The 72,089-nt window shown below is 42.3% G+C and overlaps 1 long non-coding RNA gene across 1 annotated transcript; it reads right to left on the bottom strand.

Moving 5' to 3' along the window:
- Positions 1-25,421: 25,421 nt before the first annotated feature.
- Positions 25,422-69,992, bottom strand: LOC134578912 (uncharacterized). Its single transcript, XR_010086145.1, has 4 exons — positions 69,944-69,992; positions 55,020-55,064; positions 26,058-26,133; positions 25,422-25,468 (listed from the first exon to the last, which is right to left on the bottom strand). It is a non-coding gene; the product is annotated as an uncharacterized LOC134578912 (long non-coding RNA).
- Positions 69,993-72,089: the final 2,097 nt, after the last annotated feature.

The raw sequence follows: 72,089 nt of genomic DNA, 5'->3' as shown, positions 1-72,089 counted from the left end.
TGATTTGTACTCTCCCTAAATCCTAAGGTCATGGGAAAAAATCAATCAGTTCGCTGTTCGCATACCCAAACATCAGTCGAGATTCGATGAAGGGTACAACTGTAATGTTTTATTATGGCCAGGTGGCCCACTTATATGCACAGACCTACAGCATGGGGTATCAAGCAAATACATGGTAAAACATGCCCAAAACACTCCCGCAACACACTCTGGAGTCTCTGTGTCTGGGAGATAATTTAGTATACTTTGCTTAAACTAATTATCTCCCAAGCACTAGAGTTACAAAGTATAAAACATAAAATATTAAAATTACACATAACCTATATCTGAACGCCCACAAGCATTATATCCATGTATAGCCTGGATCTGAGTGCCCAAGTTGTCCAAACAGCGCTCAGATCCCACGAACACAGCCGAATCACCAACGGGGTGAAGCTTTGACTGACTGAACACATGGCGTCTGCCCAATTTAGTTCCAGAGAAATAGTGGTAGCGGTTGGTGACTTTCGGGAGTTCAGAAACAAATAAAATGTCGAATGGTTCCCCTGGATCATAGGTAGCGATTGTTCGCCTAGTTCGCAAAAGAAGCAGGCGGTGTTCGCGAGGTCGAATGTCCGACTTATAGTTCCAGACACTCAATGACCAAGTCCCGCTGCCTGCGTTTGTGCGACAAGATGGACGCTGTTTTCTCAAGCTTGTATTGTTTGGTTAATCAAACGGGGGCCACGCAAGGAGAGCACTTAAGTGTGTGGTTTCTTCGAAGTTCAATGAGCCAGGGGCTGGTCGGTGTTTGGTAGATTTGTCTACCGAACACAGGGGAATTAACTTGGATAATAAAATACAGCATTTTGTCACAGGCCACACCAGCACAAGGACCAAGAGTTTTAAATCTGATCCACTTTAAACGGCTCCCTCAGTGTCACATGGCCTACTTGGTGCACTGTAAAATACTACATGGGCATATAAGAGGTATATTGCAACAGGTATTCAGGATAGATTTTACATTTTCTATTCAATCTATGTTGTACGAATACTTACTATAAAAACAGTCTATGATTTTTGTGCAGGTTATGGTACAAGAAGGCTCGTTGTCACTGTGTCCCCTGCACACAAGTGGTTATACCTGCAGGAATTTGAGAAAGACTCACACAGCTATGTTATTGTCAGGATTACTAATTGATCCATCACGCAGAAATAGTGTCACACCTAGGACTAAGGATAACGTCTCACCAAACCTTAGAATGGCCGGAATTAACGTCTCCAAGAATAGTCAAAATACTTGCCGAGGTCAGGGATACAGAAGGAGACACAGCGATGAGGGAAAGCCAAAAGCCAAGGATACCAGAAATCAGGGAATTCAAAAGGAAGCCAAAGTAAAAAAAAAAACAGAAATCGTACAATCAGGAACACTCTCTCTGATAACCAGCAAAGGGAAACCACAACAGGGCATTGAGTGGAAGGAAAACTTTGTTTAAATAACCCTCCTGCAAATTCGATTGGCCGTACCTGACTTTTGACCCCAAAACATGTGTGTGCGTGATGTCACACGCACGTCGACATTGTCATAACCGTGGGCGGACGTGGGGCTATAATATATCGTGGTTCCACAGTGGTTGGCGTCCACCGACATGTTACAAAAGTCAGGCATCATGGCGCAGGACTGCAGAGCGGCACTTCCACCACTCTCAGGAAGGTAAAATTCACTATAATCTCCACATGGAGAGGATGGATACGTGACACTTATGTTTAATATATAATATTTTATTTCCTCCTTTGTTAATAGTCTGCTTGAGCCTGCAACATTTTCCTGTGTGATTAAAGTTCAATCTAAAGGGCAGGAGATAAGAACTTCTAAAACAAACACACGGTACTGTTTGAAAAGGAAACTTTTTTCTTCTTCATGCAGACTGGGTGAGTCACAGCCAGGTGTGGCTAGTGCTGAATAAATAGAAATAAAAGCAATTTAAATTCTAAGAGGCAGAGATTTGAGCAGTGAGTGGGCATGATCTGTACACCAAAACAGTTTCATTATACTAAAGCTGTTTTGGTGCTTGGAGTGTCTTTTTAAATCAATGTGATGCAGAGCAATATATAGCAGCAAATAGAAGCATTACATTTTCCCCTAAACAGTCTTAAAGTGTGCAGGGAAGTCAGCAATAAACTTTGTAATATTGAAACAGGGCTGTCTAGCTAAATAATGTTTTAATCTTATATAGTCTTCTTGCCAAGGCGGCCGATGACCAAGGGAAACATTATCTACAGGAAGCCCGCAATCACAAAATGTCTTTGGTCCCTAACTGATTATCCCCACCAATAATTTGTAGCGGCATATAGACACCCATGTGGCGAAGCAGCAGACAGAGTGCGCAATACTTTTGCAAAATGTTCCAAGCCATGAAACAAATAGCAACCAGTAATACGTCCCTTGAGGATGGTCAATATATCAGATGAAAAAGAGGAGAAAAAAACAATGCTTCGTACACATCTTAAATAAGAAACTAGTATTCAATCTGAAACCGCTTTCCCCAGAATCATTACAATAGCGATTACTTGACGCCCTTTTTCTCTCTTTCTGCCCATGAAATGTACATTTTGGAGTAGCTCATTTCATCTTAACAAAAAAAAAAGAAAAAAAAAAGTTAAAATCCAACTTCAACACAAAAGAACTGAGCTGCGAAAAATGTAAAAATCCAATTTCACATGTATAGGATGTAATGCATGCACCTACTGGTCTGTGAGATTAGAGTGCACTGATTGGCTGGCTCAGATTTATCCTCCTTGCTGCCCCAAGGTCAGTATCCACCTTGCTGCCCCAAGGTCAGTTTCCCTGTAGTCCCTTCCATTATAAGGAAGGGACTACACCTTGGGTGATTTTATATTCTGCTTATAATTATCAATATAATTATAATATACATATAAATAGAAATATAATACACATATACTAATATACATATGTACGTATGCATGATAGCCTCCCACAATTTAAAAGTATTGATTTTTGTAATGAAAACTTTGGCCTTTGTGAAGAACCATGAAGACACAGTGACAATGACTCATGCAGACACACTGAGACCAACCCAATGCAGACACACTCACACTGACCCACAACGACATACAGGCTGACCCATACAGACACACTCACTGTCCCATGTATTCGCACTCCTAGAATCCCACGATGACACACCCACTGACCCATGCAGAAACACCCACTGACCCATGCATTCACACTCATAGAGTCCCATGATTACACACCCACTAACCCATGCAGTCACGCACACTGATCCATGCAGTCACGCACACTGATCCATGCAGTCACGTACACTGATCCATGCAGTCACGCACACTGATTCATGCAGACACGCACACTGACCTATGCAGACACACTCACTGACCCATGCAGACACACACACTGACCCATGCAGACACTCCCAGTGACCCATGATGACACGCACTCTGACCCATGCAGACACGCACTCTGACCCATGCAGACACGCACTCTGACCCATGCAGACACGCACACTGACCCATGCAAACATACACACAGACCTTGGTGGGCACAGGTGGCAGGCCCATGGGTTGGGAAAGGCAGGCTGCTGCTGGCCTGGAAAGTCCCTTGCTGGGCAGGCTGGTGGCTGCCACTGGCCCCTGACTGGAATGGATGATGAGAAGGACAGTTTAGAGTAGAGAAGTATTGCGTTGTCTGCTCCCTTCTGTGCAGGCTGTGCTCTTATGTCTACCTCTCTCCCTCCTTTACAAACATGAAGGAGGAGGTTGCAATGTTATAGTGATGAGAGTTGAGAGTGATGTTATAGCCCAGCCTGCTCTCCTTCAATTGGTGCAGCAGCTCAGCAGCCTGCCAGGATGGAGGACAAGAAGGTCTGTAGTCCCCTTCATGTGTGGGCTGGCCGCTGCTCCCTTGCCATGAGAAAGGGCTGGCTGCTGAGTGAGATCTTTGATGCCGCACCTCTCATGCCTGCCGCCTTATGGAAATTCCGGCCCTACAGGTGGATGGAAATTCCTGCACTGACAGTGAAAGCTAAATTGGAATAAACAGCAGGAGCTGCTGTGCAAACACCGCTCGGCATACTTTAAAGACTAGTTTTAATAAATACATAATAACTAGCGCCACATAGAGCAAAACATTGAATAAAACACTTCCTGCTGAGCTGCAGCACACCCACACACATCAACATCTTATGAAGATATGGGTGTATGCTATAGGTAAACACTTTATCTAGAGATTCTCAAGGACCTCTGGAGATACAATGTCATTTACAGTGAAAGAGCAACAAACATAGTTTGGGCCATCGTCATAGAATGGTAACACAAACTTTCATGTGCTTCCACGCAACACTATGGGAGTGTACATCTCATGGGAAACAAGACAGCTTTTGGAAAGTTAAACATTTAATCTGTGCATTTGCTGACATATAGATTACTTTCTAATTAACCTCTGATCTTGGCGTGTGGATGGTCATTTAAAAAAAATCCTGGGGTCAGAACAATCACGCACGAGTAATTCAGGCCGCTGGTTTGGAGTAATTGTTCAATCCTTTGGCAGCAATACAGTTAAAACTCTTGTGATAAAGTTTTATTAAGAAAAAGGGACTTGAGGATCTGCAGACGTCATGTGTATAAAAGTTATATGATAGAATTTACTCTAAAAAATTTGAAAAGAACCATGGGAGGTATCAATATAGATATCTAGTGCTCACCTAAAGCCTAACATTGATACAATTAGTCCTGGCTGTTCAAACAGCCAACTCAACAATAACTGCGCCACAGAAGGGAAAAAATAAACAGTCTGTTTAAACGGCACTGGCTAACTGTGAAAAGACTAAAAATTGGGTCATTTACTTAGGTTTTTTCTTCAGATACATCAAAAACTAAACAAAAAAAAATCCTAATAATCACCTTTCAGGGTTTTTCACTAAATTGTCAGAAATTCACAAAGGAATGTTTGGCCAAAGTAACTTAACTGAAAACTGTTTCCAAGCTGCCTATCTTTCCAGTTGAACTATCTTGGCTTTAAACTTGTAATTACCCCACTAAATCTCTTTACAACTTGCAGTTTAGTGAATAACTTGTCTGGTGATCCTCTTTACCATAACAGTCAGATTATATCCATCGATCTATCTATATAAACACATATAAGGGAGCAATTTAAAGCCTCGTTAATAGTTGTGTCAGTTTCCTGGAAGATAAAGCTAATGATATCATCCAGACTAATGAGACAAATGCCCAGAGTAAAATAAAACACATTGTTAAAAAGCTTTAGCTCGTTTCTTGCCATATTGTACAGGTACCTGGCAGAGCAATCGCCCTTTTTTACAGGTTTATTTCCTCCAGTCTTCAAAGCACTCTAGACTGATTGCCTATTCCATCCAGTAATCAGAGGAGTCCACACTTGTTATCGAGTTAGAATTTCTTGGACTCCTACTGAGAAGCCATTAGTCTGTCGTTTGATGTCAAAGCCACCGGCAAGCTCTCCCATTGCCGTTAACCATCATGCCGTTCGATTCTCATTTCAGAATTGTTCTCCTTTTTATTCTCTTGTAGGATTGATTCCATCAATAGGTTTTTTTCCAAAGTTAAAAAACATTTTTTTGAAATCTACTACAAAAAATGGTCCTGTCAAAATAAGTGATTTACAGAGTGTAGCTATAGCTAGATGTAATTTAACTGGATGCAGAGTCAAGAGTAGTTTAGAACATTTTAGGATTATTTCTTTGCTATTCTGTGTATAGAATGAATGTAGATTGTGATGGGAAACACACTGACATTAGAACCAGACTTTAAGCCCCAATCTTAAATCCATCTTAATGGTAATGGGCCAAGCTAAGACTTCTAAGAACCCAAGGTAAACAAACTAACTCACCTACTTCTTTAAAAAAGAAAAACTGCCCGTAGGCAGGATTTGAACATAATGTATTTCCTCCAGCTTGTTACTCACGGCAGCCACTGAGTTTGCCTCTCCTACAGACGGAGCATTCTGCCATTTACTGAGAGAATCTGCCTTTATACCACAAGACACTGCTTATTTACTAACGTGATTATTTACTAAAGTGAGAATTGTTGAGAATTCAAAGTTTATTTCAAATGTAAAGCTAAAATAGCTTTAACTGTAACTGAAAGCATAGCAAAACTGTATGATCAAATTTAAACAGAAATGTGTCAAATGGCCACTCACAATTTGTGAAAGATAAAAGAGCCTTCAGTATATATAGATGGTGATGTAGATCTGTTCACAATCTTGGGCTTGGAATATCTCAGAATAAAGAGAGATAAGGTTCAAACAAATTACAAAGTGCATATTTATATTTATTTATGTATTTTGCACTTTTGATTACTAGAAGCACTTTATTTAATTTTGAAAGTCACCTTTGAGCAAAACATTGTCTCTTTGTCACTGTTCATTTCTCATGAACGCCTAAGGAAGTCCCACTGGGACATGAGCTGAATGCACACCTAAAGCACAAGGCATAAGAAGGCAGGAAAAGTTTAATGATCAGTCATGATCCATTAAAAGCAACTGTGAAACAAAAGTAAAGTTATATAGAATACAGGAACACTGGAACAAAGGGACTCAGCAGCTTGGGAACTCTGCCACCAGAACACAAGACAGCAATATCTAGTATGGATAACAGATCATAAGAGTCAAAAGGTATCTAGTAAGCTGCAATTTGACAAGGACCTCCAATGGAAATTGTGATGGAATAAATGCAGTTCTAGTTAGATTCACAACATGGACTTTGCGTGGCTTTCTGCTTCATTGTACTTTAATATGTATTTGTACACATTCTTTTAATTATGCATGCATATTTTATTAAAGAAATGCTGCACCATGTCTTTCATATTTTTCATTACTTTGGCAGTTTGATAACTGAATTCTACATTTACCCATTCTAGACAACCATACACAGCCATTTTCCTAGGGCGGCACTTTCAGGGGGCGGCAAAAAGCCGCCCTACGTGCCCAGGCAAAAGGCATGTTTGCCTCATCCTGGGTGGGCACAAGAGGTGGCCGACTGACCACCTTAAGGCCCCCCCGCCCCATGCGTTCAGATACTCATAGTGTAGGCGGGCGGGAAGGGAGCGCAGTCCTCTGAGCTTTTCCTGCTCCCTTGCGCGCCCTTCTATGATGCCGGTAGCCGGATTAGGAGGTGACTCCGGCCCTGGCGGTGCGCGAGGGAACATAACAGGAAGAGCCCAGTTCCCTCGCCGCCTCCATTGAATGTCTCCCTGTCCGCCCAGCCAGCAGCCCCAGCAAGGAGCCTGCTAGACAGCCAAGCAGTCAGGAACAGGAGCCACTCAAGCTGAATTTAAATAATAATAATTAAAAAAAAATACAAATTGTTGAGTGTCTGAGAAAATGAGTGTGTGTGTGTGTGTGTATGTGTCTGTTAGTGTGTGTCTGTGTCTGTCAATGAGTGTGTGTGGGTCTTTCAGTAAGTGTGTCTGTCAGTGAGTGTGTGTGTGTGTATGTCTATCAGTGTGTGTGTAACTGTCAGTGTGTGTCTATGAGTGAGTGAGTGAGTGAACGTGTGTGTCTGTCAGAGTGTGTCAAATCAGTGAGGGTGTATGTCAGTGTATGTGTATCTGAGAGTGGGTGCCTGTCTTTGAGTGTATGTGTCAATGTGTGTCTGTCAGTGAAAGTGTGGGTTGTTTAAACAGTGTGTGTGCCAATGACTGTGTATCTGCCAGTGAGTGTATGTCAGTGCGTGTGTCAATGAGGGCATGCGTCTGTCAGTCAAAAAAGTGGCTTTGATATGAAGTGGTGGGGCAAATTTAGATTAGGAGGGTGCCCGAATTTAGTCATGCCTAAGGCAGCACAAATCCAGAATACACCACTGTACACAGCCTATGGCTCCAGATCAAGTAAGAAGCTTTTTGTTTTTAATCTTGTTTTATAAATGATTGCTATATATATCACATCAGTATCAGTAATGGTGATATGGAGAGAGACATTGAGGCTAGTGGTGTTGTGGAGAGAGGCATTGAGGCTAGTGGTGTTGTGGAGAGAGGCATTGAGGCTAGTGGTGTTGTGGAGAGAGGCATTGAGGCTAGTGGTGTTGTGGAGAGAGGCACTGAGGCTAGTGGTGTTGTGGAGAGAGGCACTGAGGCTAGTGGTGTTGTGGAGAGAGGCACTGAGGCTAGTGGTGTTGTGGAGAGAGGCATTGAGGCTAGTGGTGTTGTGGAGAGAGGCACTGAGGCTAGTGGTGTTGTGGAGAGAGGCATTGAGGCTAGTGGTGTTGTGGAGAGAGGCACTGAGGCTAGTGGTGTTGTGGAGAGAGGCACTGAGGCTAGTGGTGTTGTGGAGAGAGGCATTGAGGCTAGTGGTGTTGTGGAGAGAGGCATTGAGGCTAGTGGTGTTGTGGAGAGAGGCATTGAGGCTAGTGGTGTTTTGCAAAGAGGCTTGGAGACTATGGTGAGGCCTAATAGAAAGCAGTTGTTGATAGGGGATTCCATCATAAGAGGTGTGGAGATGGACAATGGTGGTCTTGTGAGGTGTCTTCCCGGAGCTACTGCTCACAGAGACAGGAGACGTATCTGTAATATTGTTAAGTGAGCAAAGCATGAAGGTGAATTGGATGTACTTGTCCATCTACAGACAAATGACTTGGCTTGCAATGAGGTTTCAGAGGTTAAGGATGTTTTTAGTGTTTTTGCCAATGATATACGGCAGGTTGCTTCCACACTGTCATTCTCTGAAGTTCTGCCTGTGCATAACACTCAGAACGACAGGCGGATGCGTATTAGGGACTTTAACTTGTGACTTGGTGAATGGTGTCGGGAGCAAGGATTTGGCTTTATTTCTCATGGTAGCTCTGTTTGGAATGGAAATAAACTGTACAAAAAAGATGGTTTGCATCTTTCTCAAAAGGGAACAAATGTTCTCAGTGAGCAGTTCAGAGGTTTTGCTAGGATGTATTTAAACTAGGGGGGGGGGGGGGGGGCAAAAGAGTGATAAAACATCAATCCAATTGTCCCCCAAACCAAGGACAGAAGGTGCCTGTAGCAAGTGTGTTAAAAATGATAAGCTTAGAGTCATGTCTACAAATGCTTGCAGTTTAGGGAATAAGATCCATGAACTTGTGGCAATAATGGCAACTGATAGTGTAGATTTAGTCACTGTTACTGAGACATGGTATAATGAGAAAAATGACTGGGACATAGCTGTAGCGGACTGGACCCTGCACCAGAGTCTGCCCCAGTTTCCTGGAGGGGACTGCTTGCTCGCCTCCTGCCCTGTGATTATGGTCCCTGGGAGATATTGCCCTTCAAGTACAATATTTGGGCATAATGGATTATGTATGACCTTACTGGCCCTTTAAGAACCATCTGGGGACATACTGTGGAGTTACTGGGTGACCACCATTTCATGTATCAGAAGCACATGATGAGAACAATGGATGGCGGCCATTTTAACTCACAGACATTGTTGTGACTTTTCTACACGGTGCCATCTCGACAGTATTTGGCCCACAAAGACATTGTGCAGTAGTTTTAAACTATACAACAGGGGACACATTATACAGTAATTATTTTTTATATAATCTGTATATGTTCTGCGGAATCTGCATTAAACTGTATCTTCCAAACTACTGAATGGATCTGGGTGAATTTCGGATATGTGGTTCACCCAGATCCCCTGGTTCTGAGGATATACTTTATATTGGGTTATTGCATGTTTTGGGGTCCCTGTGATATTTTTTATAAAACTGTATTCCTCTGCCTGTGATAATGAGATTACTCATTGTGTTCAGTAATCCTATTACAGGCAGAGGGGAGGATTTTGTGTGGGAGTGTCTGTGTGTATTGTACCGATTGATTGGTTGTTTTGTCCCTCCCTGTGGGCGGACCTGTATTCTCAACAACTGTAATAAAAACCAGGCTGGGAGTGCCAGCCTCAGTTCCGGCTTAACCCTCAAAGTAAAGTGTCGTCTCATTATTGGGGGAGGATTTATTGTATGCTGTTCCAGTTTGACTGCTAGGAGTGTAAACCTATTCGTATGGTTTCCTATTCAACTGTCTACAGCATTCATATGCTTGAGATGATTTATACGTTTCTCTGATTCGGTGGTTGTGGTGTCTGCTGCAGTGCTTGGAGTCCTCAGGAAACGCTAGGAGCATCCATTAATGGAGGTACCCAGTCGGGGTGCCAGACGATCCGTTACATTAGCAATACCAGGGTACTCTTTATTTAGAAAAGACAGGGAAGGCAGGAAAGGGGAGGGGTGTCCCTGTATGTGAAGGATAGCATAAAATGTAGCCTAATAAAAGTTAGTGAGGCGAACATAGAGTCCGTTTGGGTTACGTTAGAATTTGATAATCACACAGTAACTCGTGTAGGTGTGATTTATAGGCCCCCAGGACAAATTGAAGAGTTAGATAATCTACTAGTTGAGGAAATAGCTAAAATGACAATGAAGGGGGAAGTTATCATCATGGGTGACTTTAATCTTCCTGATGTGAATTGGAAAACAAAAATAGCTGCTTGTGCCAGGAGCACACATATTCTAAACTCCCTACTGGGATTGTCTCTAAAACAAGTGTTGAGGAGCCAACTCGTAAAGAGGCCATACTAGATTTAGTGTTAACAAATGGAGATTTGGTATCCGATATTACTGTAGGTGAAAGTTTAGGATCCAGTGATCATCAGTCAGTGTGGTTTAATATAAGAACAGTGACTGAGTCACACCACACAAAAACAAACGTTTTAGACTTTAGAAAAACAGACTTTTCTAAAATTAGAATATGTGTAAAGGAGTCATTATCAGACTGGAGCAATTTAAATGGAGTCCAGGGAAATGGGATTATTTAAAAGTTGCACTACTAAAGGCAACAGAAAATTGCATTAGGCTTGTCAGTAAAAGCAAAATATTCAAGAAACCACTGTGGTACTCCGCAGATTTGGCCAAAATAGTAAAAAACAAAAAGTTAGCATTTAGTAATTATAAAAAAAACAGAGTGAGGAAGACAGAATGATCTATAAGATTAGGCAGAAAGAGGCTAAGCAAGTTATAAGAGCTTCCAAATCACACACAGAAGAGAAAATAGCACAGTCAGTAAAAAAGGGGGACAAAACTTTTTTTAGATGCATAAATGAGAAAAGAAAAGTAAAACAAGGATTAGTTAGTGTTACGGACCGTTTCAGCATAAAAGGGGTTAAATCGGTTTAGGCGATAATCCCCTTTTTCCCAAACAAGGCACAGCTACTGTAAAAGCACCAAAACTCACGAACTGGATATAGATGAATAAGGTAGCACTCCAGCTGGAACCTCACGAATAGCTGCTAGCAGATGAATAGGAAAAGCAGACATCAGCTTACACTCCTTAGCAATCAATCTCCAACAGCATACAGTGAATCCCCCCAAGAACGAGACAAGGCTCCGTGTTGAGGGTCAAGCAGTGGTCTGTTTATTCAGGGCTACCTGCCCCTGTATTTATGCAGGTCTCCCACCTGGTGGACACTCCCCTAGGGGACCAGATGGAAGACTGAAACAGCAGACAGACATGTATCATTTTCGTACACACAGCCACAATACTTTCCCACAATGCATCCTGGTTTCCTCCTCCCTGCCCTGGAGATAATTAATTAAGTAATTCAATTATCTCCTAAGACAAAGGCCAGACTCCATTATGCACATGGTGACACAGAAACAGACTATCACTTTAAAATACATACAGACACATTTTATACACAAAACACAGACATGTAACATATCCCCAGATAGCTCAGGTCTGGGTGCACATTATTAGGTGAATGGCACCCAGACCACACAAATACATTTTAATTGCCATGGAGCCAAAGTCTTTAATTATACGAACAGGCTCCATGGCATTGCTATCTGGGTTACTACAGTTCACATAAAACATAAAATACCGAATTCCCTGCATTCACCAAATCCATACGAATTAGAACCAGGGGCTGGAGGTTCAGCGGTGCCTGCACGTAAAAGTGTCCGATTTTGGTGCATGAATGCCGGGCAGAAAAGTGTTGGCTGCCCGGGGAGCTCCAGAACAGCGCCACCTAGCGCCCGCTAAGTGTAACAGCGGCCACACAGTTAACAGGCAATTAACCGCAGCTTCAGGGAGGTAAATTGGCAGCACACTCCAGCTTCTGGGTGGCCAATTAACAACGCCGGCCGGCTTCCCACGGCTCTGGGGAGGTTGGTGAACGGCTGTTTGTTCGGTAGATGAAATCTACCGAACTGCTGTGCAGAAAGGGAGAAATAAATCCTTCTGCACAGTAAAATTAACCCTTTAGCTGCCGGTCCATAATCCAAAGGCAGCAGGCGGGCAACCAGGCTCCTCCAATACAATGTGGCGAGATTGGTTTCGTCACAGTTAGATTAAAAACAAAAGAAGGAAGGTATGCAGAAGAGGATAAAGGTCTAGCTGACTGCCTCAATTACTATTTTTGTTCGGTATTTACAGATGAAAATCAAGGAAAGGGACCTCAGTTAAGAAAAAGGATACATGAGTCATTTATTACACGTGAGTTTACAGAGGAAGAGGTTCTATTTCAACTCTCAAAAGTAAAGACAAATAAGTCAATGGGACCTGATGGAATACACCCAAAGCTATTAAAAGAGCTTAGTGGTGTACTAGCAAAACCATTAACATATTTATTTAACCAATCATTGATAACAGGAGTAGTCCCAGAAGATTGGAAGTTGGCGAATGTTGTGCCCATTCACAAGAAAGGTAATAGGGAGGAGTCGGGCAACTATAGGCCAGTAAGCCTTACTTCAGTAGTGGGGAAAGTGATGGAAACCATGTTAAAGGATAGGATTGTTGAACATCTAAAAACACATGGATTTCAAGATCAGAGACAACATGGGTTTACTTCAGGGAGATCATGCCAAACTAATCTTATTGATTTTTTTGATTGGGTAACTACAATTATAGATCAGGGTGGTGCAGTAGACATTGCTTACCTAGATTTCAGTAAGGCTTTTGACACTATTGCACATATAAGGCTTATCAATAAACTGCAATATTTAAGTTTGGATTCCAATATTGTTGAATGGGTAAGGCAGTGGCTGAGTGACAGGCAACAGAGGGTTGTAGTCAATGGAGTATATTCAAAGCTTGGGCTTGTCACCAGTGGGGTACCTCAGGGATCTGTACTTGGACCCATTCTCTTTAATATTTTTATTAGTGATATTGCAGAAGGTCTTGATGGTAAAAGGGTATGTAACGGGGTTGATGTTCCAGGAGGGATAAGTCAAATGGCTAATGATTTAGGTAAACTAGAAAAATGGTCAGAGTTGTGGCAACTGACATTTAATGTGGATAAGTGCAAGATAATGCATCTTGGACGTAAAAACCCAAGGGCAGAGTACAGAATATTTGATAGAGTCCTAACCTCAACATCTGAGGAAAGGGATTTAGGGGTGATTATTTCGGATGACTTAAAGGTAGGCAGACAATGTAATAGAGCAGCAGGAAATGCTAGCAGAATGCTTGGTTGTATAGGGAGAGGCATTAGCAGTAGAAAGAGGGAAGTGCTCATGCCATTGTACAGAACACTGGTGAGACCTCACTTGGAGTATTGTAGGCAGTACTGGAGACCGTATCTTAAGAAGGATATTGATACCTTAGAGAGAGTTCAGAGAAGGGCTACTAAACTGGTTAAAGGATCTTAACATGTATAGCTTGGAGGAAAGACGAGACAGGGGGGATATAATAGAAACATTTAAATACATAAAGGGAATCAACACAGTAAAGGAGGAGACTATATGTAAAAGAAGAAAAACTACCACAACAAGATGACATAGTCTTAAATTAGAGGGACAAAGGTTTAAAAATAATATCAGGAAGTATTACTTTACTGAGAGGGTAGTGGATGCATGGAATAGCCTTCCAGTTAAAGTGGTAGAGGTTAACACAGTGAGGGAGTTTAAGCATGCGTGGGATAGGCATAAGGCTATCCTAACTATAAGATAAGGCCAGGGACTAATGAAAGTATTTAGAAAATTGGGCAGACTAGATGGGCCGTATGGTTCTTATCTGCCGTCACATTCTATGTTTCTATCACAATTCGGGTTCTTAGATGTATTTATTTTAATTTGCTCCTTGCACCTTTTTTATTCTTTATGATGTGTTCTATACATGCCTGAATGGGTGATTCTATGAAGGAGCCTGGCTCTTAATGAGATCCCTGCAGTCTATGACATACAGTCAGTTAAATCACTCTGAGAGTCAATGCATTAGGCTGCATACAGCACACAGACCCCATTGGATATTCCCAGACACTTATAATATCACAAAAGCTTTTGCTGCACCATCTCGACAAGATGTCAAATCCCAGCAACACTAATACTTTAACAAACCCAACCAGTTCAACTCCAACACATTTAATTCCATTCAGACCCCAAGCTAATCCACAGCTATACCTTCTCAGACATAATACAGCTCTAAAGAAACATTTGTCCAGAGAACACTTTGAATATTATACGGCAAAACCGGAATACAATTACCATTATACAGAACAAAGTTTAGATTGTACCCTAGGCACAGCCCTATGTCAAAATATTTTGTGTGTATAAAATCATGCACGCACTGTGCATCTCTTAAATATACATAACAGACGGCAGTTTCATGCCCTGCGTTTGTGTGCTGTAAGCAATCTGACGTTTCGCTAGAAAAACTGTTTATTCCATGTTTATTACACCCTTAGAAGAAGTGCAATCTTCATCTAATTCCAGGCAAATACCGTTTAAGAGTAACAGGGGTTAAACTTCCCTTTGACATCTTGTAATATGCAGCACGTGGGGGGCGGGGGGGGAGACGATATACCAACTAGAATAATTGCTCCCACAGAGACCAATCCACAGGTCACAGATTTTTGCTCTTGACTACAGAAAAATCTTGAATCCGATTTTCTGTAAACCTGGACGTAATCTTGCATCCCAGAATCATTGTTTGCCTTTGCTGTAAAAGCTGGGCAAAATCATCTTCCCTACACTGCAATTATTCAACAGATGTTGCCGGGTCCTGGAGGGATATTTTATTATTCAAAGATGATTTTTGGCAGAAGTAAATATTTTTTCATCGGTTTCGACGCTGGAATACATTTTCGTCTTCCTGCCTTAAATATTAAACCATTAGAAAAAGCAGTTTAGCCTTAAAGAAAGAAAGAAAAAATGTAATATTCAGTTTTTAAGAACTTCATTCATTCATTCTGCTGAGCAAACAGACAAAAACACACAAGCACTCACGCACGCCGCAGTCTGCCGCCGAGGATTTTCCAAAAGAACAGAATAGTGACAAAACAGAACATTATGTAGAATGTCAGAGGATAAACAAGTTCTTTCTCCCAACAAAGGGAAGTTAAATTGGTTTAGAAAGGTAGTACTGAATTTAGGAATTATTCATGGCCAATCACAACCTGTCTGTAGATGTGCACATACTATACATACACAAACCACGTATAGCAGGCACAGTGGTGGCTTTAAGAGGCAAGAGATTTTGTTCTGGGGCATCTTATGTTTGTTTGCTTTGTTTGTTTTATTTCAGCATTGGTACCTGAATACATATAGGTGTTGTGCCGGGTGTTTTATTGATTAGAACATGAGAACTGACGTTCTGCTCTATAATTACAATTACTCATATAGAGACGCCCATCTCATTTCAGTTAAAAACAAAACTTCTAAAAAAAAACAACCTGTAACAAGCAGTCCCAAGTGATAAAGTCAGTGTGTTATTATCCCTCAGAGGTTTGACTTTAATAAATGCAGGCTTTGAGTAAATGGGTATATGATTCTAAATGACAGCCCCCATGGAGAGCAATTGTGTTTACTAAGATATACAAGATCATAAGATTCTGAGTAGGACCCTATCCACAAGTGGTTTTATTTTTAATTATTTTCTTCCATCATTTCATCATTCGTGTTTTCTTTACCTACTGCGCTGCAGAATGTTTGGGATTCCTTATAAAATAATAAAAGCATAGAACCATCCCCTTTACACCAATGTGTGCTCCAAACCTTTCTACAGATGTGAAAACTGAGCAGGGGATTTGTCACTTCATCTCTTTTTTTTTGGTAAAATTCAAAGGTTACCATTTCACAAACAACTATTTTATAGGTAAGTTCAAAAATGATCTCAATAGGTACAAGAACAAACACAACATTCTGCCTTAAACGTAACCGGAGTATAATTTACAGAAATAAGCTTCCAGTATCGCACCTTAATAATCAAACCTTGTGTTCCAGTCAAGTGATATCAGTTGCCATGGACACAGGAGTGGAAAGCTGAACAGAATAAAATAAAATTATAAATGAAGGAAAAAAAGATATATATATATATATATAAAACTTCCAAAAAACGATGACCTAGTTTAGAGTTTAATACAAAGTGGAGCAAAGTAAGTAGAGTAGAGTAAACAGGGCAAAACAAATTCTATTCACACAAAGGACTCACTCTAATAGTTTTGGATAAACTTGTAAAATGATTTAATATTATGAAAAATATATAAATATGTAATATTTTGATGGATAAACATTTCTTTAATATATACTTTCTGATATTTTAATATATTGAAATAATAATACTTTTAATATCAAGTATCATATGCATAGTTTAAAGCAGAGGTGCCGAAAAGGTAGATCCCCAAATGTGTAAAAACTACAGCTTCCATGATGCTTTGTCATTCTAAAGGCATGCAAAGCATCATGGGAGTTGAAGTTCTGGGGATCTACCTAAAGTATGAGCCATGGTTCTAAATGTGAGCAATCAATGTGTGTGTTCATGCGTTAGTAGTTTTGTAGAAAGTTTACAATAACTAACTCTTAAATTGAATCTGTCCCTTTGGGGGTCTTTGCAAATGTTGCAAAGACCCCAGAAAGAGACAAATGCAATATGCAGGGGAAGACAAGTTGTACTTATCTCAAGTTGGTTCTTGTGGCTTCTCCAGCTTCTGCATTTCAGTTTCCACAAACCAAAAGAGTAAAAAACACTGAGGTTTATGGAATATCCAAAGAAACGTCAGGAACCTCTGAACCTCCATAGATCGATGCCTCAAACACACAGCTGCCACTTGTGAAAGCTGCTGGGAATGACCAAACGTTATATCTTCATAAAATACTGAAAAGTGACAGATACGTTTTCAGAAATGTGCAGCTTAATTTAATTTATGCAAACCATACATAACAGAATATACTGTACATATAAAATATCTATCACATAATAACCCTTTCAAATAAGGCAGGAATATCACAAGGGAGTGTATGACAGGTATATCCATCAATAGTTCTTTTGATGCTTCTACAATTCCCATAATTCTCTAGAATCCAGACTCCTCCCCCCCCAAATGTGTTACATTTGACAAGTTTAAAGTACATTTGATAATTCTAAAGTGCAGATTAGCAATAGAAAGAGTATTCAGTAGGGTAGACAATCTAAGTGATAACCAAGCAAACTTTAATTTGGATTGTATTTCTTTTATCCTATTCCACAATTAGTTTAAATTCCAGGATACATTTTATTTGGGAATTTGTGGGACTGCCATGGGCATCAGGTTTGCACCAAATTATGTAAACCTTTTTGTCGCTGTTTGGTAAGACAAATTTATTTGGGTGGCGCATAAGTGGAAGGCAAACATGGTGCTCTGGAAAAGATAATGTCATCATCATAATTGATGAAGGATTTATTTTTATTAAAACTTAATGTAGGGGGCGTGGCCGACCAAGAGACTGAGCGGACGCCTAAGTGAGAGGCTCCGTATCAAACCACAGCAAAAATGCAATTTTGGCCGTCAAAAACAAAAGTAACCGGACAGAAACATCACCCCCCACCAGAGGGAACAATGGGGCGCAAAAACAGGAAAGCTCCGCACACAGAGACGACCCAATTACCCGATATTCGACTCTCCTTCGAAAGACCCATACCGCGGCTGCAAGCTAAGATGGCGCCCGAGGCCAGAGTGGAAAACACACTGTCGAAAGACTCTCCAGAGGAAGAGGATCCCTCCACGCCGCTACGATCAGGCGGAGATTCCACCGCATCAGAGTCTGACGAAGACTCAGCCCCCTCCACGAAGGGAGACATAAAGAAACTCCTGCTAGATCTCAGGAGAGTATGGACAGAGGACCTGCAAGTGGTACAGGCCGAGGTGGGGACAGTCCACACCAAAGTCCGAGCTCTGGAAGAGAGAGAGACTGCCAGAGATGCACAAATACAAGAGACCGTGGCAAAAATGGGGGACCTATCCGCGCAGGTACAGAGACTAAACCGCACTGTGACAGTGCTGGAAACTCTACATAGGCGCAGGAACATTCGCCTCAGGGGGATCCCGGAGGCGATTGGTAACGAGAGGCTACTACTATACACTCAGAGCCTCATAGACAATCTGGGAATTGAGGGGGGAGCTACCCCGCCACTGATAACCTCGGTGTTCAGAGTCCGCAAATCCCCAGCAGCACCGGAAGGGACCACCAGGGATGTCATAGTGGTGACACGCGATGTAAGTGTCAGAAACGCACTCTTGAGCCGCTGCAGAACGCAAGGGGCTATAGAATTCGAAGGTAGCAACATAGCCATCTATGGAGACATTCCATTTTCCGTACTGATGGAGAAAAGGAAACTGGCACTGGTGGCCAGGAAACTTAGAGACTGCTCCATAAAGTATCGATGGGGAATGGAGGGGTCCCTAGAAGTGACAGTGGGGGACACATCCCACACCCTGACATCAACAGAAGACCCCGAGGCGTTCTACAAACTCCTGGAACTGCAGCCCCGGCCCACAACAGAGCCACCCTCCAAGCAACACCAAGCGGGCGGATCAAAGACCGACCCCAGTAAAGTGCAGAGTCTGAACAGACCAGCAGGAGGAAGAGCCTCATGGCGCTGAACCCCAGACACTACAGCACACAATAGGAACCAGTCCCACCCGAACCACAGACAAAGAGACTAAAACAATACCAAGGCCAGTTTGTGCCCAGATAACCATCTGAACAGAGAGAGGATAGGGGGCACTCCCGAGACCTACTTTTGTATGAAAGGTGCTGCCGCTGTGACCAAAACTTCATGAATGAGAGAATAAATAGTTGCGGCGCACTCAGACTACAAAGAGAACAAAGAAGGCTACTAAAATGCCTATCTAAGTATAAATATGGGGATTTGGTTCCACCATATGGCCATATGTTGTTAAGCCCACCACTACTTTTAAAGTACCCCATTATTGGTGGGTCCTACACTAAAATGTGGGGGCAAATAAATAGTAATCTGTACTTGGACCCATTCTCTTTAATATTTTTATTAGTGATATTGCAGAAGGTCTTGATGGTAAGGTGTGTCTTTTTGCGGATGATACTAAGATATGTAACAGGGTTGATGTTCCAGGAGGGATAAGCCAAATGGAAAATGATTTAGGTAAACTAGAAAAATGGTCAGAGTTGTGGCAACTGACATTTAATGTGGATAAGTGCAAGATAATGCATCTTGGACGTAAAAACCCAAGGGCAGAGTACAGAATATTTGATAAAGTCCTAACCTCAACATCTGAGGAAAGGGATTTAGGGGTGATTATTTCTGATGACTTAAAGGTAGGCAGACAATGTAATAGAGCAGCAGGAAATGCTAGCAGAATGCTTGGCTGTATAGGGAGAGGTATTAGCAGTAGAAAGAGGGAAGTGCTCATGCCATTGTACAGAACACTGGTGAGACCTCACTTGGAGTACTGTACACAGTACTGGAGACCCTATCTTCAGAAGGATATTGATACCTTAGAGAGAGTTCAAAGAAGGGCTACTAAACTGGTTCATGGATTGCAGGATAAAACTTACCAGCAAAGGTTAAAGGATCTTAACATGTATAGCTTGGAGGAAAGACGAGACAGGGGGGATATGATAGAAACATTTAAATACATAAAGGGAATCAACACAGTAAAGGAGGAGACTATATTTAAAAGAAGAAAAACTACCACAACAAGAGGACATAGTCTTAAATTAGAGGGACAAAGGTTTAAAAATAATATCAGGAAGTATTACTTTACTGAGAGGGTAGTGGATGCATGGAATAGCCTTCCAGCTGAAGTGGTAGAGGTTAACACAGTAAAGGAGTTTAAGCATGCGTGGGATAGGCATAAGGCTATCCTAACTATAAGATAAGGCCAGGGACTAATGAAAGTATTTAGAAAACTGGGCAGACTAGATGGGCCGAATGGTTCTTATCTGCCGTCACATTCTATGTTTCTATGTTTCTATGTTTCTAGTGTTAAAAATAAAAGTGTTAAATTAAATACTGGTAAGAGCATAGTGAGTATACAAACATATGTGATGAAAGCAATTAAAAACAGTGTTAGAACTAAATAGTTCATGTGTTTGTGCTAAAATGGGTATACTCACTATTGCAAATGACTGCTAGCTGGAAAAAATAATAAAAGTAAACTGACTATTGATAAACTCCTCCTATATATACACACCTGTGGCCATCTCTAAAGGAGACTCTGAAGCTGGGGGGGCCTGGGCGCGGTGCTTAACCCCTAAGGAATCTGGTCTGGATTCCAAATATAATATTAACAGAGAGAGGATAGGGGGCACTCCCGAGACCTACTTTTGTATGAAAGGTGCTGCCGCTGTGACCAAAACTTCATGAATGAGAGAATAAATAGTTGCGGCGCACTCAGACTACAAAGAGAACAAAGAAGGCTACTAAAATGCCTATCTAAGTATAAATATGGGGATTTGGTTCCACCATATGGCCATATGTTGTTAAGCCCACCACTACTTTCAAAGTACCCCATTACTGATGGAGAAAAGGAAACTGGCACTGGTGGCCAGGAAACTTAGAGACTGCTCCATAAAGTATCGATGGGGAATGGAGGGGTCCCTAGAAGTGACAGTGGGGGACACATCCCACACCCTGACATCAACAGAAGACCCCGAGGCGTTCTACAAACTCCTGGAACTGCAGCCCCGGCCCACAACAGAGCCACCCTCCAAGCAACACCAAGCGGGCGGATCAAAGACCGACCCCAGTAAAGTGCAGAGTCTGAACAGACCAGCAGGAGGAAGAGCCTCATGGCGCTGAACCCCAGACACTACAGCACACAATAGGAACCAGTCCCACCCGAACCACAGACAAAGAGACTAAAACAATACCAAGGCCAGTTTGTGCCCAGATAACCATCTGAACAGAGAGAGGATAGGGGGCACTCCCGAGACCTACTTTTGTATGAAAGGTGCTGCCGCTGTGACCAAAACTTCATGAATGAGAGAATAAATAGTTGCGGCGCACTCAGACTACAAAGAGAACAAAGAAGGCTACTAAAATGCCTATCTAAGTATAAATATGGGGATTTGGTTCCACCATATGGCCATATGTTGTTAAGCCCACCACTACTTTCAAAGTACCCCATTATTGGTGGGTCCTACACTAAAATGTGGGGGCAAATAAATAGTAATAGTGTTAAAAATAAAAGTGTTAAATTAAATACTGGTAAGAGCATAGTGAGTATACAAACATATGTGATGAAAGCAATTAAAAACAGTGTTAGAACTAAATAGTTCATGTGTTTGTGCTAAAATGGGTATACTCACTATTGCAAATGACTGCTAGCTGGAAAAAATAATAAAAGTAAACTGACTATTGATAAACTCCTCCTATATATACACACCTGTGGCCATCTCTAAAGGAGACTCTGAAGCTGGGGGGGCCTGGGCGCGGTGCTTAACCCCTAAGGAATCTGGTCTGGATTCCAAATATAATATTAACAGAGAGAGGATAGGGGGCACTCCCGAGACCTACTTTTGTATGAAAGGTGCTGCCGCTGTGACCAAAACTTCATGAATGAGAGAATAAATAGTTGCGGCGCACTCAGACTACAAAGAGAACAAAGAAGGCTACTAAAATGCCTATCTAAGTATAAATATGGGGATTTGGTTCCACCATATGGCCATATGTTGTTAAGCCCACCACTACTTTCAAAGTACCCCATTACTGATGGAGAAAAGGAAACTGGCACTGGTGGCCAGGAAACTTAGAGACTGCTCCATAAAGTATCGATGGGGAATGGAGGGGTCCCTAGAAGTGACAGTGGGGGACACATCCCACACCCTGACATCAACAGAAGACCCCGAGGCGTTCTACAAACTCCTGGGACTGCAGCCCCGGCCCACAACAGAGCCACCCTCCAAGCAACACCAAGCGGGCGGATCAAAGACCGGCCCCAGTAAAGTGCAGAGTCTGAACAGACCAGCAGGAGGAAGAGCCTCATGGCGCTGGACCCCAGACACTACAGCACACAATAGGAACCAGTCCCACCCGAACCACAGACAAAGAGACTAAAACAATACCAAGGCCAGTTTGTGCCCAGATAACCATCTGAGTCCACAGAGACATATGTCCTTGTCTAATAACCACCGGTGGACCCCACAGTATGCTTCCCGGAAATTTGCCCCAGGACAGTGGCTGATTAATGGACACATGCATATTGCTTACTTATACAATGGAAATGATGTATATCACATATGATAACTCAATAAAAATATAAATGAATACAACTTAATTTAAAGCAACAGGTTAAAATAGATTTTAACAGCTGCTTTCGTAAAAATTGGCTAGTCAGTATATCTAAATGAACAGTTCATTAAACTCAGTCAAAATTGTACCAGAGGTAGAGACTACAAAACCCATATACAGTTTTTAGAAGAGAGTGAGGTGTAATATTATCCAAAACATGTGCAAACGAGAAACCATGTGGATTCACAAATTAAAGACTTAAGATAATTTTGGACTTAATACCGATTTGGACATTATGGCTTTTATGTAATAATTTTTATTTCCCTTTTTTTCTCCCTATTATTTTTTCTATGTGTGTTAGTGTGTAGTGAATGCAAAGTGTGTGTCAATGTAGTGAATGCAGAGTTTGTGTCAATGTAGTGAATGCAGAGTGTGTGTCAATGTAGTGAATGCAGAGTGTGTGTTAGTGTAATGAATGCAGAGTGTGTGTCAGTGTAATGAATGCAGTGTGTGTGTCAGTGTAGTGAATGAATGCAGAGTGTGTGTTTCAGTGTAATGAATGCAGAGTGTGTGTTAGTGTGTAGTGAATGCAGAGTGCGTGTTAGTGTGTAGTGAATGCAATGTGTGTGTTAGTGCAGTGGATGCAGAGTGTGGGTTAGTGTAGTGAATGCAGAGTGTGTCAGTGTAGTGAATGCAGAGTGTGTCAGTGTAGTGAATGCAGAATGTGTGTCAGTGTAGTGGATGCAGTGTGTTAGTGTAGTGAATGCAAAGTGTGTTAGTGTAGTGAATGCAGAGTGTGTGTTAGTGTAGTGAATGCAGAGTGTGTGTGTGTTTACTAGTGTATGCATGTTGTGCAAATGGAGCATTCCACCCCCCCTCCATTAAATGTAATAAATGTTATTCCCCCCTCCCTGCTTCTTACCTGGTTCAGGGAGGGGGGAGATTCCATTCCCTGGTGGTCCGGTGGCATTGTGGGGCCCCCTGGCTCCCTATACTTGCAGAGGGGGCCCAGCAGACTGCAGCTGTATGTTACAGCTCTTTGCTCTCTCTATCTCCCGCGAGTGTGGTGTGCATGCCGCGCGGAGTGTTGCCATGGTAACCCGTGGCAACGCTCTGACTGCCGCGGGTCTCGCAGGAGTTAGAGAGAGCAAAGAGCTGTAACATACAGATGCAGTCTGCTGGGCCCCCTCTGCAAGTATAGGGAGCCGGGGGCCTGCAGCTGCACATTTATATAGCTATCATCGCTATATATATGTGCAGAGAGGGAATGTGGGGCCCGGGACTGTCAAAGCAGTTCGGGCCCCCCAGGACCTCCGGGCCCGTGACAACCGTCATGGCTGTCACCCCCTGATGGCGGCCCTGACTCAAATACTCCTTTACTAAACATGCTTTAGAGGAAGTATGTTTGTGAAGTAAACCAAATTTCGCTTGATTTAATTCAGCAGTTATAATTTTAGTTGCGTTTTGCTGTATTAACGGCTGGCTTGAAAGTAAAAAAAAAAAAAAAAGCAATTGATAGACAGATAGATGATAGATAACTCCCTCAAACTCATTCATATATATTTCACCTAATAATAGGCAAAAAAAAAGCCAGCTATGTTCAGACAAACAAAGTTACATATATACTTAAATAATTCGATATGCAGTGCGCGATGGACCAACGATAACCTGCTCCTCCCATTGTTATGGTGACTTTTAGTGAGCCTGTTACACGCAGAGCATGTGTATGGCAAGTTCACGATCACGTAGGTACTACATTTAAACTATACGTTGTGCGTGCAAAACTGCCATAAATTGCTTCCTGCCCCTCCATCATGGCGTATGTAACTGCTAAAGTAACCGTGTATGTAATTCATAGTATACAGGAGAACACTAATATTGATCCATTAACACAGAATTGTAGCAAATATACACATACACACACGCATTGTTAGAACCATGCCTTTAATTACAACAGAAATATGGAGAAATCAGTTGACTTTACACCTCTAAGAGTTTATAAACCGCAGTCCGGCAATTAAAATTATCTACTGAAAAAAAAATTCTTCAGGCACTCAAGGTGTTAAAGCCGCAGGCAGTTTTAATGAAACAAAAAAGAAAGCAGCAACGTTTTGACCTACTATGACATTTTTTTTTTTATCTACGTCAACATTTTGTTGTATAATACATTTGGCGTCTAATACAATTCTACACTGCCATTTCATCACAAAGAGACATTTTAATTAGAGGACCACTTGGAAAACCTCACTAAATGAGTTTCTACAACCTCATGCAAAAACTAGACCGTTTAAAACGCCAGCATGCCCAATTGAGCATGCTTTCAATGAGGTTCTACAGATAATTGGTTCCGATCATTGCTTCAGAGTTAACCGGCTGTTTGGAAGGGGTGGCTATTAAAATAATGGAGCGAAGGGGAGAGAAAAATAAAAAAAATAAAAAAAGAGATCATCTATGTGTTTACACCACAAGTTTATTTAAAATGAGAAACAACTGCACTCATTCTGATCTTTTATTTGGAAAATTATGACGTTTTAGAATTTTTCTCCGAGAACACTACTCCTACGGAGAATGCGACATTCCATCCTGCTATTACCACTTTAAGAGTAAAATTTATACAGGGTATTACCGCTCCCTACCTGCCATCTTTTCCCTTTTCTTCAATCCTAATTCCAGCATCATTATCTATATATGCAGGCCCAGTAAAATGAATTACAGTCCTGTATCAATAGATAGATGACCCACAGTAAAGATCAGTTTAACTCTCTTCCCCGCGTCACAGTGGGAATACGGAGACATGTTCACAACCTACAGCTCATCCAGTCTCTACAGGGGTGGCCGCTAACAAGATCCTTTCTGCTCTCCTGACAGCACAGATAGAATGAAGGCATACAGCTGACTTTTAATAGCACAAGTGAATTTCTACAGTTTTATTTCCATTTCTCGTTTACCTTTCAAGCTCATATTCCTTCATGCCCACTCGTGCAGCTTTCATGACCTGGGAGGCAGATGATAAAAAAAAAAAAAAAATATATATATACATATTTTATTTAAAATGCTTGATGTCTCCACTGATCAACCACATCCAACAACCAGAAGATTAAATGTTACACTCTGTGAGTTGGATTATCGAAAAACACCCAGAGACAGATACATGGTGTCATATTTGATAAACCACCATCTTTTTTATATCAAGCAGTGTGTATAAACAGTTGGATCACTGCACAGAGAAGGAGATATTGTTCTTTTGATAAAGACAGTACAGTACTGCATTGCAGAGCATAGATTGGCAACCTGCTGCACTGGGTCTAAAGGGGTTAAACACAACTAAAGGCCTTTCTTACTTTACTATTCACAGAGGTGATATATCCTGAGACATTTATATTACCGTTTCTTTTTATGCAGACAGAAGGGAAGGAGCGAACGGTTCAATAATCAATACTCACATTTTACCTGAAGCCAATTCAATTAGCCACCATTTGACAATAAAAAAAAGTGTAGATAAAAGCTGGCATCTACGGCAGCCCATGCGGATTACAATTACTGACACCCAGTGAACCTTTACTTTATTTTTTATTTAAATTTACCTCTTTGTGAGCTTCACTGGACACACGATTTGTGTATCTAAGGATCTCCAGCTCCATATCCGTCTTAAACACTCGGCTGGTGGAAGATAAGTACAAAAAATTATTTAGTATATGTTAAAGAAAGAAAAAATAAACAAATCTTACACTCACAAGTATCCAGTACGGTCAATTGCCATGCTGGTTAATACAGAAGAAGTCGAAGGACTACAATGAGTTATAGTTCTGTAAGTGACGGAGAAACTACCTGTTTATCTTTCAGGCTAGAGACAGCCAGCATGATATCCACAATGTCTATATACTAAACTTCAAACCAGCATTCAGTAGATTCCAAAGATCTGGAAAGTCAAGGTCAGTCACCAATGATCTAGAATACTATAGTGCAGATTCTAGATAAGACCAATGCCCCGTTTATTATTAGGCATCAGGGCCGGACTGGGAATGAAAAGCAGCCCTGGAAAAAAATTCCATACCAGCCCCGTAATGCATCGCGCCAGCATAGTGCGCAGATATGGAAGCGGGAAAAATACTGAAAACTATCACTCAAACATGAAAGAAATCGTTTGTGCATGGAGGGGTGCTGTGTGCGTGAAGGGGTGCTGTGTGCATGAAGTGGTGCTGTGCGCGTAAAGGGGTGCTGTGTGCGTGAAGGGGTGTTGTGTGCGTGAAGGGGTGCTTTTTATGTGTGGAGGGGTTCTGCGTGCATGAAGGAGTTCTGTGTGCGTGAAGGTGTGAAGGTGTTCTGTGTGTGGGGGGGTTCTGTGTGTGTGGAGGGGTGCTGTTGGTGGGGGGGAGGAGTGTAGTGTGTGTATGGGGGGGGGGTTATAGCATTGATATATTTTTTCAAAAAAAACTTTTTTTAATCCCCTCCCCCTTTACCTTTGGTCAGGGCCCAGGGGAGAGGGGGAACTTTTCAATCCCTGGTGGTCCAGTGGTGGCGCGTGCTGTTCAGCCTGCAGCTCCTCTGGCTGCAGGCTGACTTTGCTCTTCTCCCGCGAGAACAGCAGGCAGGTCGGAGCGTTGCCATGGTAACGCACGGCAACGCTCCAACCTGCCTGCTCGCGGGAGGAGCGTTCTCGCTTGCAGGTTCCTGTCAGAAGCTCCCCTACCCAGTGGCATACACATGACCTATGGGGCCCCGGTGTGATCCCTGCCCCCCCCCCCCGCACGCTTACTCTGCGCAGGCCGGGGCCGCAACACATGGCGGCGGGCACCTGGTCGCAGGGGTTGCACGGTTGCGACCCCTGCGACCGCGGTATGTACACCAGTGCATGCAGATGCACACACACTTAACCCCTTAAGGACCAAACTTCTGTAATAAAAGGGAATCATGACATGTCCTTAAGGGGTTAAAGGGCCACTACAGACACCCAGATCCATCAGCTCAATGAAGTGGTATGGGTGTCAGGCCCCTCTAGTTTTAACCCTGCAGCTAAAAGCATAGCAGTTTCAGAGAAACTGCTATTTTTCACTGAGGGTGAATCCAGCCTCTAGCGGCTGTCTCACTGACAGCCGCTAGAGGAGCTTCCGCGATTCTAAGACACTGAACGTCCATAGGAAAGCATTGAGTAATGCTTTCCTATGGGCGGTTTGAATGCGCGCACGGCTCTTGCCGTGCATGCGCATTCGGAGCTGAGCGGCGGAGGGATCCCCAGCGCCTAGGGAGTCCGGCGCTGGAGAAAGGTAAGTGCTGAAGACACACACACACTCTCACGAACAGACGCATACACACTAACTAACAGACACACACATTTACTGACAGAGACACACTCAGCGACAGACATACATACACACTCACTTACAAAACATACACTCTCACTGACAAACACACACTCACTAACAGACATCAAACAGACTCACTAACACAAACACACTCAGTAACAGACACACACAGTAACACACTCACTGACACTCACTAGCAGACACACACTCACTGACACTAACACTAACACTCATAGTAACACTCACAGTAACACTAACACACACAGTAACACACAGACTAACACTCACAGTAACACTAACACTCACAGTAACACTAACACTCACAGTAACACTAACACACACACACACACACACTAACACTCAGAGTAACACTAACACACACACACTAACACTCACAGTAACACTAACACACACACACACACACACACACACTAACACTCAGAGTAACACTAACACACACACACACACACACACTAACACTCAGAGTAACACACACACACAAACACACTAACACTCACAGTAACACTAACACACACACACACACCCTAACACTCACAGTAACACTAACACACACACTAACACTCACAGTAACACTAACACACACCAACACTCACAGTAACACTAACACACACACACTCACAGTAACACTAACACACACACACACACACTAACACTCACAGTAACACTAACACACATACACACTAACACTCACAGTAACACTAACACACACACACACACTAACACATTTTTTTTTAATTTAATCCCCCCAGCCTCCTTACCTTTTGGAGTGCTGAGGGGATTCCCTGGGGTCCAGTGGTGCTGCTGGGCTCATGGGGGGCCGGTCACCCGGCGGGCAGGCAGGCTGGCCGGTGCGCGAGGGAGCACTCTCCCCTGAGTGCTTCCTCTTCAGCTCCCTCGCGCGCCGCGTACTGATACCGGTGCCGGAAGATGACGTCATCTTCCGGCTCCGGTATCAGTGCGGTGCGCGAGGGAGCTGAAGAGGAAGAACTCAGGGGAGAGTGCTCCCTCGCGCACCAGCCAGCCTGCCTGCCCGCCGGGTGTAAGCAGGGCCTGCCTGCCCGCCGGGTGTAGGCTGGCCCAGTGCCACTGCCCCTACCCGGTCTGCCTGCCCGGCCACGCTACATTCTGTGACCGGCAGGAGGGGAGCGCATCTCCTCCTGCCGGTCACCCTGTAATTGCGGCCCGGGCTGGTGCACACTAGGCGGCCGCGCACCGGCCACCTAGTGTGCCAGCCCACCGGGAAATTTCCTGGTGTCCCGGTGGGCCAGTCCGGCCCTGTTAGGCATGCAGGGTCACAGTTTGCAATTTCCTGTTCTCGTGATTTATAATAATTACAGTGGGACCTCTGTTTACAAACGCCTCGGTTAACATAATTTTCGATTTATAAATGAAAATCCATTGAAAATAATGCCTCGGTTTTCAAAGATTTTTCGCAATACAAAGCAAGTTTCCCCAGGATGCATTGCACCTGGGAGGTTTATAGCGCCGCACACTGCATGCTGGAGCCTGTGGGTGGCACGTGGCGTCGAGTGTGGAGGTGTTGGAGCGGCTTTTGCATCGAGTTTTGGAGCCATTCTGGAAATTGTTTGCAGTTGTTTTGGGACTTTTTGGTGCATTTCTCAAGCTGTGGAAAGGTAGGGAGCTGAGCTTTGTCGTTGCATGCCTTTTACTGTGTGTTCTGCATTGTGGGTTGGTTTCCATGCCAGCTCATTTTGACTTTTTTCTGACCTCCAGAACAGATTAATTGGTTTTCAATGCATTTCGGTTTACAAATTTTTCGCAATAAGAAACGTCCAGGAGAACGCATTAAATTTGTAAACCGAGGTCCCACTGTACATTATTTGGAAGTTGAACAAAATATCAAAAAAACAAGAAACCTTTTTTTTTTTACCGTAATGGTGGATGTGCACTGAATCACACCACAATGTGCATTACAATGTCCAGTATGATTTCTAAATCCTGAGAATACAATGGAACCAGCTGATTTACTTAAGGGAAAATGCTTAGCAAGCTCTCTTATAATCTATTCTTACAGTTAAACAAGCCACTGTCTGTGTTTACATTCATCCAACATGGAGCTGTCCCTTTAACTGGATAAGACGGCTCAGTGCCATCCAATTGTGTTCAGTCTCAATGAACCCTCAGTTAGCGTTTGATTTATTTCTTACCAACATTTCACTTGCCTCTTGCGATATCTTAGCCTTTAAGAAAGTGCTACATTACATTTTCTTAGCTCTTCTTATGTACTTCAATTCCAATTATTATCTGCATTTACTGTTCCACAACCCACAGTGCATTCAATTTAGTCTCAGTGAGAGAGTTCTGTTACCCAGCAGATCCCAATCATGTAATATTTCATCTCTTGGCCCCGGCAGCTTTCTCTTTAAACAGATATATGCTGACCATAAGCCAAATACTTCAGCTTTTATGACTGTTTTAAGAATGTTGAGTCCTACCAATATGAGCCAGGAACAGGCAAAAGCTAGGACACTAGAAGCCACTAACTACAACTGGCTGGCTGAGCATATTGGGAGCTGTAATTTACAGCAGTCGTCCTTATCCCTGCAACTAGCACTAGCATAATGACTTTTAATGTATTGAGAACGCTCCCAGGATTTAAACAGTTAACAGCTGAATAAATACAAAATAAAAGATGAAATAAACCAGCCCAGGCAGTCAGCAAACTTTGTTCACGGGTAAAGTCGCTGAGAGGAGATAGACAGCCAGGCAGGCTATCATTCATCTTTCACTCAAAAGGCCTTAAAGGGACACAATAGTCACCAGAACAACTCCAGCTTAATGTAGTTGTTCTGGTGAGTATAATAGCTCCCTTCAGGCATTTTCATGTAAACACCTCCTTTAACCCCTTAAGACCGCAGCCAAATGTACAAGTTGTGATCCAAAAAAACGTAAACAAAACCTGGCATTTGCGCTATATGTCTGTCCAACCATAATTCACCTCTTTCATATTAAATGCACCCCCCATTATTATATATCATTTTATTCAGGGGAAACGGGGCTTTCACTTAACATCAAATATTTAGGTATGGAACATAATTTAATAAGAAAAAAATATTTAAAAAATGGGAGAAAATAAGAATTTTTAAAATTTTTTAGTTCTACGTGACATTCTAACTGTGAATGTCATAATACTGTTTGCTTTTACTGCAATACAATACACATATTTGTATTCAGCGATGTCTCGCGTGTAAAACAGTACCCCCTATGTACAGGTTTTATGGTGTTTTGGGAAGTTACAGGGTCAAATATAGCGTGTTACATATTTCAGTTTTTTTACATTGAAATTCGCCAGATTGGTTACGTTGCCTTTGAGACCATATGGTAGCCCAGAAATAAGAATTACCCCCATGATGGCATACCATTTGCAAAAGTAGACAACCTAAGGTATTGCAAATTGAGTATGTCCAGTCTTTTTTAGTAGCCACTTGGTCACAAACACTGGCCAAAGTTAGTGTTAATATTTGAAAATGCAAAAAACTAATTTGAACGCAAATTTTGGCCAGTGTTTGTGACTAAGTGGCTACTAAAAAAACTGAACATACCCTATTTGCAATACCCTGGGTTGTCTACTATTGCAAATGGTATGCCATCATGGGGATAATTTTCATTCCTGGGCTACCATACGGTCTCAAAGGCAACTTGGCGAATTTTAATGTGAAAAAACTGAAACGCAAACCTTATATTTGACTCTGTAACTTTTGAAAACACCATAAAACCTGTACATGAGGGGTACTGTTATACTCAGGAGACTTCGCTGAACACAAATATTAGTGTTTCAAAACAGTAAAACGTATCACAACAATTATATCGTCAGTGTAAGTGCCATTTTTGTGTGAAAAATGCAAAAAATGTCACTGTCACTGACGATATCGTCGTTGTAATATATTTTACTGTTTTGAAACACTAATATTTGTGTTCAGCGAAGTCTTTCGAGTAAAACAGTACCCCCCATGTACAGGTTTCATGGTGTCTTGGAAAGTTACAGAGTTAAATATAGTGCTAGACAATGTAATTCCCTGAACTTTTGGCCTGGGTTGGCAGGCAGGTCCTGCAAATTGTAATTAATAAAATGACCTAATTATGTAAAATTATTACATAAATATATGCGTAGAATTATTATATATATATGTGTGTATATATATATATATATGTGTGTATATATATGTATATAATTTTTTTAAATTATTTTTATTTATATATAGGTATATACATAGTGATATATACGTATATACTTATGTATATAGATATATATATTATTTCGTTCTACATGTATTTTGATATCAATATATATATATTAATTTTAAAATACAGTTAGAACGAAATTACGCATGTTTATATATTTTTTATCTATTTTTTTTTATTATTTTTTAATTATTTTTTAATTATTTTTTTAACGTATTTATATATTTATTTATTTTTTATTATATATAAATATATATATATAATGAAAATTATATATATATTTAATCAATATCATTGTACGTGTATTTTGATATTAATATATATATATATATATATATAATTATGTATATATTAATATTAAAATACACGTAGACAGTGTATGCATATTTATGTGTATGTGTGTATATGTGTGTATATATATATACTTAGATCATATATATAATAAATATATATATGATCTAAGTATATATAATTTATTTTTACACTGTTTTAACATTTTTTATTTTTTTTTCAGACAGCAGGGGGAGTACCTGTCATTACAGGCACTCCCCCTGCTGGCAATGCCTTGGACGGCTATGCCGTCCATGTGATCGCGGGGTCCTCGCAAGGACCTCGCGATCACATGGCCCTGGGCGGCTGAAGAGGACGCAGGGGGACTCCCTGGGCTCCCAGGTAAGTCCCCCATACCGCGATCGCCGGCGTGGGATCGCCGGCGACCGGGTAAGTACATAAGATCGCAGGACGTACTATGCCGTCCTGCGGCTTTTAGAGCCACCAAAATAAGGACGGCATAGTACGTCCTGCGGTCTTAAGGGGTTAAGAGAAAAGGCAGTGTTTACATTGCCCCTAGGGACACCTCCAAGTGGCCACTCTTTAGATGGCCACTGGAGGAGCTTCCTGGCTCAAGGCAGCACAGTAAGCAGCACTGCTGTTCAGTGTTCCCATGCTCTGCATGAAGACGCTGAATTTTCCTCATAGAGATGCATTGATTCAATGCATCTCTATGAAGAGGTCCTGATTGACCAAAATTGAATTTGGCCCCGCCCCTGTGCCGATATTTCCCTATGGGAAAGCATTGGATTGGCTATAAATCTGCCATTTTGATTAAGTCACAAAAGGGGCGGAGCAAGCGCCGGTGTAAATGAGGTGATTTTTAAACTTTTATAGGGGGCAAGGAGGTGAAAGCCACCTACATGGTGTGTTTAGACCCTATAGTGATCCTTTAATACAGCCATTATGGCAAACCAATTAAAACGAAATAAAATCTCATCTCAATGCATTTCATGGCCATAGAGAGCAGTGGGCACAGTAGACAACGAAGTCTTAATCTTGGTCACCATCTTTCTAGTTGTTTTTTATTTTTAAAAATTCTTTATTTTGTCGTGCATGGGAAAAACAAAGAGGCAGGCATTGCCACAACAGCTATTCAGCTAGCCTGTCAGTCAACATTTATAAACATGTGTTTGGCAAACAATAACACTGCACATTTTCTGTTATATTGCAGAATAATCACAAGGTAAATCAACATGTCAGCTACGAGACAAGGCAGGTATGGAACTTAGTCGGATTAACATACTGACATTTGAATTAAAGATTATGTAGAAACAAGCTTAAGTGGGACATTTCCTATTTCACGAGTTATAACGAAGCCAAGGCTTGAGATGTCTAGCAACTATGAGCTTCGTCTTACTGGGAGACCCCCTTCTGCTGCAGTCTCCTATTTTCTAGGGGTGTGGGCAGGAAAATGCATGAAGGTCAGCAGGGTTATATGTTGGGAGAAACCAATAGCAAAAACAGTAAAGAAAAAAAAGAAAAGAAAAACACAATATTTATACAGTAACATCAATCTCATGCAAAATGTATAGCTATGCTGATTGTATGGAAATACAGGAGGTAGCAAGTCCTAGGCCACGAGTCCCAGGGAGCCTCCTCATTCAGCCTATGCCTTCAGAAGTCACAGCCCAGGCCTAAAAAATGCTGATCAGACTTGTCACAAGCCAGGGTGCTCAGCAGGTCGGTGTCACAGTTCTCACCATGACATCCAGACATGGTCACCCCAGAAGTGCCCAACAGGGGATATGAAGCTGGATCCTTCTGTGTCCTGGGCCTGCTGTTTTGCCCCTGAGCCACACTTCAGTTTTTGTTTCAGCCTGATGTTTATCCTTATATTGTCTCTAGCACTGGGGGCTGGACTTTTCTGTGGCTGCTCAAGTCCACCTGAAGCATATCGTTAATTAGCCAGGTATAAAACACTGCCTCTTTCTGAGGGCAGTGTCAGTTCATTGACTCTGGTTCCTGAGCACCCTAAGTGCCCTATATCTCACCAGGGCGTTCTCAGTAGCTTGTGGGAAGAGGGATCGTCCGCTTCCCTCACTCCCGCAACTAGGCCTCAGGCTTGATCTAGTAAGATGCTCACCGGATGATGTGGTGCCAAAAGCACAGATTATTAGCCCCAGGGTTGCAGTGTAGTAACATGGTCTTCAGGTGTCAGATTTGTGTGGAAGAAATCAGTTTAAGAGGTTATAATGTGATCGATCTCCAGGAGCTCATGCTACATGTGACCACTCTCCATGCTAGTCAAGCCCCGACCCCCCATCTTTCTATTTATAAACTTTTTATTTGCTCCAAGTTGTCGCAGTTAAAGGAATGAAATTAAAATTGTTCATTCTGTGAAGCTTAAAACACACGTCAAACTACAGTATCCCTTCTGTTTCTTTCCACCTTCTAGTATGACAAATTTCATATCAAGAAGGGGGGAAAAGTAGATTACTTTACTGTAATAAATGCTTCTACATCAATGGGTGGTACAAAATCCTGGGAACGTCTAATTTATTGCATAACATAGACTGGGCTACTCTCAGCAAAGGACATCCTAATATTCTATCGAATGCAGCCAAGTGAATGGTGAAGCAGTATTAGAAATTAGATATTTGAGTGCCAGGATAGGCTTACAAACATATCTAGTATCCCAGTCAAGTGAGATTTTTCACAAGCAGTCTCTCCCTCCTACACAATCTTCACATCCACACACGTGTGAAAGGCAAGAAAGCAGGTTTAGCACAGAGAGGAGGAATATTTCACAGCTTCTTAATTAAAATAGCAGAAAATTATATCAAGGTTCTTCACAAGACTTGTCTTCTGACTTACCCAACTTAACTACAGTCCAACCAGGACCGCTCATGTCACTGAACCCCTATATATACACACACACCTGTGACATCCGTTTCATCACTCCACTGATGGCTGGAGCTTAATAATTAGCCTTTTCCAGCAACATTTGTAGAGTCTATGCAAGGCACATACCTCAAATTGGAAAAAAAATAACTAGAAAAGTTACAAGATATGTTGGGAGAGGACTGAGATACCATTGCTAAGTGACTGTGCATTTCTACTATTTGTGCTAATTCTGGTTAGAAAATAAATTATAGGGGGGAAGAAGATCTAAACCTTTAGAGGGCCACTAAAGTCACCCAGAACACTTTATCTCAATGAAGTGGTCTGGGTGCAGTGGTCCTCCTCAAGTTTTAACTCTGCAATGCAAACATTGCTATTTTCTAAAAACTGGAATGTTTATATTGCAAGTTGAAAAGAACACTATAGTGTTAGGAAAACAAACCTGTATTCCTAACGCTATGGTGTTCCGAGTTTTGTAGGTGTGTACCCCCCTTTTTTATCTTACTTCTTTCTAGCACCAGGGCTCCATTGGCTCTGGTTAGTTCTCCTCCTCCCGCAACATTACGGTGATGGTGGAACCCAACGTGTATGTGCGGCAAGCACTGCAGGAAAGACTGAATCAATGCTTTCCTACAGGAAACATAGAATATGTCAGACGTCCGCATGCAAAGCGTCGAATAACAAAGTAAAACTCAGCTAGGGACCCAGAAGCGCCTCTAGTGCCTGTCTGGAACAGAGTGTCACAGACAGATATGATCCAACTAGCAAAGCTAAGTAAGGCAAATACAAAAAAATAAGAAAGAATGCGTATTACCTGAGAATGGCCTGACTAAACACTAAATAGAATGGTACAAGACAAGCCGAGGTCAGGGATATAGAAATCAGATTAGACGATATAGAATAGTCAAAGGTCAAGGACAATCAGAAGAAAGAATAGTCCAGGAAATGCCAAGGTCAATAAATCCAGAAAATACAAAAATATAAACGCTCTCTCAGATTAACCAACCAAATGGAAACCATGACAGGGCATCAAACAAATAAAGAAGTGAGTTTAAATCGCCCTAAGAGGGCTCTAATTGGTTAATTGGACCTGGCGGCACCTCCGGCACGTCCGCGCCACCAGCATCATTAACAGAGGCTGCGCCTTTAAATTGCAGCCTTTTGAAGCGGCCTGCTAAAAAAGTATATTTGTTCTCTGTGTATTGTGTTTGGTGCGGACACATGGTCATGCCAGGTCGAAAATGTGATACAGAGCCACTAAAAGTGGAGTTTACCCTGCAATGTAATGTTTACATTGTAGGGTTTAACAGACAGATACACTGCAGAGCCTACAATGTCCCTTTAACACACCACTAGGGGCGCTTCTGCAGGAACAGAGAAAACCTTGATCATGTGTCCAATGAAGCTCATTCAAGTCAATATTTTCCTATGAGAACCATCTGATTCTAAGGACTTGACCCCTGCCCTATACATATTAAATACTGATTGCTAGCAATTTGTTATAAGCTTTTTTTAATCAGGAATCACAAACGATATCCTTAGCTAATCAAAAATAGAAAAATAATATCATCCACTAAAAAAATTAAATACATTTATTTATTTTTCGCTTCAGCAACAGTAGCAATTAGCACTCAGCCCAGCACTTGTCTGCAATGTCAGCAAGGGGTATAACCTTAAATTCTGGGAAGAGAATGCAATCTGCTAGTTTATTTATTAATGCAATCTTTTATTAATCAGACTCTGGGTAAATCTAATGCTCAGCCTTGCCTGTGGGCAGAGAGGAGACCTATCTGAACTCAGGTGACGAGTGGAAATAATTGAAAAGACTCGTCTTATTCCTGGCAAACAATGCTAGTGAGAACTGGGCACGTACAGACACATATTCAGCGAAAGCTTGGTGCTTTTTGGAATGTTTATTATCTGTTACAAAATGTATTTATAAATTTAAAAAAACCTGTAAGATTTCCCTTTGGTGGATCAGTCAGGATTTCAGGCCTGTGTGTCTCAAATATGTCCCCAAGTGTGCAGAATGAGCACAAGAGTCAGGCCGGCTAGGTGGCAACAGTACTGTTCACTCCTAACTCGATTCATGCAACGTTCCATTTGATTTTCAACTATTTTGTCTACAGCTCTTATATGTCAAATTTATATAAATATTGCAAAAAGCTAGATAAAGGCTCATCACCTAAAAAGTAATCTTTCATTGTAGATTTTGTAGGTATTAATCAAAAACCAAACAATTTTTTCTCACTTGCCTAAGTCATCACTCCCTGTTGTACAGCGCTACAGAATGTGTTGGCCCTGTGTAAATAAAACTAATTATTTCTAGAGTGCAGTGATTTTGAAGTTGTGGAAAAGCCTCTTAAATAAAAAAAAACTCACGCTCTTAAAGGGATACTATAGACACCAAAACAACTTTAGTGTAATGAAGAGGTTTTAGTGTACAGATCATGAAAATAAACCTAGATATTTCAGGTTCCTGTATTGCACAGTATGTTTAATCTAGAATTTCTTATCTACTGCTCTGTTAATAGCCTTCTAAAGCAAATTAACATCTGACTGAAAATGAAAATTCCAAGCAGGCTGTGTCAGTCACAACAATGGGAGATGTGGCTAGGGCTGCATAAACAGAAACAAAAGTGATTCCTAAATGGCAGAAAACGTAGCTTTGAGATCATGGTGGTATGATCTATACACAAAAATGGTTTTACTAAACTAGAGTTCTGATGCCTAGTGTCTAGTGCCAGATGCCTATAGTATCCCTTTAAGTGACGCTATAGCACTGAAGAGACAAACTAGTGGCGACTGGTAAAGTTTAAATATTGTAGGGCCCTGCCCACTCCCCCTTACTTGTTGGGTTCTTAACCCCATACAATACCATACCCTGTCCAATACCAGTTGCATTTTCAGTCCTATATCAAGGAGAGAATGGAATGTGCAGATATAATCACAACAAACACTTTGTATTCCAACACACACTAATCAGGTGTCCTTGCAATGACATTAGTTTTAGAGAAAATGTTATAAACTCCAGGAACATAAAGCGCTGTATGTGTCTGGAGTGTGCTGATAACATGCTTTACAAAATTCACCTCTACATGCTTAAATACACAAATGCATTCACACAAAGTAAAATCAAGAACACACTGCAAAACTCGAGCCATAAATAGCCACACTGAGACCATAGCAGAACTGGAAGATGCTTCCAAACCCACTACTTTGGCCTGATAGGGGCACGATTGTCACCCAGACAACTTCATTTCATTGATATGTTTTGGGTGAATTGCCCAATGTAAAACATTGCAGGGTTAAGACTGCCTCTAGTGACTGTTTCCAAGACAAAAAGTAGAGGTGCTTCCTGCAATTTCATAGAGTTTAATACTTTGCATGAGGATGTCCAGCATCTTTTAAGTCCCCATAGAAAAGCATTGATTCGTTGCTTTCATATAGCGAAGGCCTAACATGCATGGATTAGGTTCTCCTGTGTGATCATGTCAGAGGATGCAAAGATAGAGCCGGTGCCGAGGTAAGGTGAGTGTGTAGAGTATTATTTATCCCTTTGAGTGCCACAGTGTAGGTAGGGCCGAATTAACATAGGGGCTGATGGAGCTGCAGCTCCAGGCCCAGGGAATTGGCCCATAAATTTTTGTTATTTTTTTTTTAACACACTACTCTTAGGTTTGCCACCTGGCTGGTATTTTAAGGCACAACCGGTATTTGAGGCTGCCTGGCCGTGACGGTATTGCAGTAATACCGGCAATACAAATGCTAATATTTTTCTCAGTATAAATGGAGATTACTCTGCAATACCAGCACCGGCCAGTAGGGGTCACTGTGTATGGAGAGAGACAGGGATAGGAAGTAACAGCATATCCCTCCCTGCCTCTCTCTACTTACTGATATGCAGGGGAGCAGCTTCACAGCACAGAGAGTTCAAACAGCAGCTCCCAGCCTGCAGAGACAGACTACAGCTCAGGTATGTGAAGGATGGGGGAAAGGCAGCAGGGAGACATGGGGACACTGAGACACTGAGGACACATTGGGACACTCAGACACTAGGGCACACTGGGAAACATGGGGACACAGACACTAGGGGACACTGAGACATGGGGACGTTGTGACACATGGGGACACTGTGAGACATAGGTAGACACATTGGCACACGGAGACACAAGGGACACAGTGTCTCCATATCTTCCAGTGTCCCCATGTCTCCCAGACAGTGTCTTTGTGTCCCCATGGCTCCCAGTGTCCCAATGGTTCCCAGTGCTTGTGTCCCAGTGTCCCCATGTCTCCCAGTGTCCCCAAATATCTGTGTCCCCATGTCTCCAAGCCAGTCTCCCAGTGTCCCTATGTCTCCCAGCCAGTGTCCCTAGTGTCTCAGTGTTCCCATGTCTCCCAGTGTCCCTATGTCTCCCAGTGTCTGTGTCCCCATGTATCTGTGTCCCTAGTGTCTGTGTCCCCATGTCGCTGTGTCCCTAGTGTCCCCATGTCTCCCAGTGTCCCCACATGTCTGTGTTCCCATGTCTCCTAGTGTCCCCATGTCTATGTCCACAAGTGCCCCCATGTCTCCCAGTGTCCACAAGTGTCTGTGTCCCCATGCCTCAGTGTATCCATGTCTCCCAGTGTCTGTGTTCCCATGTCTCTGTGTCCCTTGTGTCTGTGGTCCCATTTCTCCCAGTGTCCCCAGATGTCTCAGTGTCTCCATGTCTCCCAGTGTCCCCATGTCTGTATCCACTAGTGCCCCTATGTCTCCCAGTGTCCCCAAGTGTCTCAGTGTCCCCGGGTCTCTCAGTGTCCCCGGGTCTCTCAGTTTCCCCTAGTATCCTAGTGACACGAGACACACTGAGTCATGGGAACACTGGGAGAAATGGGGACACAGACACTGGGAGACTAGGGGACTGGCCAACATAGGGACACTGATGCCAGGCTGGCCTTCCAATTCTTTAGATAGACATGCCCCCTTTTTGGGCATGTTCACCCCTTTTGGCAGTTCTGGTCAAGTGATTTGCGTCAACGGCCCATCCTTTTACCCCGCCCATTGACTTCCTGCTTCACTGGACACTGCTGTTAGGGGGTATGGATTTACTTGAAAGATGAAAGCATAAATTAGACAAAGAGATTAGCACAGAGTATGTGTTTTCTTATAGCTGCATCCTTTGAGTTTCCCTCCAACAGCAACTCCATCAGATACATGCCGATTGAGAGGTAGGACTGTTTTAGTGTTTTTGGGCGATACGATTCTGTAATTAGGCCCCATCATAATTGTCAGCACCAGGCCCACTAGGCTCTTAATCTGGCCCTGAGTGTAGGTTGGGGGTGCATAGGGTACATAGAGACACTATAGTGTTGGGAATCTGTATTCCAAACACAATACTGCGCTTATAAAAAGAATATCAAAATAAACCAACTACCAACACTTAGAAGATTCACGATGGCTTTTTGTCTTTAATTCTGTAAGCTACACATACAAATCGTAAGTGACCAGGGAAACCGAGCCTGGAATCTTTAAACTAATTATGCTTTTAATTATCTGATAGATTGAAAATATCTCATCATCGTGACAGCCAAACGTGACACTCGTGACTCAGGACTTGGAAAGCCTGGTTCTTGTCATTACAGATCATGGTTTAATCCTGCCAAAAAATAAAGTGTCTATCAGGATTTAGGGGATTATAGACATTATAATCCCTTTTTCTCACTGCACAGCCCTTAATCCCCTTGGCTTTCATGAACCTGAAACGCGGTGGATGGCCTCACATTGCAGGACTATCCCTTGAAAACGTCTCAAAGCATCGAAGGTTTCAGAGGGGATGCTAAATCCTCCTTTTTGTTTTGGCAGATTCCTATTCATTTCACTGTCACAGGTTTTCATTCATTTTCAAAGAGGAATTCATTTGAGAGATTATTATTTCACAACCCAATAATTAGCTAAAAGTAAAAAGAAAAAAAAAAACATGCAAACATTAAAGGACCACTATAGTGCCAGGAAAACATACTCGTTTTCCTGGCTGTATAGGGTCTCTAGGTCCACCCACCCTCAGGGCCCCCCTCCCGCCGGGCTCTAGGGGGTGGAAGGGGTTAAATTTATCTATTTTTCCAGCGCCGGGCGGGGGACTCTCCTCCTTCTCGTTGTCATCGGCTGAATGCACGTGCGCGGCATGAGCCGCGCGCGCATTCAGCCAGTCCATAGGAAAGCATTCTCAATGCTTTCATATGGACGCTGGCGTCTTCTCACTGTGAAAATCACAGTGAGAAGCGCGGAAGCGCCTCTAGCAGCTGTCAATGAGACAGCCACTAGAGGCTGGATTAACCCTATTATAAACATTGCAGTGTCTCTGAAACTGCTATGTTTATAGAAGAAAGGGTTAATCCTAGCTGGACCTGGTACCCAGACCACTTCATTAAGCTGAAGTGGTCTGGATGCCTATAGTGGTCCTTTAATTTGTACTTCTACTTTACCTACAAGGTAAATTAAATCAAACTCATATTTCAACATAAATAATCACATAAGGACAAGTGTGCGTCCTCACGGGGGGGTAAAACCCACATGCTTATGCAAGTGTCACATACACAGGCCCTATGCATTTTATATGCAGGCAATGTCAGAACCTAAATGTCATGCCCCAGCTACCGGTAATTCCTGTCTCTTCCGGGTTGACGGAGTTTAGCCACACCCCCTCTCTGACGCGGTCTCTCCACGCTACATAATGCGACCGCGCCAGATACAAGACGCTGGATTAATGAACAGCGTTACCGCGATATCATCCCGGCTGAAAGTTTTCTTTGCAAACCTACCTGTGTACCGAACCGGACTGGAACTCAAACTAAACTCCTTCTCCTCTCCTCGACCACAGCTAGTATCTGGACTTCTCTCATCCTGTCTCATAAAGAACCTCCCCGGAGGAGAACTCCGGAACCTGAATTCCACCCTCTGGAAGCTAAGTTAATCGTTCATCTGTGATACGAACTTCCTTCTCTCAAGACTGCTGAGCATTCCTTCCATAGTCTGCTCTCAAGCTCTCCAATCATTTCTGCTACAGCCTGCTCGCAATCCCGTTAAGCATTCAGGCACCGGCTGCTCCCTAACCTGCTAACTTTAAACCTAAAACGAATCTCTGCTGTTACAACTTCATTATAGCTTTCTCCATTAACCTAAAACTTGCAAACACCAAATGTGCTAGATTGCATGTATATAGGAAGCTGCTTACCAACAGCGAAGTATTTAAAGATACAGTACCTGTATTTTCCTACAGCGGAGTAATTAAAGATACAGTACCTGTATTTTCCTATATTGCATAGACAATTCCTATTATATTCTCTGATTTTCTAATCATCAATTTAAATCCTAAGAAATCTGCAGTTGCGCTCCACATCAATCTATGTAAACATGACACTAAAAGTGTTGGGGGTAGAGGTGCCTTATATCTGATTCCTAACAGTTCTGCTTTAAATGAACAACAGTAGAATTGTGCATAATAAAAACATTTGTATCTAATACTGAGAAACTTAGGTGATGTCTGATAAGATACTAGAGTTGTGCAAAAATGCATTTCATCTGGTAAGAATGAATCAAATGACTTCTATTCTGCTCCTGAAAGAATTCGATCCATCCAGGATTTACCTGTTTTATTCTTTCAGCATATGGGCTTAGACATATCCTATGATTCCTGGGTGCATTCTAACTTGCAGTTTCTAAATCAAAGCAACACTGTCACCATCTGGGGACTTTTCAGAATTCACGGACTGTGTTCCAGTGGCCGGGCGGGCAGGGAAAGGTGAGATCTACTTACCTGAATCAGTCCCTCGCATGCACAGCCGTCTTCTTCAAGCGGGTCCCATTCAGCCCCTGGCACTTCAGCAGCAGACATCACTGCTGTACCCTTCCACATGTATGAATATACAGCATTGAGGTCTATGGATAATCCTGAAAGACCCTCTATAGGCAGAGCCAATTTCCTGCATCGCCCAGTGTCTAATAAAATCAGGCATAGGAAAAATAAAAAAGACAAAGTAGTTACTACTTTGTCTTATGTTTTTTGCTAGAAATAGATTAAAAATGCAAAAAGGGGGCGTGGTCAACAGCGTGCATGAACAGACGCATATCAGCAGAGCTCAGTACCAACCTAGCAAAAAACTGAAAAATATCCCACTTAGCAACACCTGCTAGTCGGACAACGCCGAACTCCCCAACACAGACCTCCATGGGGCGCAAGCACAAAAATCTCGCCCCCTAGAGACCCAGAGAATGCCTGATATCAGGCTTTCTTTTGAGAGGGCTGCACAGACGGAGCGCTCCAAAATGGCGCCCGCGGCTGCAAGCGAGGAGGCGGCCTCAGAAGCCTCACCGGATGAGGAGGACAGAAAACACCCACAAAGACAGAGAGTGTCTAACTCAGACTCCGAATCAGACACAGACTCTGCACCGGTTACAAAAGGGGACATAAAGCACCTTTTGCAAGACATCCGCAAGGTATGGAAGGCAGACCTCAAAGAGGCGCAAACAGAAATAGGGGAGCTAAGAAAGAAAGTTACAGATTCGGAGAACAGAGACAAAACCAGTGAGAGACAAATACAGGCTACCCAGGGACAAGTAACCGAACTGGCACAGCAGGGGCAGCGACTTACCTGCTCTGTTAACTCACTGGAAAATAGACACAGACACTGGAATGTCGTTGTGAGGGGCGTCCCGGAACACATTGACGGAGAGCGACTGTTTTCCTATATGCAAAGCCTAGTGGCCTCGATGGGCCTGAAAGAAAGTAGCCCCAAGGGGATAATAATAACAGCATTTCACCTTAGAAAAGCGGCAGCTGTCCCTCCAGGAGCAACTAGAGACGTAATAGCAGTAACAAGAGATGTACCAGACAGAAATGACATCATAAAGAGATCCAGAGAAGTAGGCACAATCCGGTTAGAAAATAGCTCAATAGCCATATACAGAGACATAGCGTTCGAGGTACTACTCGCAAAAAGGAAACCAGCTCCAACAGCCAAGGCACTGAGAGAAGCATCGATCCGCTACAGATGGGGAGAAGAAGGATCCCTTATAGTCATGCAGGGAGCCAAAACCATCATCCTGACTCTCAAAGAAGACCTGAAGACCCATTTCCAGTGACTGGACAGAGTAACAGTGGGCACAGATAGCGAAGGGACTTGAAGCTGCCGAGATAGTGAGAAAAGGACCCCCCACAGACCAACCCATCCATGACAACTCAGTTAGCCTAACTGCTTATACCTAACCATATTCATTTCTATTCGAATAGCGACCCGTTAGATGACGCCGGGGACACGGGCTACCATGTTGCCAAGACACAGTGACCCCACACTCATATGAATAGTGACCAGGAGACAACACAAACCAGCTGCACACGAAACCAGATACAAGCACTAAAGCACCGCAAAAGCCAGACAGCAGGACTACTCAGAGGCCTACCTGCCCCAGCATTAGAAGCTCTCGCAGCTGGATACCAACCACAAAGAACCGAGAGACAAGACAACAAGTGCAGGACTCAAGCCAGTGGACGTGAACACCAACCTGCTCCCCTACATAAGTGACGCTCCTGAGACATGTTACCTTACATATATGTAGCTCATAATATATGTTGATATGCCGACATAATTAATACATTTATGACATGCGTTGATATATATGTATATTGAGTAAACAATTTCAATAAAATATAAATTAAAATAAAATTGAAAAAAAGAAAGACAGTAGGAAAGAGGAAGAGATGATGAAGCGATTGGGAAAAGGTAAGGACGGCGTGATAGTTCTGCTTTAAGAACCCCACATGTGGCTCACATGCTAACACTATGAGAAGCCCGCGCTGTAATGCTAAAATCCACAGGCAATGGCGCAAATACTTTTCGAAGAGTTCTGCATTGAGCAACTTAGAAACAGAACCACCTCCTTTAAACCACAATATCTAGCTTTACAGACATCTTAAAGGGTAACACCCACTTCTTAGGATTTTTAATCGTTTCTGTCTCCTCATTTGCATTGTGTGCCCTAGCTGTGCCTGGACTGAACTAAATGGCAATGTCGATTGTCAAATATTTAATTCACATTTAACAGAAGATCATATCAAGAAAAGGTTAACACAAGTCACGGATTATTTTCATAGTTTTTTTTTTCCAATGGTGTAATTTTCATTAAATTATTTATTCTTTTTTTTTTTTTTTTTTTAACCTTGTAGAGCCAAAGAGGTGGAAACGCATTGCCAAAGGGTTAAATCAGTGTTTTCATTGTACAACCTAAATCCTTTTTTTTTTTTATCATTACTTAAAATTGCTCCAGTACAAAGAGAAATATTTTAAGGATGCTTGTCATTATCAAAGTGTGCCCTTCTATGTACGAGCAAGTTTTATTTCACATTAATATTCCTCTAAGCACTGAATATATCAACCCTTTATTCAATTAGATTTCTAATACCTGCACTTACAGTAGAATTTAAAATTGCAAATCGGATATCATTTTTATCGGCAATAATTTTAATTGGATCGTAATAATAAACCTTTATCAAGGATGGCCAGAAGTTTAGAAAGTGAACAGGTCTATTCTTTAAGCCATTACAAAACTTCTGTATTTGATGCTTTGAAAATCTTCTATTAACCAAAACATATTACTGACTGCATTTAATATGCTTTTCTCCAGAAACAAGAAAGAGAAGGGTATTTTATTCACAGACGAACAGATAACTTAAAAGTATTGTGACTTCAAATGCACCGTTTACGGAGATGTACCCCGGCAGGTCTACAAAAAATTCCCAAGTAACCCTGCCTTGAAAAAGTAATTTACGGTATATGGATTTAAATTCAAAATGAAACTTATTGACACTGATATGTAATCCCATATTGTAGAACAAGCCTGAAATAATAATTTTTCAAATAAATATGATATACGTAATTAATAACTATTACATAATATGAATACAGTGAATGTAAAGAGGAGTGTATAAACTATTAATTTGAAGCATAAATGTCACAAGATTAAAATATAATACACACATAGTTGCACACAGAGTACAGTGAAACAGTTATACACAGAGCACATTGACACACTCAATGGACACTCAAGGACAGCAAACTGGGTCTCAGCTCGGCACCCATAGCCATAGCCCACTGCCGTCAGCTGCCCTGATAATGCAGAATGCACTTCTGTATCAATGTCAATACTAACCAATCTAGACAGAATTGAGAGACTGTGAGCACTAGGCTAAATTACCCTCAGAAATATTTTAAGGATGCTTGTCATTATCAAAGAGCGCCCAATCCAAAAGAAAAAAGAACTGAACTCTTATTGATAACAAACATCACATTCAAGTTTGTTTATACACAGCATTCGGCATAAAGGGTGAGGTTAATTATTATTATATTTTTTAAAGACTGGTATGTCATGCTAGATACAGCAATATTACTTCTATGGCTCCTCTACGTGTCATTAAAAGTTACACAGTCATAGAATGTTCTTTGCTCTGCAGGTCAGCTATCTGAGTATTAGAATGGATTTACAGAAAATCCTTGCAGTAAATAATGACAAGCTGCTGATGGAGTCAGGGAATTAAAACACTCTTTGGTCCCATATAAAGTAATCCTTAACAGAAAATGCCATTAAGAAAGAAATGACTAAAATCAGCTATAAAGAAAGGACAAAATATTGAGACCTGTGTCGATCATAAGTCGAACTCTAAATCTCGATTTCCTTAGGCTTAAAAGAAACAAAGTACGGCTTGAATTTTTATCAATTAAACAAATCAAATGGAATTTCTGACATAAAGGGAGAGAATTAATTAACGGCCTCTGAAAGTTTATTTAAATGAAATCAGTGTTTGCAAGCAGATAGTATGGCGGTGATTTGATTCTTTAGCGTTGTTTAACCCTTGCTCGCCTTTGTGCTTCAAGCAGAGAGAATTGTAATTAATTTGTGGATTTATGAATATGTATTTGAGAGTCCCAAGAGAACAGTTTTAATTTATTAAGGTGGGTATAAGGAAACATTTAGCATTTGCATAATAGTAAAAATAGTGTAGCATTTTATGTAAGTGCTTTCACTCTCAAACTCTCGATGGAAGGAGGAAAGTGCAATTTATTACAGACACTTTTAAGCATATAGCATTTAATGAACCATTTCGAAAGCTTAAAATATTCATCGTTGGTAATATCTTGTAATCTATAGGATGCATTATTCAGATCTGTCCGGATCAAAATGCAGATGGCACTGGGATCCTAGTGAGATTGTAAACTTAAGGCTGCGTTTCAAAATGTCACCCATACTCTAAATTACATTTGCGACAGAATATTGGAAGTTTTGCATAATAAAAGAATTCTCTGTTCGGCAACTGCTCCCGAAGGCAAACACAACATTAACAAGGTACAAGTGGGAAAACAGGCGAAAACTCCACACTGAAACACGGAATATGTTTCAAGGTGAAAGGCTATGAACCTGAGTTTCATAAAGACTGACAGCCACCCACATAGGTCCATGTCAGCCTCTCACATCACTACTGCAGCTACTGATCTAAATGATAAACACACCCTCAGCAAAACACATTACAAACTCCCCACCAACCCCCTAATCAAATCAAATTATTACATTTATCATATTACATCTAAGTAACTATTCTATGTAAAACATTTATAATGTTTCTCCTCTCTTTATAACAAATTCCTCAATTCCACTGTTTGTGTAGCATCCCAGCAAGCTTACGGCCTTCCCATCAAAGAGGAAACAGGCGTCATTAATACATCATGCAACAATGGTCTAATCTCAGCAGGACACCAATGTGTATTACGTAACAAGACAGACAATGGTTTTCAATCCATATGATGACAGAATGGGGGAACATTCTATAAGGTAGGTTTGATATTGCGTGTCATATGAAGGTGCCTTGATAATCAACTTTTTAGTGAGAGACGTGCTTGGAAAAATGGTCATTCAGCACAGAACATAATCGCCTCTGAAGGACATACACAGAAACAAGTACATGGAATGTGAGAATGGTCATTCTGATCTCCATAAAAAGCAAAAGAACAGCACTTCGATATTGTCAGGTTCTCCCCGATCACGGCGGCTTCCGGGTCCTGTGCGCCGCTCACAGAGGTTCCTCCCTCCTCCTCCCAGCTTGCGGCGGCGACTCCTTGTCGTCCAGCTCGAGCGGCTGTCTCTGACTCCTCCCCGCCATCCACGCTGTTTCCAATCCCACAGGCAGGGATTCTGATGCTGCACGCTTGTGTGCTGCATATCTAAATAGGCGCATGAGTCAGCCTGCTGACTCGGCGCACGATAGTGATGTCGCAGACCATAATGGAAAGATGAAATACCTTCCACGTGTTGTAATCAATTCTGATTGGAAATTATGCATATATAAACTTGCCTCTCCCATGTCCCCTTGCCGTGTTGTGGTCTTTTGATAGTAGAATAAGGCATATACATTGTCCGTTTGTCTGATTTTCTGGTTATCGAATCTTGGCTTGTCTTACCGTTTATTCTGCTTTTTCTAACCTTTGACTTTGGCTTGGCTTATTGATTACTCTGTCTCTCTGGTTCCCTCTGACTTTGGCTTGTATCCTGACTTCTCTCCACGTGCACAGCCCGGCCACTCTAAGGACCGGTACTGCACTTCCTGTGTTCTGTCAGCGTGTTTGGTTCCGGGGGTTCGTGACAGATATGGATCCCATAATACAAGAGGCGACCCAATTTTTGGCCAAGTACAGGCAGGAAAACGGGTTTTGATTTTACAGATTCTTGACATCCCATTTCCAATAACATAACAACCTATTTCTAAAGTAACGCATGTCGTGACTTCCACTGACAAAAACTTCAGGGTGAGATCAAACCTGTCAGGCTTTAAGGACAAAAATATTAGATTTGGAAATCCAGTGCGAAGCTGTCATTTCAATGTAAAGGATGATTAGTAAAAGTAAGAGCAGGGGAGCCTGAGATGGCAAATGATTCGCCCAAGCGCCTGAAATTTGACATTCCTCTTCAATTTAGAATAATGTCTCAGCTGCCAGAAGGCCTTCACAGCTATGTTTTCTCATTCATCAGCACAAGACTCCTAACATCTGCTTTCTTCACCCTTAACAGAGTGAGAAGGGGAAATTAAAAGTGTAGCTCCTGCTGATAACATCTGGACAGCATGCGGGTCACACAGTGCAAGAGATAAAGCTTAAAAAAAGGATTTGTAAGGGCCGCGGACTGATAGCTCTACACCTGTTGAGCTAGAACTTAATAAGAATACAGGCTGGCAAAGCATGATGGGTATTGTAGTTCAACAACAGCTGACTGGAGATCTGAATGTGTCTGCCTCTGGGCAGTCAACCAAGGGCTCGTCCACATCATCAATATGGGAGGAGAAGCTCCGATACCATGTAACTGCACCAAGTGTTTCATTATTCCTGTGTAAGCTCATACAATTGAAATGGTTTGCTCTTCTTTTCGAAGCTTTGACGATGGGGCCTGAAAGGTGGCTGTGGGCTGCTCTGCGTAATTACCCTTTAAGTAAGGACGCCAAATTGTTCCGCAGACAGGAATTTCAATTATAAAACAATAGCCTGGGTCAAGAAGTGAGGAGAAAGAGTCACAAGGTTTAAGCGAACTTTCACTGTAGCAGACAGACACTATCTCACTGACCATTCATTTCCTCTCAGACATAAAACACCATGGCATTATAAATCTCACTTCTTACACTAAAGAAAGTAAGTTATTCACCTCTGCTGTGAATATATATATAACCTCCACAAACCACAGACCAGTGTCTGACCTGCATCGTTTGGGACATCGCTATCAGGATACAATAGGATACTGAGCAAGATATACTGAGGAAACCAACTAAAGGCACCGTAAGAGACATAGAAATGTTTATTACTGGATCTTACAGAGGGCAGGTAATAAACATAATCAAGTTCCTGAATCCCTCTGACTTTGATTCCTTTTTTATTATGGTTTGTTTTTTTTTTAACAGCAAGAATAGAAGACTAAAAGTTGGTTTGGGTTTGCAAATACCAAAGCTTAACATAACCCCTCTCTCCCATCTTTATGTTACCCTTCTAACAAATGTATCCGTATGATATAATTACATGTTTATTATTATAATTACACCTGCATATACAGTAAGATGTGTAGAAATGTGCTTTCCCACACTTAGGTGCATGTGCATATCCGTATGTGCCGTTATATGTGTAAGTGAATTTATGCTGATGTATTGGTGTTTGTGCAGGATGCTTATAGGTCTTCATTCATATTCTAGATTCGTGAATGTAAGTACATACATTCCATTTTTTTTTTTAACTCTCCCCCTTCTTCTACCATCTCCTGCCCTGTGTATTTATTTATATTTTTTCTCTCAGCTCTGTTCCTTAGTGCATGGACCACCCTAGGGATCCCCAAGGCGTGGGGGGCTCCAGAGCACCGGCGGTAGTTCCGATATCTACAACCCTGAGGGGAAATTGTGTCAATTTTTTTTTTCCCATACTCTAAATAAACCTTGTGTATTATCTTTTCTAATGTCACTTTAACCTATGCATCACAACTCAACGTTGAATTCTATGTGTAGTATTGCTCAGAAATGCTTTAGACTTGAGAAAGGGAAGATCTCCCGGAAGCTTGTCATTCCAAAAATCTGTTAGTCCAATAAAAAAAGGTATTACAAGATAATAGACATGTGCAATTCGTTTCGGTCCGAATATGAATTCCGACGAATTTCGGGCAATTCGGACATTTGGATACTTCTAAATGTCCGAATTGCCGAAGTGCCGAATTGCGGAGGTTCAGAAGTTCCAAAATTACCGAATTTTCTAAGTGTCGAAGTGCCGAAGTTCCGAAATGCTGAAGTGCCGAAGTTCCGAAGTTGCCGAAGTTCTGAAGTGTCAAAGTGCCGAAGTTCCGAAGTTCCGAAGCACAGTATTGCCTAAGTACTAATATACTTACCCAGTGAAAGAAGAAGAATGTTACATTGTAAACAATTTTAAATAAAAAGTATACAAACATAGCCAGGATTCAGCTGTAAGCATTTGCAACACTTACAACAATCAAGTAACACACATTCATATAAAAAGTTACTTGGCCAGTCAATGTAATGACAGGAATGAATAAGTAGATAACTCCCTAATTCCCACGTTATTAGGGAGCTATCTACTAAAAGGCTGAAAGACCTAAATTGGTCTTTCAGACAAATTTACTAATACTAAGTAAAGATTACTTAGTATTCGTAAATTATGCCCCTACTCGCTATACCGTGAGTAGGGGCATGTCTATTAAACAGTGAGCAGCCTGTGATAAGGTCCCCCCTCCCGAGCCCCCACTTGCGCGTCCCTCTCTGATTGGTGGATTAAGTAACCAATCAGAGTGTTATGAATCAAATTACACAGTGTGGGAAAATTCCAACTTTCCCACGCTGTGTAAAATGACACAGAGCACTCTGATTGGTGGATTTCAAACCAACCAATCAGAGTGCTGTGACAGGTAAATATACAGACTTACCTGTCAGTCTCTTCATTTACCTGTCAGAGCACTCTGATTGGATGGCTTAAACCCACCAATCAGAGTGCTCTGAGCCTAATTGCAGGGCGGGGCAAGGCTTTATAAGCCTTCCCCCACCCTGCAGAGCTCAGTCTGCGCAGAGCCCTCCATGGGTGAAGATGGATATATTTTTTTTGCGCTCGTTTTTTTTTTTTTATATAATTGCGTCGGTTTTTATGGTTTTTTATTTGGCCTTTTTTGGGGGCGAAAAAAGAAGATTTTAGAAGAAAGAAAATATCGAATGGTAAGTTTTTTTTGTTTTTTTTTTACAGGTACTTAGTTAAAGGCCCCCCCCCCTCATTAGTTTTTAGGGTGAGGGAGGTAGCTAGCGGGATAATTTTTATTGGGGGGGGAAGAAGGTGACTAGGGTTTTGCGGACCCCTAGTCACCTGGGGGGGGACACACAATTTTTTTAGGGCCCCCACCCGCCGTTCAGGGGTGGGGGCCAGGGGGAGGACACTAGGTCCCCCCTTATTCCAATTTAGGGCCCCCACCCACCATTCAGGGGTGGGGGCCAGGAGGTAGGACATAAGGTCCCCCCTTTATTCTAGTTTAGGGCCCCCACCCACCGCTCAGGGGTGGGGGCCATGGGGGAGGACATTAGGTCCCCGCCCCCTTATTAGTATTTAGGGCCCCCACCCGCCGCTCAGGGGTGGGGGCCAGGGGGGAGGACAATAGGTCCCCCCCATCATTTTATTTAGGGCCCCCACCTGCCGCTCAGGGGTCGGGGCCGGGGGGCACTATTTTTTTTTTAAACAGTGAGCAGTCACAGGCTGCTCACTGTTTACTAGACATGCGGTATAGCGAGTAGGGGCAAAATTTACTAATACTAAGTAATTTTTACTTAGTATTAGTAAATTTGGCTGAAAGACCAATTTAGGTCTTTCTGCCTTTTGGTAGATAACTCCCTAATACCGTGGGAATTAGGGAGTTGTCTACCAAGCGGCTGCAAAAGAAGTCCCGAGGTGCCGAAGTCCCGAAATTCCAAAATACCGAAGTTCCGAAATTCCGAAGTGTTGAAGTTGACGAATTTCCGAAGTGCCGAAGTTCCGAAGTGCTGAAATGCTGAAGTTCCGAAGTTGCCGAATTTCCGAAGTGCCGAAGTTGCAGAAGTTGCCGAAGTTCCGAAATCCAGAATTTCGGAATGCCGAACCGAACCGAAAATTTTCCCCATGTACATGCCTACAAGATAATCATTTCATCTGTTATTTTAGATCTGTAGCACTAGACTAAAACGGCCAATCCCATCTCTACTCCAATACTATAGAGCTGAACAATTTGTAAATTTTAAGCAGGTGTTTCATGTTTATATTCAATAGCACAGTTAATTTAAAGAGTGATTTTAAGATACAAGAAATTGCCTCATTGCTAAAGGAGAGCATACCCCTGCTTATAAAATATGCTGCTGTGCGCTAGAGAAGAAAATGTTTATTTTGAGGAGAGACTTGTAAAAAACACAGGACTGTCATAATATGCTGTGTCAGGTGAAGAGATTAACGCTCCATTTACTAGAACTGGTAAATACGGTTTTTAATGAAATCGACTTTATGTTTCCCAATAAGAATCTTCAAACCGATCTCAGAGAGCAGTTCCACTGCACAGCTAGCGGTTAACAATACCCGGGCACTCTTTGATTTATATATTCCTCAAAGCCTACATTTGTATGTCCCTCCTGTGAGTTACTTATTTTTCGTTATCTTTTTGCTCCATCGCATAGCAGATGGCATAGCTGTTTTAGAAATGAAAACCCATTACAACTGGATACAAAAAAAAACAAAAACCTTTTACAGAAAGTACTAAATGCTCTGGTTTACTGGGTGAGTGGGAAACAAAAGATCAAATAGAATAAAACAAAGAAAAATATCATTTATTTGAAGAGATTTCCTAGAACCAAATACTAGAACCTCCAATACCTTGGAAAATTAAGTAATGTGGCATACATAGTCAAGTTGATTTGGGAGGCACAGAGAGCAGGTATAGACAGGAAACAAATGGCAAGTAGGTGGCCTTGACATACATTAACAGGGTCTTCACATAAGACTTTGGAGTGCATGGCTTTCTACGTGAGGCCCATCTTGGAATTCTTGTGATTAGAACACAGCTGGAAAAGAAAACCGTCCCCATAGACCCCAAACCCAGGAGACTATTATGGTGGGATGATGCATGTTTGCAGTTGCCAGAATAGGGTCATCCCTTGCCACCTGCACTTGTAACAGTTATCACAGCAATATGTTGCCAGGTAACAAGGGGGAAAAAACGGAATTGCTTAAAATAGCCAGCCAGACACCACTAGTGGGATGTAGGTGTGGAGGTAACAGACATTGGTCATAGTTAGCAGGTATAAGCGTGAGGAGGCTTTTTGATGACTCAGAGAATGCTGCTTCATTCTCAAAAGACAATATATACAGTTTCTAAAATAAACGTGAGGTTCTCTCAGGTATAGGGATACATCAAACCCTAATACGGCCTGGCTTTTATAGTAACCAGGCAATATAAAGATCATTTATTTTTTTAACCTTAAAGGGAAACTCCAGTGCCAGGAAAACAATCCGTTTTCCTGGCACTGGAGGGTCCCTCTCCCTCCCACCCCCCAATCCCCTGTTACTGAAGGGGTGAAAACTCCTTTAGTCACTTACCTGAGGCAGCGGTGATGTCCCTCGCCGCTGTCTCCTCCTCCGCGACGCTCCTCCTGTCCATTGCGTCGGCCGGTGGGCGAGACTGATCCCGCCCACCGGCCGAGGAGACCTAATGCGCATGCGCGGCAATGCCGCGCAAGCGCATTACGTCTCCCCATAGGAAAGCATTGAAAAATAATTTCAATGCTTTCCTATGGGGTTTTGAGCAACGCTGGAGGTCCTCACACAGCGTGAGGACATCCAGCGACGCTCTAGCACAGGTTTCCTGTGCTATGGACCAGCAAGTGACCTCTAGTGGCTGTGCTATGGACCAGCAAGTGACCTCTAGTGGCTAGAGGAGGAGTTAGCCCTGCAAGGTAATTATTGCAGTTTATGAAAAACTGCAATAATTACACTTACAGGGTTAAGAGTAGTGAGAGTTGGCACCCAGACCACTCCAATGAGCAGAAGTGGTCTGGGTGCCTGGAGTGTCCCTTTAATGTTAACAGAAGAGAGAGTGATCAAACTTCAGCCGAACACCAACAAAGCTACATATACAATTGATAGAACATTAATTTCTCTGGAAAATATACAAGCAACAAAAAGAGCAACATTTTCCCTTCTGCTTAAACAACAAATTCCCACCGGATTTCACAGACAGAATGGAAAATAAAATGACAAATTTAGCAGCACAGTATGTTTACTTACCATTCCACTATTTCTGGATGGAGCAAGGTGTTGTTGACACTGAATCTATAATAATAAATAAGACATTAATGAAAGGGCGTTGAATACAATTAATGTTTTATGAAATACAAAAATACAACAGCTTAACCCAACTGGTTTATAAAGCACAACATTAACTCAGCAATGGAGAGGATAGGGCGGCAAGAGGGAAAATTCTAAGAGATCAAAAGTTGGACAAGATTCAACTAAAACTGACAGGACGTGGGGAGAAAGCTTGGAACAACATCCATAGCAATCAAGGTTCAAAAAGGAATGAAGCTGTTAATGGGAAAAAACAACACGAAAATAACGTGATCAGAAAGGATCTAGTTCTTTAACGGAGCTAAACACTCTCCCTCTGCAGACAAGCTGAATTTAAATCATTCTAAGAGAAACAAGTGATGAGGTAGGAGGATTTAAGGATACATCTCATACCTTCCAAGTGTCCCTATTTAGAAGGGACAGTCCCCCACTGAGACTTAAATTCCTTTCCATTTTTTTTTCAATCCTGGCATAACTCTTTTTAGAACCTCAAATGTTTCCCTGTTTACGAGGGTTTGAACAATCTTCAGAGTGACAGATCTTTTACCTATATTAAAGGTTTATAAAATGGCTATCATATATGGCTATATATGCTATTTTCCCCACCAAACTTTCTAAAACAACCTTATTGGTCCTTTGAAAATTCTCACGATGACATGGAACTAAGACATTATCATCTTGCACATTTTACATTATAAACCCATGCACACAAACAGTTGCCTTTTTTAAAGTGAAGTTTAGGTTGAGAGCACAACACTGATGGCTATGGAGGAGGTCAGACAGCAGGAACCTCCATAGAAAATGCCTTTTGCTCACAGCAGTCACTGGTGAAATAATAGACAAAACCTGTATGAAGGTAGTGGGGACCGTGTAGATGTGAATAACCATTTATTAGCTTACCTTAATAAAACAGACGCAAGACGATGTTAATATCAATAAATAACATTAGTTTTATTAAACATCATACATTACCATAATGTAACCATAAACATTACCAATTTAACATCCTTGCAAATCATTCCTGCTGGTCCTGGGGACCTGCCCTCTCCCCTTGTCCTATTCACAAACCGGCCTCACAACTGGCCTAACATTAACTCCATGCTAACCATTGCCCTGCCTCTGGCTCGGTGGGCATGCACATAAACCATAATCATAACCGAGGTTTGGGGAGGGATCAGCCCCGATCATCCTTTTCCACTGGAGTGCTGGTCCATCTCTGATTGACAAGGGACCTTTTCCTCTGTATGCTGTGACATGAAACACAAGTTAGAAATACAAAACCATAAACCATATCTCAAAGGAAGGGAGGGAAGCTGTTCCAAGCTGAGATTATTAAAATGGCTGAACCCCCCACAGAAAATGTCCATCTATAAATATGATACCAACCCTCTACCCAGGGCTCCACCCCTGTTGCTCACTCAAGACTTTGCCTGCCCTGAATCTGCACTATGTAGTGGAGCCATAGTCCTAGCAGGGACTTTTCTCTGCAGGATCCACCAGAGTATAATCAGGAACAAGAAAAACGCCAAAGAAATATCCCACCTCTTCCCCAGAAACTGCACGACACACAGTTCTGGGAGTACAACTAGTTTTATTCCTGCCACACACTGCTTTTATACATTACCCCCAGCATGAGGCTTCTCAGTCACAATTACAGGGCCTTTCTTTCCATTTCTGTGCCTGAGAGATAATTGCATGATAAAAAAACTATAACTTAATAATCTCTCAGGTACAGAAAATCTACAATATTTTAAAACACCCCAAAAATATATTTTAATAACTTCAGAACCCCACGAAAGTCATATAACAATAGTTTGGATCTGAGTGCACACTTTGCCGAAATATCACTCAGATCCCTTTGTTGGTTTGGGAACGCCATTCGAATGAAGTTTTGACCGGTCACCATGAGGCGATGCCCCAAAATAGTTCCAGAGAAAACAAGGCAATGACTGGTCATCTTTCGGGGGTTCTCACACGAACACTGATGAATCCATTCCTTGGGGTACGAATGCTTCCCCTGTTCGGTAGTTTATGCCTCCTGAACGCCATTCTCCTAACTGTTCGGGAAGTTGCACGGTTGCATGGGCAGCGGTACCAGTTTTCCGAGTGTTTGCGGGGTCACGTATCCGAAAATAGTTCCACGGCATCTGTGACCATATACAGCTGCCCTCGTTCGGGAGACAAAATGGGCATCAATTGTTGAACACGTGCATTGAGTTATACGAACGACGGCCATACAGGGAAAGCACTGTGAAAGCAATTTGTGGTCGGTGATTATGAAGTGCGAACAAGGGGCCACACAGCGAGGGGTTTTGGTAAACAAACGGGGTTATACGGACAGCCGAACAAAAGTATAATTGAGTTCTCCATTCCTCTACACTGCTCCTCCTTAACCACAAGCCGGCATACACAGTCTGATCCGTAAAGGATCAGCTTGGGGAAGTCCAGCGGTTCTCATGGATAATTTCTCAAGTTCTGTCTGTCTGGACAACCCATCAGCATTTCCATTTTGCTTCCCGGGGCAGTAATGTATCGTGAAGTCAAAAGGCTGCAGCGCCAAACTCCAACGCAGCAGCCTGGCGTTGTCCCCTGCCACCCAGTTCAGTCATACCAATGGGTTGTGATCCGTGAGCAAGGAGAATGGCTATCCATACAAATATGGCTGCAACTTTTTCAGGGCCCACACCATGGCCACATATTCCTTCTCGATTGCGGCGTAGCTTACCTCGTGGTAACAACTTGCGACTGATGTAAGCCACGGGATGTTCTCTGCCATCGAGTTCGACTTGGCTCAGTATTGCTCCCAATCCAAACATAGAAGCGTCTGTATGAACTAGAAAGCATTTACTTGGATTGGGGGCTGCCAAGACAGGGGCATTCACAAGGGCCTGTTTCAACTGCTGGAATGCCTGCTCACATTCCGGGGCCCAGACTACTTCGGTTGTGAAGGTTCTAGCGGGTAAGATCCTTAAGAGGCTTGGCCAGGGCACAATAATTGGGCACAAACTTCCTTTAATAATAAGGATTTTATCCTCAGGAAATACTCACATACTCAATTTTGAGAGGGGGATAAAAGGTGACAGAGCCGCTAGATTTGGAATGGGAACGTCTGCATTAGCAGTCACAATGAATGTGGTTAGCTGTGAGTGCTTTGGATAGGTGGCTGCAGCCTAAAGGCACCATAAAAATAGTAAATGAAGGAGGAGAAACTAAAACAATGTCCTCTAATGCAATTTTTGCCCTGGCTGTACCTGGACTGAACTGGGTTTGATGTTAATGGCTAAATCTTTACAGACACACTGTAGGCACTTTAACTGCTTCATCTCATTATAGTGATTATAGTGTCTGGAGCAGCGGTGGAACTACCGCCGGTGCAGCCAGTGTGTTGCACCAGGTTCGACACCCCAATGGGGCCCATGTACTTAGGGCCAATGTGTAATGAGCAATGTGTCTTCAGGGGCCCGGCCCTTTATTAGTGCGGCCGGGCCCTTTTAATGATGTCAGTGCTGGGAGGTTCTTGACAACCGTTTACTTCCTCCCAGATAACACAGAGCTGCGTGTGAGGAGAGTGGCGGATCCAGAGCCTGATCTCGGGAGGGGCACCTGTAGATTATTTAAAGAAATAATCCAGGCACAATAACCACTACAGCTCAGTGTAGTAGTTATGGTGCCAGTAGTGCCAGGACCCCATTCCAAAGTAAGTAGTCAAACCGTTTAAGAACAGTTTGACAACTTACCTGGGGTCTGCTGGGATATAGGACATAGGAGCAGTGGTATGTGTGAGAGGTGCAGTGTGTGTGAAAGGTGTAGTGTGTGTGTGTGGGGGGGTGTAGTGTGTGAGTGGTGAAGTGTGTGTGTGAGTGCGTGACGGCGGCAGTGTATGTCAGGGTTGCAGTGTGTGTTAGGGGGCAGTGTATGTGTGGGGCAATGTGTGTGTGAGAGAGCTGCAGTGTGTGTGTGTAAGGGAGACAGTGTGTGTAAGGGAGACAGTGTGTGTGAGGGGGCAGTGTGTGTGAGAGGCTTGCAGTGTATGTGTGTTTGGGGCAGTGTGTGTGGGGGCAGTGTATGTGTGTGTGTGTGTGTGGCAATGTATGTGTATGTGGGCCAGTGTGTGTGTGTGGGTGCAGTTAATGTGTGTATGGGGGGCAGTGTATGTGTGGGCAGTGTATGTGTGGGCAGTGTCTGTGTGGGGGCAGTGTTTGTATGGGGGGCACTGTATGTGTGTGTGGGGCAGTAATGTGTGTATGGGGGCAGTGTACGTGTGTATGGGTGGCAATGTGTGTATGGGGGTAACCGCGGCAACACTCCGTGCTCGCTGAGCTCCCGGGTCCTCTCTCCCTCCATCCCTGCCGGCAGCCAGCACAGTGCCTGCGGACTGGGGAGGGAGATGTCTGCACTTTGCAGGTCTGGCACTTGGACAGTGCCAGCCCTGCATTAGCCGGCAGGGGAGAACCTCCCCAGAATTGCCAATTCTCCCTCCCCCAGATCCGCCACTGTGTGAGGAAGACAGAGAGGAAGGCAGGGTAGACTAGGAGAGCCTCTGACTCCCAGCAACCTCAGACAGACAACTGGACCCCAGAGAAGCCAACCTCCTGCATCCAAAAAGTAGAAAACAGGAGGATGGCTTAAAAATTTAAATTTTGCTTGTGTGTCTGTTTGTAGATCTGTTTATCAGTGTGTGTATCTGCCTGTCTGTGTAGCTATCTGTGTGTTTGAGTATCTGCATGTGTCTGTATATGTGTCTGTGTATCTATCTGCCTGTCTCTTTTGTCTGTGTATCTGCATGTGTACCTATCTGTGTGCCTGTGTGTATGTGTATCTGTGTGCCTGTCTGTGTATATATCTGTGTGTTTGTATGTGTGTCTGTTTCTCTGTATGTCGTTAGGCACCCTGAGTGACAAATCTTCACAGCGCCCCTCCCTGCAAGCTATGTCAACTGCATGGCGCCCCTGCTGGGGTGGCGTCATGTGCTGCTGTAGAACTTGCACACTCTTAAGGCTGACCCTGTCTGTGTAACGGTTTGTCTGTAAGTGTTTATGCATGTGTCTGTCTGTATGTGTATGTATGGGTGCATGTATGTGTATCTCTGTATCTGTGGATCTGTGTGTGCCAGTATTTGTACCTGTATAAGTGTCATTCTGTGTATCTGAATGTGTTTAATTCTGTGTGTTTTCATGGGTGTCAGTGTACATGTGTGTCTGTACATGCTTCTCAGCATTCCATTACCAACACTACACACAAACACTTGACAAACAGCTTGACAAAGGCCCCGTTGTGGGCCAAAATGTTGCAATCTCTCTTCATGTCCAATAAACTTGATTGAATTGATGGAGTGCCTGGACCCCCTTTTTCTTCTGACTATATGACATTGAGGGAATGCCAGACCTTGTTCAAGAGCACCCTATTACCATTTATATGACTGCAGCTTCCTTTTCTATTGTGAACTACAATAAACAATACATACAGGCACACCGCTACATTCAAGGCAAACACTATACACAAATAAACCACTGCTTTCAAATGGCAACTACATAAAAACACACAACACTACACACAAGTACACCCCTACATTCACTCACACCTGTGCTATGCGACGGACTGCTATCTGTCATCCACGCTCACACAAGGCATGTCCTTAGTCTAAAATAGAGGATTGCAGGCGACAGCGTGTGAGGGTTGCTGCAGTAAAGGCTCCAATTTAAATCAGATTAACTGATCAGTGTTATTGTGAGAGCACACAATACCCACCTGCATTGTGGAAATATTAATAAGGTTTAATGGTCTGCAAGCTATGGGAGAATTTACACACAGAAAAAGCATTGCTGAAATCTTCTAATATGTGTTATCAGAACTAACTATCAGTCACCCTAGTTCTACCCACTCTGCCCACTCTGTTTGCAGCAATTGCAGACTGTCCCTTGGAACGGGTACCACCATGAGCATCCTGCTCCAAAAGCCTGTCTACACTGATTGCCTGACTCCCACTGGCAATAACCACATACTATCCTCCAATAACTGGCATAAATTAAAGCCTCTAAGCCTGGGACTGCCATTGCTACAGCCTACACTAACTGGCATCAACACCAGCAAGAGTCTTCTCACTGGCACCCATTAGTGCCCAACCTCCTCTCTGACATCCACTACAGCGAGACTTTCTCTCTCCATACAATGAAAAACTGTGAGTGTTTTTTCATCACAATACGACAAAAATGGCTTACATTAGCAGCCAGCTCTGGAAATGGCGTTTTTAACCAGAATTACCGCTTTACATGAGAAAATAAAATGACAAATGTGTGCATGTGTGTATAATTTTTATATAAAGACAATCATACACCGAGATTGGACAAACCTGGAGAGATCACTTGGGGGTAATTTACTAAAATGTGTGAATTCTCAGCGATTTGCAATTATAACATTTACTAAAACACAAATTCTGTCAGAAAAAGTGCATCTTGGGGGTCGGAGCCTGACTCCTGAACTAAACAGACATGCTTTGTAAGAGCTCCTGCAGCAGTTGATGAATCCCCGATGATATCTCGGATTGCCAGGCTGGGAGCTTCGAGCTGAGCTGATACCTACTTAGGGGGCACCCTGCTGAAGCGCGAGAGACCTCTCTCGGGACCCCCGGCTACCGGACACCGCAGCGGCAGTTTGAGGCCTACCAACTTGAGAGGGGGAGGTACGGCCGACATCCCCACTCCACTCACCCTACAAAGCAAAACTCCTACTCTCTCCCCCCCCCCCCCCCCCCGGAACGGTGGGGGTTATCCCAGTCCCCACTGGACTGATCTGCATAATCGCTCCAAGTGCCTACTGCCTGTTCCGCAGCAACCACACTTCACAAGATGGCGGCTGCCAATGACTCTGGGGTACAAGGCCGAGAGCGGTCCTGGGGCGATCAGCCAAACCGTGTGGCACAGCAGCCTGACACATACCCTCATAGTTCCGTGGACCGACTCTTACAGAGACTTTATGAGCATTTCCAGCGCTTCTGGGATGCTCTGGAGAAAGGCAGAGCTCCGTTACCACCCCAAACACGAATGGATGATCGGAAGAGTGGGGGCGGGGGGGCACGGAAAGCTCACTTGGGCCTAACAGTTACTCATAAGCCCGTCTGTCCTACTACTGGGCCACCATGGGCTTGACCATGAGACATCGCCCACATCGGCGGAGGACTCCCCGCCGCGGGCAGCGGCGCACCATCGGGGCCCCCCGCCGTTCCCGAACTGGGAGGGACTCGGCCCACCATGATAACCGGGTCTGTGGACCAGAGATGTCGGCTCCCAAAAAGGCGCTGGAGGGGGTGTCTGCCTCGCCACCAACGTGCCCCCACGTCTGACCGATACCCAACTACAGGCAACACAAACCTCGATAAGGGCTGGAAGCACCGAAGCACATCACACAGGAGACACAGCGGAGCTCCCTCTGAGAGACCCAATAGCCACCTCCGAGCAGTGCCAGCTGCGCAGGAGAATGCCTCGCTGACGACCACTAGTGCTGGAATCAAGCCCAGGGACTCCACCGCCGGGGTCAACTGTACCGGCAATCGAGACATTCCCACACTGGTCATAGGTTGAAGTACCTATCACCCTGCCCCACAGATGACAGGCCTAAAATTGATCCATGTGGGCACATCTCCTGGCTATTACCAGATAATGCCGGAATACCCAGATACCTTGTCGGGTCTGTAGTCCAAGTATCACTTTTTCCCTGGCATGGGGCGACTATTGCCAATGTTACCGTTTAATATTTAGTTAACCTTAAATACTCCTCATACGCTAGCACAGGCTTCAGACATAAAGGCAACCTCCAAGCCCACCTATGCAACTAGCCTACAGTATCACAGCAGTTCTTTTCAATTGATTAGTGGTTTCTTTTTGTAAATAATCGTTACCAGTGGTTTCATAATTTGTTAAATCTTGCAATAGCACACTCAGCTAATTAAGGCTAGATGTGACAACAATGACACACTTTAGCAACAGGGTCTAGCCCAGTGGTAGTCAACCTTTTTTTACCTACCGCCCACTAATGCAACTTTTTGGTTGAAAAAATTTCCTTACCGCCCACCAGTTTTCGCGCAAATGCGGAATATTTTTTAGAAAGGAGGGTGTTTTACAAAAAATAAATGTACGTACATTTATCTTTTTATTTCTACTTAATGCAGGTTTATAAGGTTTTTAACTTTATAAAGTTTAATGAGAAAACAATAAAGTAAATTGAAATTACCTTTACTAGTGATTAATGAGATCCTTGAGGTTGATGCTGCGAGACTAAATATTTGATATCTGGTTCGATTTTCGTAAGGAACAAACGAAGGTCTCTTTCAGTGATATTCAGACGACTTCTCTGTTTGCGCATAATATGATTTCTCATATTATCTCTCTATGATTTTTCTTGTGCGTCAGCTCATCTCCTCTCCCTCCTCAATTCCCCTCCCCACCTTTTTTTTCCCCCTTTTTCTATTTTTTAACCTTCCTTGTAGCAATGCCCAGTAGGAAGGCTGAGCTAGGTAGCCCACTTACTATATAGTCCACTATAACAGACAGACACACGTACAAGACACACGTACAAGACACACATACAGACACACGTACAAGACACACGTACAAGACACACGTACAAGACACACGTACAAGACACACGTACAAGACACACGTACAAGACACACGTACAAGACACACGTACAAGACACACGTACAAGACACACGTACAAGACACACGTACAAGACACACGTACAAGACACACGTACAAGACACACGTACAAGACACACGTACAAGACACACGTACAAGACACACGTACAAGACACACGTACAAGACACACGTACAAGACACACGTACAAGACACACGTACAAGACACACGTACAAGACACACGTACAAGACACACGTACAAGACACACGTACAAGACACACGTACAAGACACACGTACAAGACACACGTACAAGACACACATACAGACACACATACAGACACACATACAGACACACACACGACACACATACATACACACACACGACACATACATACACACACGACAAATACACACACACATACACACACACACGACACATACACACACACACGACACATACATACACACACACGACACATACATACACACACACGACACATACATACACACACACGACACATACATACACACACACGACATATACATACACACACACGACATACACACACACACACACACACACACACACACACACACACACACACACACACACAACACACATACAGACACAAATACAGACACATAGAGACACAAATACAGACACATAGATACACACACACGACACATACATACACATACATACACACACACACACGACACATACATACACGACACATACAGACACACACGACACACACACACGACACACACACACACGACACATACAGACACACACGACACATACAGACACACACAACACATACAGACACACACGACACACACACACGTACATACATACACACACGACACATACATACACACACGACACATACATACACACACGACACATACATACACACACACACACACACACACACACACACACACACAACACACATACAGACACAAACACACACACACACGACACATACAGACACACACGACACATACACACACACATACATACACACACATACATACACACATACATACATACACACACACACATACACATACACAAGACACACACGACACATACAGGAACACAGACAGACACACATACACACAAGACACATACATACAGACACACACAAGACACACATACCAACAGACAGTCACACATACATACACACACACAAGACACACATATATACAGACACACACACACACACACACACAAGACATACATACAAAGACACACACACACACACACACACATTATATTTAAGTCACCCTCCTGTTTCCTACCTTTTAGATTCAGGAGGGTGACTTTCCCTGGGGTCCAGTGGTGGCTCAGGTGGATGGGAGTCAGAGTTCCCACTCTGACTCCCTGGTCTTCCTCCCGCGCGGCTCTCAGGGTTAGCTGGGAGGAGTGATGTGCAGTCACTTCCTCCCAGCTCTGCGATGTCATCACAGGGGGCCCGGTCGCGCTGTTAAAGCGCCCAGCGCTGACCGGGCCCCCTTACAATCCACATCCATCGGGTGGCCCTGACAGCATGGGCCACCCGATGGACCCCTCCATATGCGGCCCCGGCGGTTTGCCGCGCGGGCCGGAGCCGCAATTTGTCACGGCGGTACCCAGTCGCAGGGGTACCGCCGGCTCGCACCCGTCCGCCCGGTCGTCAAAACCTGGAAATCCCTACCGCCCACCTGAAATCCTAAAACGCCCACTAGTGGGCGGTAGGGACCAGGTTGACGACCCATGGTCTAGCCATACCCACTAAGCATGTTAACTGTGAGAGATGCAGGATTAGCCAGATACTACAATACTAAAAGCTGAGACGTATAGATAGGCTCTTCGTGCAACTATGTCTTTTCTCTAATAATATAAAATGTGCACTGTCTCTCAGGTCACACTATTGTCACACATTTAGCATATATTTAACTGTACAGCGTGTTTAAATTAGGATTGTACATTTCAGGTGTTCCTTATTTGTCACTCCTTTAAATACTCTTCCCTGACATGTGCATCTAGCTAAATCATTTAATCCAAACATTAACCTGAAAATGTGCCTGACTAATGAATGCTACAACCTGTATTTCAAATGTTTACCATCTTATCCTGATGTCGCTGTTGTGGCGCACCAAGGCTTCTTGTTACTTCTGTGCACAACAAAAATAAAGAATAAAAAAAAAAAAAAAAGACAATCATACACCAACACACACACACATATTTCTTTATAGATATAGTATATAGACATCATTAGTGCAGTAAAGTAAAACAAACAGTCAATGCTGACAGTAATATAGGACGAATCCCTGCACTGCTCCAATTTCCCGCAGTGAGATAAACTGTATTTACTTAAATCAGTCAGAGTTGAGAGCGTCTGAGATGGCATTCATTATAATGTTACAGTGCAGGACTAGGAGTGATTGGTAATTCCATGTACAGGGACTGTGGGGACAGGCTGGATCTGAGCAGGAAACTATCAAATGGAATCAGAAGAGCATGGCTGGTTTCTGCTTAAACAAAAAGACAAAGAAAAAGACGCACACACAAAAAATACTGCTCAGAAAGTATCACAGAAACACAAGGTCTAACATATATGCTAAAAATGTAAAACATCAAATGATTACAAAAAGAATATGTGTTTCTCTTAATGTCAAACACACAAATCCAATCCCATGTATTTCCCACAATACTGTTTCAATCATAAAACTAATCCAACAATCAGTTTGTGAAGTATGTTTTGTTTTGTAGACTCTGCATGGTTTTGAAATGGACAAATGTTAATATCTGATTTAGTTATCTCTCACTGAATTTGAACTCTTCACTGGGTTATTCAATAAAGTGTGAATACGTGAAATAAAGGGGATTTTCACATTTTAGGCCACGTTAATCCTCAGAATCAGAGTTCAATATTTTACCTAATACCTAAATTTAAAGTATAAACTATAGTTATAAACAGGTACAGGGACACTGTAGGTACCCAGATCACTTCAGCTCATTGAAGTGGTCTGGATCCAGTGTCCCATATCCCTTAGCCCTGTAATAGTAATTATTGCAATTATTGAGAAACTGCTATAATTACTACCAGACAGCCACTAGAGGGACTTCCTGCTTTGAAACGGACCTTTGGTCCCTGATCTGAGGCTGGGCATCCTCACGCTCTGCATGAGGACCTCCAGCATCAGATTTTTTCACATAAAAATGCATTGACTAATGCGAGTGCGGCCAGTGCTGTGCATGCGCATTAGGTCTCCGGGGAGGAGTGTGGGTGGAGCCTGACCAGGGCCGAGAAACATCGGCGCTGGATTTGGGTAAGTGACTGAAGGGGTTTTAACTCTTTCAGCACCTCGGGTGGGAGGAGGGGGGCGCGAGGAAGAGGGGCACTGTAGGGACCTATAGTGCCAGGAAAACGGCTTTGGTTTCCTGCATGGCACTATAGAATCCCTTTAATGTTTGAATTCCTGAGTCCTCTCCTCCACATGCACTGAGCTTTATAGTTTATACAGATGAAAAGAATCTGTTTGGAATATTAAAAAAATATTTACACAAAATAAATTTGGTAACAGCGCTCCTTAAAGTAAATTGCAGAAAGAGGAAACAAAAATAGTTTAGCCGTTTGAAAATATTCCATAATTAAAGACACATTTATATTTGTTTGCACTTACTAGTAGTAGAATGGCCTGTAATACTGAAATAAAGACAGCTGAGCTATTCCATTTTACAATATACTCAAAGATATAAGATACAGCTCAGTAATGAGTGGGTTATTTGCAACTTCAATGGCTGTAGCATAGCTTGTCCCCATTTTATCAAGCTATTTACAATTTGAATTTCAATGCATATTTATGGGACTGACAGCACACAAATGTGGTCACAAGCCTCTGTTCTATATTGAATAATCTAGCGCAGGCCTGGTGTGTGAAAGCGGTTGATGTTTTATGTATTTATTCTGACAACGTGTGAGGAATTGTTGTGGTTCCCGCTGCTTGGCTTGGCAAATGACTTTGCAGGGAGGCTGTAGATCACAATAATGGGAAGATATCTTGATACAGGAGACAGGGGTAAAATGCATTAACTCCTTCTTAATTTGACACAAGCAAATGCAGATGAGAAGCTGCTGGGAAGAAGAATATTGGGCTGCTGAGGCAAAATAAACAAGATTTCAAAGTTCATCCTAATTTAGCCATATTGGGACCCCAAAACGCACTTAGAAATTATGAAACAAAGAAATAAAGTATATACACTAGGAAAATACACATATACTGAGATGGTTTCAGGTGAACTTCACAACCACCTGTGGAAATATGTAACAAGAGAACAAAAGTGGAAACCACCCAGAGTATGTATAGTGAACAAAATACAAAAGGACAACCTGATATAGGTCAAATATCCTCAAATGGAATCTGTGTAAGAATAAAAAGCACTTTCATAGCGTAAAAAAGTTAATCCAAGTAGTGTTTAAAGTGAGATAGAAATACACTCACAAACAAACGAATATTCAGGCCTTTCACCCTCTCAGGGGTAGTGTGATGAGCAAAGAAGTCCTCCAACACGATATATGTGGATGTAAAAAATGCAATATAGTGAAGTTTGTTATAAATATATAAATTCACATTTATTCATTGCACTTACAAATTAGCAGCATAAAACAGGCATCTCTCCATACATATATGGAACTCCTGGTGATGATAATCGAGTATCCACAGTCCAGAGACTGGACTGTGGATACTCGATTATCATCACCAGGAGTTCCATATATGTATGGAGAGATGCCTGTTTTATGCTGCTAATTTGTAAGTGCAATGAATAAATGTGAATTTATATATTTATAACAAACTTCACTATATTGCATTTTTTACATCCACATATATCGTGTTGGAGGACTTCTTTGCTCATCACACTACCCCTGAGAGGGTGAAAGGCCTGAATATTCGTTTGTTTGTGAGTGTATTTCTATCTCACTTTAAACACTACTTGGATTAACTTTTTTACGCTATGAAAGTGCTTTTTATTCTTACACAGATTCCATTTGAGGATATTTGACCTATATCAGGTTGTCCTTTTGTATTTTGTTCACTATACATACTCTGGGTGGTTTCCACTTTTGTTCTCTTGCACTTAGAAATTAGACTCGGACAACTAAAACTTAGGCTGTATAAATCTGGTTATATTCTAAGTTAACATTTACATAACTGAAATTTTAAGTCATGAAGTCACTAAGAATGTTTAAGAATAGCCCTACCGTGCCACACAGCCTAAGATAAAAATGGCCCTTTTGGCCATTTGAACAGTTGGTTGTGGCAATGTATCAGTAATATTGCCAATAAATGATACATAGATTTAAGGACTGAAGAAGACAAAACAAAATTACTTTTACTAAAATACCAACAAATAAATACTGGTTTATTGAAACTACTACATTTGTAATTGAATTTTAAATTTATAAGCAACTTGGCTTCCAAACATGAATCTCAAGTGTTGGAAGTTAGGTGGGAAAAAAAAACTTTCAAGCATCAAGTTTAATCTTCAACAAGCTGATAGGTCACTGGATCTTAGTAGTGGGTTACTCAGCTGGATGGAGCAACCCTACTCTTCAGTGACCAATGGGACAATCACATTTGCACATTGTCTATACAATAAATGCTGTACAGTGTCCAATACATCCACCCTGCAACATGATGTGCAACCCAGTGAAGGAATTGTCTCAGGGCACGTTTCCATGTGGAGGATTTGTGGAAATGTTCTCAGTTTGACTACATTTTCCTCTTCAGTTTATAATTTACTAAAATTTTTGTATTTTGTAAATACACCCCTTAATGAAATGTGGAAACATGTAGGGAATAGATTTGTGGTGTGTAGATTGATGTGTATATAAAATAATACATGTTTGGTATGTATTCAATGCACACATATATGTGTACAAGTGTGTTATGTTATGATATGTACCAGTGTGGCATGTGTGCTAATAAATGCAAGAATTGTACGTAGGTTATGAAACACAGAATTGGTGTAAAACAAAAATAAATGCAGCTATTGAATCAGAAAGCAGGATGTGACTGTGTGATTTTTTTATCTCCTATGTTTAGGACAGATAAACACGGCCGTGTCCGGGGGTGAGTTATGTGTAACATAGGATATAATTCCCATAGAAAGGCTAGTTTATGAAAAATATAAAATCCTTCCCGGGAAGCTTCTGACAAGGTAAATGGTCTGACTTACTGGCTAATTCCTTCAAAAGAGGCTTCTTTGCAAACACTTCCGCTATCAGCATTTAGTAAGATGCAGAGAATCCAAACTACAACGTGTTCAGTTATACATTGAACAGGATCTGCAGGTGACAGCAGCCAATCCCTTAAAGGTTATCCTTATACCATGATAAGCGTAAGCCATCCTGCTATTTATACTGAATGTTAGATAAAAGCTCACGTAATCTGCAGCATGTCACATCAGGTTACACATGAAACATTTTCCTGGCTGATATGCAGAGAGTTTAAGTCAGACACATTATACACATATATCTGAGATCAGCACCTCGGACAGCAGACTCTACAAAATGCATCTCAAAGCCAGAGACAGCTAGCTCGAGCAACTCTGATGTTTCTAAACTACACGTCCCAAGATCCTGTGCCAGGAGGAAACAACAAACATTTGCAAATATATCAAATGTAGCAGAATATAGTAATAATAGAAGCCGTTTGGAAGCATCACACCCAGGTAAGAGACAGAGCTTATAAAAACATGGGTGTTGATGTAGATTAATTTAGAAATAAACAAATATGTTTAAATGTCTATCTGTTCCTGTCCAAATCTGAGATGATTAAATTGCGTATACGCAGAAGTAAGTTCACACTGACACATGCAGTTCAGGTTAAAAATAACTTCAGAAAATGTAATGGCATCTGGGCAAAAAACAGGCTTGCAGGCCCTTATAAGACCAAAATGACATCATCATTGAATATCAGATAGTAACAAATAAACATCATTAATTGGATTAAATGTTAAGTGGCTATGTCAATGTCCACCCATCAATATTATTAATTGGCTCAGGGTTTTGAGTGACTAGTGGGGCACCCTCCCATCATGGGATGTCGTCTTTACTCGATGGGAGGGGAAATCTGGCGGCTAGCCATTTTGGTTAGTTAGTGATGTCAGACTCGTGATCAGGCTCAGGGTTCTTTTTATGAATAGAACATTTCATTAGTACAGTGTTCTCAGGGCCTTCAGATTATACTATGTTGCAAATTACAGGAGATTCAGCAATTCCAGGGTTAGTCATGTCTTTATAGAAAATACAGTCTCTATTCATTATACTAAATGCTGTTAGGAAATTCTGTCATGTAATGTAGACAAAATGGAGGGTCTGTCATAATGTGAGGTTATGTGAGATTAAAATGGAGTTAGTACAATAATTCAATACAGGTGCAATAAAGATTTTTTAATAATTCTACATCAGTCCCCCCTATGAAATGTTAGATTCTAAAAAAGATAAACTTTATTGGTTAGTTTCAGAAGACAGGTTAGCCCAAAGGCACAAAACCCTATGAAGTAACGGTTCTTAAAGTCTTCTTAGTTCTTCAGAGGGACATCATAAAATAGACAAGCTTACATTACCATATGGACCTGTGTTATCTGGAGTATAGGCACAACAAGTCATGGTGACAGGTAAACGTTGTTGGTTGCAATAGATATAATAAATGCAAATCAAAATATTATTATTAGCAGTGACGGTTGGGAAAATGGACTCAAACTTTCCTTTTACTGCAAAATCATCTGGTACCCCCCTTGGCACACCTATGGCATCAATATATATATGTGTCAAACTTTCCCTTTAGAGGGGTGCTCCTCTTTTAGTGATGTCAGACTCGTGATCAGGCTCAGGGTTCTTTTTATGAATAGAACATTTCATTAGTACAGTGTTCTCATGGCCTTCAGATTATACTATGTTGCAAATTACAGGAGATTCAGCAATTCCGGGGTTAGTCATGTCTTTATAGAAAATACAGTCTCTATTCATTATACTAAATGCTGTTAGGAAATTCTGTCATGTAATGTAGACAAAATGGAGGGTCTGTCATAATGTGAGGTTATGTGAGATTAAAATGGAGTTAGTACAATAATTCAATACAGGTGCAATAAAGATTTTTAAATAATTCTACATCAGGTGTGAATGGACATTGAACGCCAGGAGTTTGTGTATCAAAGTGTTACGTTTCAGATTCCTAAAACCAACTTGGTCATTACACAGGGTGGGCCAAAATTCAAAGTAGGATTTGAAAGATAATTAACTTATTTGCAAGTAGTTTGTTTGTTTGTTGTTGTTGTAGGTACTTACTATAACGGAGTCTTGGGAGATTCATTATGGGTA

The sequence above is a fragment of the Pelobates fuscus genome, chromosome 12, assembly GCF_036172605.1.
Source record: "Pelobates fuscus isolate aPelFus1 chromosome 12, aPelFus1.pri, whole genome shotgun sequence".
NCBI lineage: Eukaryota > Metazoa > Chordata > Amphibia > Anura > Pelobatidae > Pelobates > Pelobates fuscus.
This window is presented reverse-complemented; position numbering and strand designations above follow the sequence as displayed.